Source organism: Diospyros lotus, chromosome 1 (genome assembly GCF_014633365.1).
Source record: "Diospyros lotus cultivar Yz01 chromosome 1, ASM1463336v1, whole genome shotgun sequence".
NCBI lineage: Eukaryota > Viridiplantae > Streptophyta > Magnoliopsida > Ericales > Ebenaceae > Diospyros > Diospyros lotus.
The window spans coordinates 17,592,915-17,653,862 of NC_068338.1; the positions used below are offsets into that span (position 1 = coordinate 17,592,915).

Sequence of the window (60,948 nt, forward strand, 5' to 3'; positions counted from 1 at the left end):
CTTGATACACCGCGCGTGTTGAATTTGGAGGAAAAGAAAAAGAAATCCCGAGAATTGCCTTATAGTGACACGCCCGTGTAAGGCGGGGTGTTACAAAAAGAGAACGGTGAAGCAACGGGCCAAAAGAAAGCCAACCCAAGAAGCAAAAAGAAAATATGAAAGAACATCGAGTGGTGTTCAAGTGGTCACCACTCAATCATGACTAAGAGGCGACTCAATCATATGTTACCACTCGGTCTCAAATTTCCTCTACCCTCGGGAGGTTCCCTTACAACCAATGGACCCTCCTAAGGCATCCCTCAAATTGAATATGCTAAAAATATTCCAAGATTTTGCAAAATATGCCATGAATATGTCGAGAATATATCAAGAATACACTGGGAATATGCCATCCAAAAAACTCGGGATGGTTGCCACATGGCCCCCTCTCCCTCCTCTATAAATAGAAGGCCTACCTCATCTCTCACATACTCGAATCCTATTTTTGCTCTCAATCACTCGAAGACTAAGTTAAGCATCGGAGGGTTTGTGTAGGAATAGCCTCCCGCGCGTCTCGCGGTTTGCTCTTTTTGATAGACGTCTAAATCATCTGAGGGCTCTCGGTCATCTGGGGCCTCTTAGTTATTTAAGGCCTATTAGTCATTTGAGGCCTCTAGGTCAGTTGGAGCCTCCAGTTCAACAGTAAGCAACAGTGCACCAGCGAGCAACCGCTCATCAAAAAACTATCCTATCTCTAGGCCACTTGATTATTTGGCCTCCTCATCATTTTGGCCACCTAATTATTTGGGCCTCCTGATCATTTAGCCTCCTAATCATTTTAACCACTTGATCATTTGGGCCTCCTGATCATTCACCTCAAGGTCTCCTGATCATCCTTACACACAGACGTCAAAATTACATTTCTTACATTACAAATCCATTATTATATTTTGGCAACAACAACTGGCGCCATTTGTGGGAAGCACAACAAAAAGTCAAACAAAGAATGCTATCAATGGCAAACACTTGAGGCAATCAATAAACTTTCTTTCAAGGTGTTGAACTTCGCTTTTCCTCATGAGAATCTCAACACCCAATGGGAGCGCACTTGCTTCTGCAAAACTCTCAACTACAAGGAAGCATTCAGTTACATCCCCTGGATCCACAATAATAGATGGGGACTTAGCCACCTCCACCAGGTTTCCAACACCTTGTTAATCATCATGAACATCATGATTAGCCTGGCTCTTCACAACAGGCTTATCTTACTATTCCTTGGGCAGAATATGAAGCGCTGCGGCAACAGTATATTGAGGAAAAAATAAGTTCATTGCCCCGTGCATAGCCCGACAATGAGGGAAAAACAAAAGGCTAGTTGCCCTGCCTATGGCCTGGCAATGAGGAGAAAAAAAAGCTTATTGTCCCACTAACAGGCTGGCAACAAGGTAAATACAAAAGGCCTATTGTCCCGCTAACAGCCAAACAATAAAGTAAAAATGAAGAACGTTGCCTTGCGCGTAGTCGTAATAAGGGAAAAACAAAAGGCCTGTTGCCCTGCATATGGCCCGATAATGAGGAGAAAAATAAGCTCATTGTCCCGCTAATAGCCCAACAACAAGGTAAATACAAAAGGCCCATTGCTTTGCCTATAGCCCGATAATGAGGAAAACATAAGCCCATTATCCCATTAACAACCCAGCAACAAGGTAAACACAAAAAGCCCTTTACCCCACACATAGCCCGATAACAAGGGAAAAACAAAAGGTCCCATTGTACCATTTATAGACTGGCAATGAGGAGAAAATGAAGCTCATTACCCCACTAACGGCCCAACAATGAAGTAAAAATGAAGCCTGTTGCCCCTCGCATAGCCCGACAACAAGGGAAAAATAAAAGGCCCGTTGCCCTGCTTACGGCTTGGCAACGAGGTTAAAAAGCAAGGCCCATTGTCTTGCTAATAGCCCGATAATGTAGTAAACACAAAAAAGCCCATTGTCCCACTAACAGCCCGACAATGAGGTACAAACAAAGCCCATTGCCCCATGCATAGCTCAACAACGAGGAAAAACAAAAAGGCATGTTGTCCTACTTACAGCTCGGTAACGAGGAGAAAACGAAGCCCATTACCCTGCGTATAGCTTGGTAACAAGGGAAAAACAAAAAGGCCCATTGCACAACCTACAGCCTGATAACGAGGAGAAAAACAAGCTAGTTATCTTGCATATAGCCCAACAATGAGGGAAAAACAAGCCTGTTGTCTCGTTAACAGCCCGACAATGAGGTAAGCACAAAAGACCCATTATCTCGCTAACAGCCTAATAATAAGGTAAAAATGAAGCTCGTTACTCCATGCATAGTCCAGTAACAAAGAAAAAACAAAAGCCCCATTGCCCCACACATAGCCTAGCAACGAGAGAAAAATAAAAGGGTCGTTGCCCCACTTACAGTCCGGCAATGAGGAAAACACAAGTCCGTTGTCCTGCTTATAGCCCAGCAATGAGAGTAAAACAAGCATGTTGTCCCACTAATAGCCCAACAACGAGGTAAACACAAAAGGCCTATTGTCCTGCTAATAGCTCGACAATGAGGTAAACACAAAAAACCAGTTGCCCCGTGCATAGCCTGGTAAAGAAGGAAAAACAAAAGGTCCCATGTCCCACCTACAACCCGACAGTGAGGAGAAAATGAAGTCTATTGCCTCGTGCATAGATCGGCAATAAGAGGAAAACAAGCCTGTTGTCTCGCTAACAGCCTGACAACGAGGTAAACACAAAAAACCCATTATACTGCTAACAACCCGACAATGAGGTCAACAAAAAAGGCCCATTATCCCACGCATAGCCTAGTAATGAGCGGAAAAAAAAAGGTCTAGTTATCCCACTTACAACTCAGTAACAAGGAGAAAACGAACCCTGTTGCCCCATGCATAACCTGGCAACAAGGGAAAAACAAAAGGTCACATTGTCTTGCTTATAGCCCAGCAACGAAGAGAAAACAAAGCTAGTTCCCCTGTGCATAGCTTGGCAACAAGGGAAAAACAAAAGGTGTCGCTATCCCCCTTATAGCCACGCAATAAGGAGAAAACAAAGCCCATTGCCCTGCACATAGCTCCATAACAAAGGAAAAATAAAGGTCACAATATCTCGCTTACAGCCCACCAATGAGGAGAAAATGAAACCCGTTGCCCCGCTTATAGCATAACAAGGAGGGAAAAACAAAAGTCCCATTGTCTTGCTTAAACCCGACAATTAGGAAACACAAGCTCGTTGTCTTTCTTATAACCCGGCAACGAGGAAAACACAAGCTAGTTGCACTGCTTATAGCCCGACAATAAGGTGAAAAACCTGAGGCCTGCTATCCTGCTTATTGCTTGGCAATGAGAGAAAAACAAGCTCGTTGCCCCACAGATGACCCATCAACGATGTACACCCAAAAGGCCCGTTGTCTTGCTAACAACCCGACAACAAGGTAAAAACAAAAGGCTCATTACCCTTCTTATGCCCCGACAACGAGGAGAAAAATAAACCCATTGCCCCACACATAGCTCGGCAATAGAGGAAGTGTAAGACTGTTATCCCACAAGTAGCCTGGCAACGGGAAGGTATAAGATCGTTGTCCCACGAGTACCTTGACAATGGGGAGGTATAATATCAGTTAGCCCCTAAGTGACTTACACCGCTTTGCCTGGTGATCAAGTGGTATAATATGTGTTTCCTGGTGAGCAACAAACGTCGTTTCGCTTGGTGATGAAATGACATAATAGTTGTTGTTAAGCAAAAAGCCCGACAAGAAAGAGACGTCATGTTCATCATTTTGCAATTAATCTAACAACTAGGAAATGGAACGTCAATCATCACGAAAACCCCTAGTTTAGAGAAGATTCCTAATATGCCAATACTTCTCCCAGCAAAATATAGATACATATATGTGAAAATAACGAGCACAGTCACCAAGTCCATGTCTAACACTCTTGAACGAATTTGAAGATCTTTCTCGTGAAGCATTGAGTCTTCGGTTAAGCATTACCAGGGTTAAGGAGAAGAAAAGCCTCTGCCCCCTCGGAAGTCGGGAGCACATGAAGGAGTCGTGTCAACACTCTCAAGGGAAAAGCTCCAGCACTGTGTGTGTTTGTCGAGACACTTGCTTTATCATCTCAGAGTTGTTGGCGCTTGTGAGGGTTCGAAATATGAAAATGACAGAGCTAAAATGATTACTGAAACTTGAAAGAGAGCTTCAAGAGAAAAAAGTGAAGGGAAGGCGCATGTGAGATTTCAAAGGCAAGACACTACAAAAAATCAGAGTTTTAGTGACGGAAATTTCCGTCGCTAAAACATCAAAATCCGTGCTAAATTTTTTAGCACGGATTTAGCGACGAGAGACTACCCGTCGCTAAAGTTGGCGTCACTAAAATTTAGCGACAGAATATAGTGACGGGTGGCGTTTTGCGACGGATTCAGCAACAGGTATGTGTTCCTTCGCTGATTAGCGACGGGACCTTTACCTGTCGCTGATTTTCGTGCAATAAAAAAATAAATTGCAAAATAAAAAAAAATTGAACGTAAATAAAAATTAAAATTATTAATAATTTATATAAATAAAAATTTTTAAAATGTTAAAAAAAATAAAAAATTTATTTTCTATAATAATTTTAAAAGATAAAATAAAACTAAAAATTTTAAAAGTAAATTAAAAATAAAATTATAATAAATTATAATAAATAAAAATTTATTTAAAAAAATCATATTTAATTATTATTCAAAAAAAAATTATATTTTATATTTATTTAAAATAAAATTTATATATAAATGAAATTAATGATAATTAACAATTTATTTTAATTAATTAAATAGAAATTAAAAATATATTATTTTTAAAAAATCAAAATTCATATTAATTATTAAAATAACAAAACTGAATTTGTAAGTCAAACTGATTAATTCATAAATATTCAGTTACAATCATCATCATTTTCTTCCTCATTATCAAAAAACTGATTATTAGGTCTTGATTGAATCGACGATCTAGGTTGCTAATTAGACAGGTCAGATTGTTATAACGCCACCATTTGTCTATTCATCTGCTCCTGCCATGCCATCATCTGTTGCTGCCACTAATGCAGCTGCACATTCTCATTTCTCACATCTGTCACCTCGGTCCGAGCATAATGCAACTCCTCGTCCATCCGAGACCGAGTGGAATGCAGCTGATTTTCCATCTCGACCACCTTGTTTTGAGCAGAATGTAACTCCTCGTTCATTTGAGTGACCCTCAATCTCATTTATTCTAATTCTGATGACAACTCATATGAACCACTGGAACTACTATCGGATCCAACCGAGAAGGATTGCCTACCTTGAGAGTCGAGACCGTAGACACGACCCTTCTTGTTCCTACCAGAGACAGCTTGATAAAAAATCTGACGTTCGTCGATTGTAGGTGGAGATGATGACTCACTACCGCCAGCTAATGCTGAAGATGCCTCTACACTTAATCTCTCGAACGCCTCCTATATATAAAATTAAAACATTGACGTTGTTAATTAATAAAAAAAATCATTAAATTGTAATGTTAATTAAATTGTAGAAAATACAATTACCATGATAACCTTTGATCTATTATCAACCCATACTTCTTGTCCTTGATCATTTTTCCGAGTATGGGTTCTCCTGAAAATCTCAAATTCATTGGGCTCGCAATCTAATTCCCTTGCCTACATGACAAATATATGAAATAAATAAAAAATAATATAAACCATTATAAAAATTTATAAAATTTACAATTAATTAGTAAAAAAACTAATTACCATCATTCTTCGGCTCTCTGTGAAAGGAATGGATCTGCCTGTGTGGACTGACCCACCAGTCTCGGACGCACAATTCTTTTTGTTTTATTCTACTCTCTTCTTGTATTCGTTTTCAACTCACTTGGCCTGCAATGCTCGTTGCACCATCGGATCTATCCACTCGCCCTTATCTGCACCTCCTTTAATTTTGTTCAAATTATTTCTAAAACTTCTCCGACCAGATTTATTCCAAGTGATCCATATACGATCACTCTCATCGGGTTGCCACTTAAACTCCTTCTACAAGAAATTAAAAATGAATAAATATGTATAAAATTTTAAATTGAAACTTTCTATAATTAAGAATTGCAATTTGACTTATGCTAAATTCATCCAGCCATATCCGTCGTGTTAATTCAGGCACGTCATCCCAATGAAGCCAAGCTTCAGTGTACCGTCTCTTCCAAATCTTGGATTGTACACCTAGTGGGCTAACCTTAGGGAAAAAAACTGTAAAACCAATATTTATCAAGTAAGAAATTGCATTTCTATGTAAAACAATCACAAACAATTAATTAAAATAATATATATATAAGATACTCACTGATCACAGTTCTGATTGCAGGATAACTCTACTAGGTGATCAGCTCAGTTGGTATTAACTGACTCAGATGGAGTCGGGTCAACATTCTGAGCAGGAAAAGATGTCGAAGGATGTGCATGTGGTGTCGGCATAAATGAGTATGGGTATGAACCACCTATGGGATGAAAAGTAAACCCAGGATAGGGGACAGAATGTGGTGCAATCTCAAGTGGATGGGATGTGGGTGAGACTGTAGTATAACCCATATGATATGGCATAGAGAGAAATGGTTTTTGAAACTGAGGCATGGGAACGAAAGTATATGGGTGCGATGGCTGAGGATATAAAGGAGTAGACAGAACAACATGTGTGAAAACATAAGGAGAAGACTGTGAACCAGCACTACTAGGATCTGGGGAAGGTGTGTCCCTATAAGATCGACGTCTTCCTCTACCCCTGCTTGGTTCGGGAGATGAATGTCCTGACATCTGTTTTTGAGAATTACATGAAACATAAAAACACGGTAAAACGTACAAGGTCACAGACATTAAAAAATACAAAAGATATTATATCATAACATATATATTTGAATTCACATGTATTCATAAATATATCAATCTTTTTCTACAAATTCATCACTATCTATGTCATCAGACAATAACTCTTCTTCGTTGTCTTCTGATATAGATTCTTCCTTTGCATTATCATCTTCTTCTTGCTAAACAATATTTGAAATATCTATTTCCTCGACTATCCCATCTAAATCTTGTAAAACTACCTCTAAAGTCATCATTTTGATCAATTTGTGGGAGTTCTTGTATTTCATCCTCTTGGAAAGGTTCTTCCATGTTAGCCTCGGGAGTTATTATTGTAGATCATGCCTTTGTTTTAATAACAACCATCCAATCATGTTTTTCATAACAAGTGTCGGGGTACAACGCGTAATACATTTGTTTAGCTTGTTGAGCAAAAATGAAAGGATCATATTTCTTATACCTTCTTGATGATCGAACCTCGATAATACCATACTTTTCGTGTATTTTGGTTCCACTAGGACTTGGATCGTACCATTCACATTTGAACATACCTACCCTTTTGATTGGTAGGCATACATATTCCAATTCAATAATATCTAAAATTTTTCCATAATAATAGGTCTCTGAGGATCCAACCCCTGTCCCAGGCACGCAAACACCAAAATTTTCGGTAGATCTACTAGTACTTCATTCGACAGTATGAAATTTATATTCGTTCACAAAATACATTGGCCAATACCGCATGTTTAGAGTTGGTCCTCATCCTATATTCTGAATTAATAGATCTGTAACAACTTGAGTATTCGAATTAACCTGAGAAAATATTTGAATCACTTAATGTATTTTTAAAATTCAATTAAAAAATAATCTAGTATGAAGTAACATACTTGATGATGAAACCACTTAGGAAAATGTTTCTTGATTTCTTTATCTATTTCTGCGTCTGTGATATTTGAAGATAGCTAATGTAATAGATTGGTGTACATGCTGAAAAATTTAAATGATATATCAATCATTTAATATGAACCAAGTATGAACTTATAAATATATTCATTTAAATTTTAATTCTTTCTCAATATAAGGTTCGACCTCCGGAGTATTCAACAAGACATATAATTTGGTGGCTTTAAACTCTTTCCCATCCATCCACCTGATTTTCATTACTCCCGCAGCACGGCCTGGATAATTGAATACGAAAATTTATGGATATGAAGAATCTCCTCTATCGTCATTTCGAGTGACTCTTGTTCTTCTTGATGGAACATTTGGTGCAAAATAATATGAATCAAATGTGGACATCTCCTCAATTAAATATGCCTTACATATAGATCCTTTTACACGAACTTTATTGCAGACTTTCTTCATTAAAGTGTTGAGAAACCTAAATCATTCAAAAATCTCCTCAATATAAGAAAATTTTATTATCTTTAAAAATTAACGATTCAAATTATATTAGACGTACCTTTCAAACGGATACATCCATCTATATTGTACTGGTCCCCCCACCTTTGTTTCGTAAACTAAGTGCACTGGGAGATGCTCCATTGGGTTAAACCATCCGGGAGGAAATACATGCTCTAATTTGCATAAAATTGTGGGTATATTTTGTTCCATGACATCTAAGTGTTCAATCCTCAATATTGTTGAGCAAATGTCTTTGAAAAACTGGCATAACTCAATGACCGGATTCCAAATTCGATCTGGTAATGCTGCAAATGTCGTTGAAAGTAATGGCTCAATGAGAACATGACAATCATGACTTTTCAACCCAAACAACTTTGCATTTCTCATATCAATGCACTTACCTAATCTGGAAGCATATCCATCAGGGAGCTTAAGTTCTTTTATCCACGTAAAAACACTTAACTTTTGTTCCCTTGTGAATGTGTATTGGGTCCTAGGTTTCCAATATTTGCCCCTACCACGGTCTATTAGTTCAAGTTCTTTGCGCCTACAATATTCTTTAAGGTCCATTCTAGCCTTGGTATTATCTTTAGTTTTACCCTTCAAATCCATAATTGTATTGAAAATATTGTCAAAAACATTTTTCTCAATATGCATGACACCTAAGTTATGTCGGATCAGATTATCTTTCCAATATGGCAATTCCCAAAAAATGCTTCGTTTTGTCCAATTGTGCTCAACACCATACCCAGGCATCGCATAATCCTGTAACTGGAGGATAGAAAGAAAATTACAGACTCTCTGAAAAACGATATCTCCAGTTAACTGTGGTGGTGGAGAAGAATTATCGACTTTGTTTTTTCTAAATGTACTTGTATTTCTCCGGAAGGCATGATCCATAGGCAAGAATTGTCTGTGACAGTCAAAAAATGACATCTTTCCACAATATTTGATGTTGAAAGCTTTAGTTTTCTCCATACAATATGGACACGCTAATCTACCCGATGTCATCCAACCAGATAACATTCCATAAGCAAGAAAATCATTGACGGTCCACAATAGAGCAACCTTCATGAAAAAATTATTTTTTGTTGATATATCATAAGTCAGAACACCTTCGTACAACACCAATTTTAGTTCATCAATTAAAGACTATAAGAACACATCTATCTTATTTTTCAGATTTGATGGACCTGGAATAATAGCAATAAAAAATAAACTCTCTTTTCAAACATAATCCAGAAGACAAGTTATATGGCGTCACAATGACCAACCAACCAGAATACGACCGACCCGATTTACCATATGGAGTGAATCTATCTGCACAAAGACCAAGCCTCACATTTCTAGGATCGGCAGAGAAGTTAGGATATTTTTCATCAAAATGTTTCCATGCTTCTTCGTCAGACGGGTGAGACAAGACACCAGGCTCCCTTCGACTTTCATGATGCCATCTCATGCTCATAGAAGTAACTGTAGAAGCATTTATTGTAACATCCCGCATCGAGCAATAGGAAAGACCGGAACAACTTACCCTGATGGGCCTACGCGAACTTCTTAGGGGGGTCACCCATCCTTGAATTTCCCCAGGTCAAGCACGTTTAACCCTAGAGTTCTTTGCCTGCATTCAGCCCAAAAGGTATCCAACTGGTGTTGTTCATTTCCTTACTTATCCTCGCTATATACTATTCTCCTCTAGGCTCCCGGGGTATTACATTCTCCCCTCTTGAGCACATAACATCCTCGTCATGCGACCTCATAACTGGTCTCAGACCTTCTCCCCTTTAGAGACTGTCATCCTAGAAGTCTGCTAGGAGCCGTTCCTTGATCAGGCCTCGCGCCCTAGCGCCACTCCCCGCCCTCATTGGACTGCCTTCTCCAAGGGTCGGCTCTTATACCACCCATAACATCTCACATCGAGCGATAGGAAGGACCAGAACAACTTACCCTGATGGGCCTATGTAATACCCTTGATAAGTTATGATAAAATTATCAATTAAGAGAATATTGGTATATGAAAATTTCCATAATTGCCCTTGAATTAAAGAAAATGGACATAATATATAGGATGCCTTAAGAGGGGCAAAACGATAATTTGAAGTTTCGTCCCATAAAAGGGTAAATTATTTTTGGAGAAAATATTTATATTGAAGAATTGATTTTAGGGGAATTTAATTCTTGTTTAAGTGCATGGATAATTATAAATTAAATGGAAGCCAAGTAGGTTAGATTGGTGACACTTGGCAAGATCTCATGGAATGAGATTTAATTTAATTTGGGAATAATAAATTAGTTTGATTAAGTGTAAGTGGGACACTTGGCATGATCTTGTGAAGTAAGAGTGGGATTTAAAGAAATTCAAAAAAAAAAAAGAAATTAGTCTCTCAAGCATTAAATGAGAGTCATTATGGAGAGAATTAAAAGAAATTTCATATTAAATGAAAATTAGTCATGCATTTATGTGGGAAAATGGTGGATTAAATAAATGCCAAAGAAAAAGAATTATGTCTTTCAAGAGCAATTTAAATTAAATCAAAAAGAAAAGATATTATTCTCCATTAAATGCTTGAAAATTTATGGGATTTAAATTAAATGAAAAATGGAGAAAATAGTCAATCTTGAAATTAGTCATTATTTCTTAATTTTGAAAATTTGAGAATTATGGAAAATGTAGACTTGATCCTATGGTGGTGATTGAGTCTTGAAATTTGAAGAAATCCAATAGTTGGGATTTAAGCCTACCAATGGCATGTATTGCCACATGGGTAGGATAATTTCAAGAAGAAAGATAAGGGAGGGTGAGGATTTAACCTCCAAAGAAAATCAAGGGATGAGATTTAAAGAGACTAGGTCTCTTGAATTGTGTTTCTCTAGAGAGTAGAGATGGGTTCCCTTAAAATCAAAGGCTAAGATTGAGTTTAGGAGAAGCACAAGGATTGTGCTTGTATGTGAGGGTTGAGATTGACTCTCTTGAATTAAAGAAAAACCAATGGCTAAGATGTAATCTTGAGTTTTGGCATGGATTGAGTAGGAAATCACTATAAATAGGGAGTTGAGATTTTAGTTCAAGGTTTTCCCACATGTTAAGAGAAAGAAAGTAAGAAGAAGATTAGGAGAAGGAAGAAGAAAGGCAAGCAAGAGGTAAGCCTTAGTTTAAATCTCTTCAAGTGAGTAAGAAAGTCTTCATTCTCCTTTCATTCTTTAGTCTTCAAGATCTCTAATGCTTTAAGAATATTTTTCTTAAGGTGGTTCAAAACCAAAGAGAGAGTCTTGGCAAGTGGAGGCTTGAAGCTTCAAGAAGAAAAAAGGTAAGGGATAACCCCAAGTGGTGGGGTTTGCCTGCATTTGTACATGTTTTGAATGAGTTGCATGTAATGGTCTTATTGCATGTTTTGTGTTCTAGTGAACCTATGGCCATAATGAGGACTAGTGATGAGGGAGGGGTTAGTTGGTGCCTTAACCTAAGTGGTTATGAGGGCATGGAGGACTACCCATAATATGCATTGCATTTGCATTACATGTTTCTATTCTCATGTTACGTTTACATTTGCATAGCACTCTTACTGAGCATTGGCTCATAAGGTCCTTTGACCTCTATGTAGGTGGAGAATCATCTAAAGGAAAAAAAGTTTTGGAAGGTTGAAGGTATTGAAGCAAGGAGAAATGCATGTGAAGTATATGTATTTTGTGGTTTAATGGATGGTGTTGTATTTATTTTAGTTAAATATGTAATGAATGTTTAATGTGGTTGAATAGTGGCAATCTTGAATGTTTTGGAAGCCATTTGAAGTGTAAAAGTATTCTGAAAATTTTGGGTTTTAAAAGAAAAAAAAAATTATAAAAAAAAGTGGGAGGCAATGTGTTGGGCGCTAGGGAGTGCGGCTGGGCGCGCCTGGGCACGGCCGCGTGCCAGCATGCGCGCACGCGCGTGCATGGCATGCGGCCAGCGCGTGCGCAGCCCGTGCAGCCGTGGACGCACGGCCCGCTCTGGGGGGGCGCGGCTGGCTGCTGCTACCGCCCCCTTGCTGTTGTTTGAGTCTTCTTTTTTTTTTGTTTTTTTTTTATTCTTTGTTTATTTAAATATAATATGCTATTTTGGAAATTTTTGAAATAAATTATGATTAAATAAATAAATAAAGGAGTATTTTTAGCCTCCAAATTAATTATTAATTAATATAAAATTTTGAGACAATTGTGGGAAAATTCCTATATTTTGGAAAATAAATAATGGAGTATTTTCCTTAAATTTTGAAAAATGGATGAGGATGCTTGAGGTTTGAATTTCAAAAATTAATTTCCTAAGGGTTGGAAATTTGTGGTATTTGAAATAATTAAAGGGAAAAATCAATGGAGATTTGATAAGAAAAATTTTATTAAATTTTTCTAAGGAAATATTAACCCAAATATTTTCTAAAGGAAATGAAGGTGAGATAAATGGGTTAATAGTTGGGGAAAAGAAAATTTATTTTCTTATAATTAAGGCCTTATGCCATAATTTATATGAAGCAAGTGAGTTAGTTTATTTTGTCGATCCTGGGAAGTCATCCTTAACTCTTCATTGAGAGTTTGAGAAGGGGTGACATTTTGCGAGGTTTCGGGTTTTAATGTCACAGGGTCATTTCGATACTTCCCGGATCCTTGAGTGGAGCGAAGGGAGGGCAAAGCCTAGTTCCCATCTAGGTCGTTTCTCATTGAAACGTAGCCGTCTCTTCATCTTTGCCCTAGCGTGTGAATAGTAAACTGGCTATTCGTGAGTAACACCCGTACGTGGGAGCCGGGCGTTACAGCCTATGCGAACTTCCCAGGGAGGTCACCCATCCTTGGATTACCCCAGGTCAAACACGCTTAACCCTGAAGTTCTTTGCCTGCATTCAGCCCAAAAGGCATCCAGCTGGTGTTGTTTCTTTCCTTACTTATCCTCGATATATACTATTATCCTCTGGGCTCCCGGGGTATTACATTCTCCCCCCCTTGAGCACATGACATCCTCGTCATGTGACCTTACAACTGATCCTAGACCTTCTCCCCTTTGGAGGTTGTCATCCTAAAAGCCTGTCAGGAGCTGCTCCTTGATCAGGTCTCGTGCCTCGACTGTAAGCACCCCCGCCCAGATATCCCAACCACCCAGACTACCCGAACGGGAGTGCCTACGGAAGGGGAAGAATGAAACAAAAAACAGAAACTACCCTAGCATGCATACATAAAAATAAGAACAGCAGAAGCGAAGCTAAACACATGCATGCACTACGGGTACCCCGTTAACACAACGGTCACCTGTGCCGATATACACAAGGCACGAGAAATGACCTAGCACAGTCAAGAATACTAGAGTAAATCCTACTGAACTATCAGAGTTGACCGGGACTGACGGGACTGCCAGTACACCATTCCGACTCTGCCGCTAAAAGCTGACTCCCTTGCCATGGCCCATGCTGCCACTACCTGGAATGATGGAAAGAAAAGTGAGTTAAGAGACTCAGCAAGCATAAAGAAATGAAGGATGAATGTTGTATAGATCCAATAAGCTTTCCCCCAGAACACCAACCCCCAAGCACACACAAGCCATGAGACACTACCATACAATAGTATAGCATAATGAAAGCACATACCGGTCCTTAGGGTCCACACAAGACACACGGCACCCAAGTCCCATACCAACTTGCCGCTACCCTGAAAGGCAACATGAATCTCCAACAAACCTGCGCGTGCTGTCTCGGGTTGGTGCTCCCATCACCCATGTGTCCGTGTCGGTACTCTCGACACCCGAGCCATAGGCTCCCTCGGAATGGTCCTCCCATCCGAGATCTGATAACTACCAGTAACCATGCAATGCATATAAAAATGCAATGGCGTAGTGAGCATCAACGTGATACACTGGCGCCCATACATCCAGGCATCAAGCCATACTCCGCCCACATAGTAAACCACACGCGATGCATATGCCCGTGCTGGATGCAACCTAACCAAGCTATAATGTCTATGTCCAAGCACACTCAATAAATGAATATCCCAACATACAACCCGTACCCATGTGCATATCAAATCATGAACAGTAATATAATGAATCTAATCGTGCAGTAAATCACATACTGATAGAGCTAGTCAGCAGTGCCCAGCACTGGTCAACGGCTAGTGACTAGGAGTGCCCACTCGATGGTCCACTTCAAGGCCGTACAATAGTCTACCCCAACGTCACCAAACAGTTTACACGGCTGTTTCTTGCCTTTCTTGCACTCTCGCTACGAAGTAAAACGTTTAATAGCGATTAATAAAAACATGGCTCACATTAATTAAATCTAACTGTGCAAAATAAATAATTTAGCCATCTAAAATCCCATGTAGGTGCACCACAAATAAAACCCCAACGAGTCTCATATTTAATTTAAATTAAATCACGCTAATAAAATCCTCATTTAGTATAATTAATACGCGAAACCGAAACGAATTAAGGGAAGGCGAGAGGTTCACAAAATGGAAAGAGATCGCAAGGATAGATGGAGCTTGCCTCGATTAAGCTAATTACAGCGTTTCCACGCTTGAACACCACCAAATTAATACACGTTGTAAAATAGAATAACTCTCAAAATTAACAAAATAAGACCCAAAATAAAATTCTAACCGTACAGAATGTTTAATACATATTTCTTTACTTACTTAGCTAATTAAACCGCGATTAAATAGAGTTTAATCTTCAATTTTCTCCCAAAATTGGCCCCTGCGCGCGTTGGTTCTTCTCCATTTTCTTTCCTCCATTTCCCTCTCTGCTTGCTGGTTTAAGAATGGCCGAAATTGGCTATTAAAAAGGCAAACATTAGGCGACTCAACGAGCGCAGCGTGGCAGCTGCTGGCTACCCATCGCCTCACATGAAACGGCGCTGTTTTGGGCGTATGAGGCTTGATAAAATTCTCACAAAATTCCTCCAGCACACGCGCATGCCAGGACTCAAACCCACATCCGAGCCTTCCTTCTTGCGCCCGCGTGCCAGCTGCGCTGGCTTCTCCTTTATGTAATATACACAGCGCATTAATTTTAAAGAGGCCTCATGGCCATTTCTGAAAATTGCTTCCAAACCCCAAATTTTCCAGAAATCTCCATAAACACCCTGCTTAATAATAACTTTTATACCTCATAGTTTCCAACAATTATTTACCCATCTCTCTAACACTAATATAAATTAATATTTCCTTTAAACATTAATCACTCAATAATTACTATTAACACCAAAATTAATATTCATTATTTATTTCTCAAATTTCAGGATATTACACTGGCGCCACTCCCCTCCCTCATTGGACTGCCTTTTCCAAGGGTCAGTTCCGATACCACCTGTAACATCCCGCATCAAGCGATAGGAAGGACAGGAACAACTTACCTTGATGGGCCTACCTGAACTTCCTAGGGGGGTCACCAATCCTTAGATTATCCCAGGTTAAGCACGCTTAAGCCTGGAGTTCTTTGCCTACATTCAGCCCAAAAGGTATCCAGCTGGTGTTATTTCCTTCCTTACTTATCCTTGATATATACTATTCTCCTTTGGGCTCCCGGGGTATTACATTCTCCCCCCTTAAGTACATGACGTCTTCATCATGCGACCTTACAACTGGTCCCAGACCTTCTCCTCTTTGGAGGCTATCATCCTAGAAGCCTTCTAAGAGCCGCTCCTTGATCAGGCCTCGCGCCCCGGCGCCACTCCCCGCCCTCATTGGACCGCCTTCTCCAAGGGTCGGCTCTGATACCACCTATAACATCCCGCATCGAGCGATAGGAAGGATCGGGGTATGAGAGGCAAATAAGCTTAACCCTGGAGTTCTTTGCCTGCATTCAGCCCAAAAGGTATCTAGCTGGTGTTGTTTCCTTCCTTACTTATCCTCAATATATACTATTCTCTTCTGGGCTCCTAGGGTATTACATATATTCTCTATAGTCTTGGTATGAGAGGCAAATACCATAATTTTGTATAAGAAATTTGTTTAAATTTTCCTTTCCCACTTCTTACAAGTTTAAACCGAGGATGACTGCAAAACTTACAACTCATCTTGGATTCGTCATCCTTATAATACATCATACACCCATTTGAACAACAATCAGTCTTCTGATAACCGAGGCCAAGCTGCAAAACCAATTTCTTGGTATGATAAAAATCAATTGGCACACGATTACCAGTTGGCATTGTTTGATGCATAAACTACATGATTTCATTATATCCACTTTCGGGAATGTTATAATCAAACTTTATACTCAACATCCTAACTGCAATAGAAAGTTCACTTTTTACTTCGCAGTTTGGATACAATGAAGCTTGTGCAGTAGACAACATGTCATAAAATGGTTATGCATTTTCATTTGGTGCTTCATCTACATTGTAAGTCTAATAACCACTTCCAGTACCAGTCTCTTGCATTATATATGGCGCATTTGATGGCCTAGCCGCATCCATTACCATCTGTTCATAGGAATTAAACTGATCCCTAAAATTATCTTCTCTATAATATTCATTTTCAACAACCAAATGAGGCACAACGGGCACTTCTTCACCATGATACGTCCAATAATAATAACCTTTCATGAATCCATATTTACAAATATCTCTTTTCACCTCATTGATTGATTTAAACCTTAGACACTTACATTTCATACAAGGGCACTTTAACTTTCCTTCTAATCTTATAAAACTTTCATGGATAAACACAAATTGAATGAACTCATCAACACCCTCATAAAATTCTCTAGTAATCCCGCCCCTTCTTGGGTTACACTTATTATCAATTCACTTATGATGAGACGGAATTTTTATTTTAAATTAAATAATATGTATAACGAAAAAAACTATCCTAAAAATTCACAAAACTATCCTTTAGTACTACAGACCAACGTAATTTATAATTGCACTTTCAGACATACACTACTTTAAATTTTTTACCAAGTAACAAAAGTTTAACCAAATAATAACATTATATTTGTAGTTATAATTTTAAAATTGTATTAAATAAATAACTAACCCGACAACAATATTATCGATATTCAACTGTTATATTTAAACATATTATTTATCATTAAACTAATCATTTTTTACAATTAAACTAGACTAGACCACAAATTTTTATTTATTTCAATTATGTATTATTGTATAATTTTATTAAGATTAGTCTTCATTAAACCTAAAGTTAAACCGGCTTAAATTTTGAAACCTACCCATTATTATTAAATAATTAAAAAACATATATTTAATATTTTTAATTTATAATATATAATTAATAAAATTAAAAAATTAAATTCTTTTAATTTCTAACAAGAGATTTAATAAAAAAATTAAGTTAAAAATTAGGCTATATTATTAACAACAAAACTAATACACAATTTTTTTTTGTCAATATTTATTTTAATTAAAATTAAAGTCAAAATATCAAAATTAATTAAGAAAATATTGATTTGGCCCTAAAAAAAATTATTTAACAACCAAATTTATAGTAATATTAATAACTTAATAAAAATTTAATATAAATTATTTTATAAATTTAAATTTTATTCCAAATTTATAATTAACCAAACCCCAAGTGTGAACCAAAGCCCCTGACACACCACATTTAAAACCCTAATTGTGATTATTATTAATTTAATTAAAATTATATATTATTATCTAATTTTATTAAGATTATACATTTAAAACCCCCATTGTGCAAAATATTTTTATTGTTACCTACTAAAATTATTTAACTATATTATTAATATTAATAAGTTGAAAATTTATAATTAATACTAAATATAAAATTAAAATTTTATTTAAAATTTATTATTAAAACACTCCCCCACCCACTGAATCCTTAACCAGCCCCATTTTATTATTTAATTATAATTTTGTAATAATTTAAATTAAATTTATAATTTAAATTTAACATTAATTAAACCCCATATATCTTATATATCCCAAAACATAAGACATGTAAGAAAATTATATAACTCTTCAAACTTTGCCATTAATTTTTGGCATCGCAATTCATTAGCATTTGAAAATGTTAAGTATGAGATAAATTAATTTGATACCTCATAACTCTCACAGTCAACATGCCAAACATAAATGCAACTCCACACCTAAAGACAAACATAAATTAATTTATGAATTTTGTTCAAGCAATTGCAATTATAGTGGGATCAACATCGAATATTCCATCTTTGATTCCAGTGTTTGCAGTACTAGTGGCTAGAGTATTGAATTGAATGATCACATCATAAATTAAATCATTTTTCAGCTGCAAATTAAATCACATCATAAATTTTAAATTAAAACATTCAAGAATTCACCTCATTTAATGTTTTCATTTTAATTCTAATGTTTAATGTTTTGATTTCTCTTTAATTCTAATTTGCCCAATTAATATTGATTAAACTTTTAGGCCTAATCAATGACTTAAAAACTAAACAAAATCACCTAATATACATATATTATTAAAAATTAAAACTCCTATTCTTTTTATTCATTCTATGTGTCAAAAAAATGAAATTAAAAACAGAATCATTTTTAGATTGAAATTAAAAACAGTTTAATCCACAAAGAAATTAAAAATGAAAAAAAAAATCATTTTTAACTTAGAAACAAAAAAAAAATCCCAGACAAAATTTTAATTTTTTTAAATTTGTTTAAAATCATTATAAAATTTATATCTATTTTTAAATTGAATAATTATTTTTATATTAAAAATAATAATTACAAAAAACTCTTATATTTTTTTATTTACAATTTTATTTTCTATTTAAAATATCATATACCTATTTTTATTCATTTCTCATCTTCCTTATAATTTAAAATCTAACGTATAAAAGGCACAAAGAGAAAAAACTTTTATTTTTCCTATGTTAAAACTTTCACTAATTTATACATTAAAAATTTCACTAATTATTTAATTTTTTGTATTAAAACTCCTATTTTTATTCATTTCTCCTATTTTTAATCATTTTATTAATTATTTAATATAATATTTTTTATATTGAACTTATATTTTTAATTTAACCCCCCCGGGCCAACCCTCTCCCCGCCCCCCACTCACCCAGTCAACACACTCACTAAGTTTTTAACTATATATTATTTTGAATTTAATTTATTTATTTAAATTACATAATACATAATAATAATTTATACAGAATATATCATAATATATAACAATATAAATATAAAATAAACAATAATAAACATTCAATATTGTAATTTACTACTTAACATAAATAACAAAAATAAATATAAATAAATAGATTATATTCATTACTCAACAAATATTAACATTTACAACATTAACAGAAATATTAACATTAACAACTATTTACAACTTAACAATTAATCAAATAATACCTATTATGTAAGAAACATTCAATATTGTAATTTAAATCTTAAGTAATTAACAACTAAAAATAAAAAAAACCTTTAATTCTTGACCAGCTTCAAATGTAAATCACACCAAAATAAAACCACTATCACGATTTCAATGTGAATGAGAGTGAGACACTGAGGAACGGAGAAGAGATAAAGCAAAACACTTAGGAAAAAATTGCTGAAAAGAAATGGAAAGGATCAGGGGGAGGAGAAGCTTTAAAGGGAAGGAGAGGGAGGGGGGCAAGTGTTAAGAGGAGAGAGGGAAGAGGGGGCACCTATCAACAGGAGAGGGAATGAGGGGGATGGGCGGGGAAGTGCCTGCCAGAATCAGCGACAGGCACCTAGTAGTGCCTGTCACTAATATATATATATTAATAAATTATTTTTAAAATAAATATATATTTTTTAACTACTTTAAAATATACTTAATTTATAGTTATTTAATTTTACAACATTAAACTAATCAGGAAAAAAATATTTTACAATCAAGAGAGAAGAAAAATTAAAAAAATTTAATGAAAATAAATCAATTAAAATTATTTAAAGAATAATAACCAAAAAATAAATAAAATATTTTTTAAGAATTTTTAAATTTATTATTAATTCTAGAAGAAGAGATAAAAATGTATTTTTTATTTTTTGAATGATTAATAATATTTATGTTATAAATAAATATAATTTTATAAAATATTTTACTAATTAATTTAAATTAAAAATTACATACATTTTGTAAACTAAAAATTATAAATCTTTTAAGAGGAAACTAAAATCAACAATCATGTGCAACAGACAGTCACTCATCACAGATGGAGAATTAGTACTGGGTGATTGTTCGTCGTTGAAAAATAATTTTTTTAAAATTAATATATTTTTTTAACTAATAAAATTAATATAGTTCTTTTATAGATATTTGATTTTACGACTTCACATTAATTAAAAAATAAAAGATAAAGAAATAAGAAAAAAAAGTAATAGAAATAAAATATTACAAGGTAATTATTTATTGCAAGTGCATTTAATGTAGCTCAACCGTCTTCGATAGTTCAACCGTCAACTATAAATACTTGAATGGTGCAGCATTAATTAATTATGGGTTAGAGAACATTCATTACAAGTGTTCAAGTGTTCTAATTTACAAGTTCTTATATTTTATCTCTCATACTTTAAATTGACACAATTTTTCAATTGTTATTGTTGCATTCATTATTATATGTTTATTTTGTAAACCTTCAATCAATTGAGAAATATTGTAACTGAGAAGTTTAATCCTCATATTAATTATCTCTTTTGATTGAAGCATTTTGTTTTTTGTATTACTTAGCAATAGCATGTGCTATAGGCCCTGCAAATATTGTAGAAGATTATATCATCTAGCATTATTGATAGAAAAGCCTATATTGTGGATATGATATGTCTCTTAAGAGGAAAACAAAATGAATAATCATTTATTTAAAAGTGTTCTCTTTGAGATAAAGTTGAATATAAAATCATTTATTAAAGAATAAAATTTTATATTATTGTTCAAATTAGTAAAACAATATAGATATTATATAGTAGCAAAAAAGATTGTGTAGACTTGCTTTTATATTTTTCACTAAAACTACGTAAAATATTATAAAAATTTATTATTCATCTCAATTATACAATTAATTGGAGTGTAGCATAGTTAAAAATATAGTTACCTAATTAAATATATATTTTTTAGTATATATGATATTACAGTTAATAAACTATTATATTAAATATATATTTTTTTAGTATATATGATATTACAATTAATAAATTATATTTTTTAGCATACTCATTCTGAATTTTAATTTTTAATTTCATGTTCTATTAATTTACAACTTAAAAAAAGAATATTCCCTCACAAATTTTGAATTTAATTGAAATTTGTATAAATTATATATTTAACTATGAAAATTTGCATTTTCAAATCAAATTTTAAATTTAATTTAAATATTTTATAAATTTCACATTAAATTTTTATTAATATTTTGTTAAAGGTTAATTTCAACAACATTACTAAATTCCTGAATTATATATAGCATGACATTATATAGCATGAAATTTAAAACAAGTGAAACGTATCATCATAATATCGTGGATATTATTTTTATTTTATCTACATATTATTCATTTAAAAATATGGGTATTCGCTAAAGGATAACATATTACTCAATAATTAAAATCAATATCTTTAAAAAATGTATGTGTATATAGGGCACATTTAGATTTTTATTTATGTATTGTTACGTTTTTTTTGTACAGTCATTTTATTTTTTTGTTTTTTAATTACACTTATTTATTTATATTTTTAAGTTAAATTAATTTATGTATATGTATTTTTAATTTAATTTAACTATTTTACTTTAATGTATAAAAAAATAAGAAGATAAATACAAGTAAATAGATATAATCAAAATAATGTAATATATCAGTTATCACAATTAAAAATGCATATTTAAATAAATTGCTTCAACAATATAAATTTAATTACTAAAATGTAAAATTAAAGTTTGAATTTCACATTTTATAATTTTTTTTCAAATTTTTACACATTTTTTAAAGTGTAAAAATTATGTTTCGAAATTACAAGTTTTTTATTTTATTTTCTAAAGTTTTTTATTTATTTTTATTTTTTTAGCAACAAATTCCGTCTTTAGTGCATGCCCCAAAATTTAACGCGCGCCAGCTCCTCCCCTCCCCTCATGAGTGCGTCATGTGGCAACGTTGGGATATTAATCCCAGCAATAATTAAAAGTGTTGCACCTTGGAATCGAACTACCAAAGTTTTGCGACGGATGTGTTCTTGTCGCTAAAGTTTTGTATTTTAAATTTATATTTTTTTTTCTTTTTTTGCGACGGATGCATTCCCGTTGCTAATTTTTAATTTATTTTTTTTGTTCTTTTTTAGCAGATCTGCTTGCCACGTGACAACACTGAAATATTACTCTCACCTATTATCTCAGACTCTCTACCGGATTCAAACCCCCAACATATCATGACTAAGTTTCGCGCGCTAGCCAACCAATCTAGAAGCCTTCTTGTTTATTGATGTATACAAAATATATTTATAGTATTCTCTTCCAAATATTTTAGAATTATATTTATACACCAAAATTTCTCAAACTTATTTAATGATATTAATTTTAATATTAATGTTAGTAAAGGGAAATGAATATTAATTTTAATTTTATTTAATTATTAATTCAATTAAAACTTTATTAATTATTATATTAGCATTAAAAAATTATGTTATGTTTAAATGTAAAGTTTTTAATTAAATTTTTAACTCTTTTTTTAAATTTTTTATTTTTTAGCTACGGGGTTAACCTGGTCGCTAAATTTTAATTTTATTTATATTTTTTTAGCAACGAAGTTATTCCCGTCGTTAAATTTGAATTATTTATTTTATGTTCAGTAAATTTGAAATTATTATTTTTTTTTTTGTAACATCCTGAAATTTTGAAATAAATAATAATTATTCAAGTTAGTGTTTGAGGGTATTATTGAATATTTAGGAATGTAAGAGAAAGTAGTTTTTTTTTTCTGTAAATAAGAGATGTATAAAAGAGAAAAAGGCCAAAAGGCTACAAACCAAGGCTAGGGCAAACCCCGGACCACCAAACAAACCAGAGGCGACAACACATCAAACAATCACCCTCTGGGCCAATAAAAGGAAAAGAATAGAGAAAAAATGAGAAAAGGTGACAAAAAAAATGACGTATGTACAGTACAGATACTCTAGCCAAAAGAAAGACGACGCCATCTCGAAATGGCAAAGCAACAAACTGATCTCTAACAATCTAATGACTGATAAACAAACAAACCCAAATGAGAAGGGCAAGAAAGAAGCACAAGCACAGGAAGACTGGCACCATAGAAGAGGCGCCGTGAACATCGCATCATGCCTTTGAGGCAAAGCAACTCAACGGGGAGGAAAGGTCTGGTCTCTCAGAAGCCTCCAAACGTGACGAAGAGCATGACTCTGAAGGGAAGACCTGAAGCGAATAGTCGTCAGTTGGGCCCATATAGCACACTGAATCAAATGAGCCAGCTGAGAGGCTGATCTCTCCTGATCACGAAAACACCTGTTGTTAGGCTCCCTCCAGATGGAATAGATCATAGCATGAAGCACTAATCTGTTTGCCACCTGTTAGGGACTCTTGCCGCTCCATCTCGCTGCAGCCTAAAGAACTCCACTATCCCACCTGCGCCAAGGCCAGTTGAATTTCTTTGATCTATGAAAAAAGGACAGCACCTCTTGCGAATAGCTACATTGGAAGAAAAGATGGGTATGTCTCTCAGCATCCACCTTGCAAAGAAAACATCTATTCGGGAAAGACAAAAAAAGGTTAATACTATCAAGAGTAAATAAACGTTCTCAAATTGCAAGCCAGAAGATAAATGAGTGGGCAGGGATACTAACAGACGACCAAACTAAACGATACAAGGGAACCTGGGAGCGTTGAGCTTGAATCGCCTAAAAGGCCGTCCTAACAGAGAAGAGCCCATTTGCAGCTGGAAGCCAATAAGGCTTATCATGGCAGCCAGGGCAAGGAAGACTAGGGAGATGGTTCCCACAGAAATAAGGGGAAATGGAACTAAGGGTCTCCATCCGAGTCCAGGCACCATCCTCGTTAAAATCTGAAACCTTTGCCAAAATAGGGATACCTAATTGATGAGGTAATTGGCGAGGGAAGTGATCAATGAGCACACCCACTGGGTGCCACTGATCATACCAAAAGAACGTGCTACAACCATCCCCAATCCTCCATCCAAAAAAAGGTTTCAGGATTCCCCGTAATAAGAGCAACTTTTTCCAATACCATGGGCAGGCGTACGAAGTCTTAAGAAGCCAAAAGAAAGCCCCTTTTACGCTATAAGTATGCACCCACTGCACCCATAAGGATTCTCTATCCCCAACCAGCAAGCGCCACATAAGCTTAGCTACCAAGGATTGATTCCATACATAGAGAGGCTTAAGGCCAAGGCCACCCTGCCTCTTCGGGCAGCAAATGTCGCGCCAAGCAACTTTTGCTTTATGGGGGTCTGCCTCATTACCACTCCAAAGGAAGTTACGAATAAGTTGCTCGATCTCGTTTATCACCTTCTTCGGGAGGATAAACACTGAGGCCCAATACACATAGATAGTGGAAAGGACCGACTACGCTAACTGCAGGCGGCCCCTAAATGAGAGAGCTCTACTACGCCAAGCACAAATTTTATTCCTCACTTTATTAATAACGGCCTGGCAATCTCCATAGGAGAGCTTAGTAGAGAGCAGAGGAACCCCCAAATATCGCATAGGCAGACTCCCTCTACGAAACCCAGAGGCATTATAAATAGCTTCACGAAGAGAAGGATCCTTGCACGAGACGAAGCAATCACTCTTGGAAGGGTTGGCAACTAGGCCTGACAAAGAGGAAAAACGCTCCAAGCCAGACTTCAAGATGCTGACCGAGGAGGGGTCACCATGAGAGAACAGAAGCAAATCATCTGCAAACATGAGCATCGCCAACTTAGTTTGCTCACATTTCCAGTGGTATTAGAAATCTGAAGCCCTCGTGTGGTGCTTAACGATTCCTTGCAGGACTTGCATGACTAGAACAAAGAGGTAAGGGGACAGGGGATCCCCTTGCCTCAACCCCCTATCCCCAGGGAAGAAACCATTTAGCTTACCATTGATCTTGACCGAATAGCGGGTGGTCGTGACGCACTCCCGGATCCAACCACAAAATTGAGGAGGGAAGTTCAGTAAATGAAGGGTCGTCAGAAGAAAGTCCCACTCAACTGTATCATAAGCCTTAGCAAGATCGACTTTCATAGCACAACGAGGGAGCCCTCGGTGAAGATGGTATTGAAATACCAACTCCTGGGCGAGCAGAACATCATCACCAATTGAACGCCCAAGCACAAAAGCCGCTTGAGACACATCAACCAAACTTGAGAGCACCGGCTTAATCCTGTTAGCCAAGATTTTGGATATGACTCTATACAGGACATTACAACAAGAAATAGGCCTGAATTGGGATGGCGTCTCAGGGTGAGGCACCTTGGGAATGAGGCTAATAATGGTTGCGTTAACCTGGCCCAAGAGGCAATCGGAAGCGAAAAAGCTTGAACAGCCTTCACTACGTCCACCCCCACAATCTCCCAAGACTTTTTGTAAAACTTAGATGTGAAACCATCGGGCTCAGGAGCTTTATCATCGCCCATACTGAAGAGGGCAGCCTTAACCTCTTCGGCTGAGACCTCAGCAATAAGACCTGCCCATTGGTCTTGGTCCAAACGCTTGTCAATGAAGGGGGCCACATCAATAGGGTTAAGGGGAGAGTTCCAAGAACTTGGCCTATAAAGATTATGGAAATAGAAGACCAAAACGTTCGCAACCTCAGCTTTGGACTCGGTGAGGGTGCCATCTTCTCTTATGAGGTTCATAATACGGTGATTATTACGCCTAGCGAGCATAGATTGGAAAAAGAAGCGGGAACATTGATCTTCCTCAGTAGACCACTTAATTCGAGCACGAAGACGGAAGTGGTCAGACTCTTGCGCAAGAGCCAATAAATAGTCCCTATTCAATTCAAGCTCCTGCTTGTGAAGGACTGGGTCATGGGGATTATCCTGCAATCATTGCTGGGTCCGAAGTAAATGAGTTCTAAGGGATGAGACCAGGTCAGAAACATGCCCCTAGACCTATTGAGGGTCTTCATAGCATTCTTGACTACTTTGAGTTTTTGAACAACTTGAAACATGGGAACTCCAGGGATCCACCTATTCCAACTAGCTTCCACCCTATCCAAGAAGAGAGGGTGATCAACAAGGTGGTTAAGGAACCTAAACGGGCTACCCTTATGCTGAAGATCTCCAGACAAGGCCACCATAATAGGACTATGGTCAGAAATCCCTGGCTGGAGAAAGAGAGCCTTGCTTTCCGAATAGTGGACAGGCTAGTCATCATTAACCAGGGCTCTATCAAGTTTCCTTAGAATACACTCATCACCAAACCTCTTATTGGTCCACGTCAACTTAGGGCCACTATAAGCCAAATCCTGAAGCGAGCCAGAAGAAAGGAAATCGTTAAACCTGCGTATACCCAAAAAGAAAGAGGTGTTGCCACCCCTCATCTCAGAATAATTACGACACATATTGAAATCCCCCAAAAGGAGCCAAGGGTCAGAAGAAGCTGACACCCCAATGCCTGTGAGGGAATTCCATAATCTGGCATGGTCCACCTCCTCATTCCTGGCATACATGCAAGACAGGGTGAAAGGGGTAGGGATCTCTGAGCTTGTCACTTTGACATGGATAACCTGGTCAGACTTGAATAAGGTCCGCACACTAAGGGCGTTCCGGTCATAACCTATCCAGATACGACCCCCATCACAGATATCATAATTGAACTCCCAATTCCAAAAAGGCATAACATTGTGACAGACGTTCGGAGCATGCCTCTCTTGGACTTTAGTCTCTAAAAGAGAAACAAACGTCAACTTCTAAGAAGAGATAAAGGATCGCACTTCAAATTTCTTAGGGGCTTGATTCAGACCCCTAACATTCCATGCAACAATCTGCATTATTAACACTCTTGAGGAGTTGGGTCCATGCTCATGGACCTTGGCGTCTGCTCTCCATGCTCACGCATCTTCTTCCTATCCCTCTTAGCCTGAGCTCTGGTCTTGGATTGATGCCCCTCAGGGCTAGTGCTCCTAACTCGCTCAGGCTCTAAGATCTGTTCCTCGCTACCCTCTCGCTCACTTAAATTTCCTCGAGTATTATCTTCTGCTACCTCTCCATCTGACTCCATTGGAGAGGGAACATCCGTATTTTCTTTTGCAAGGGCACATAATTGGTTTTTAATTTGGGCATCAACATCCTTAGGGTCATAAGGGACTGTAACGGTATGGAACTCAAGGTACTCTGCCATGGTCATAGAGGCATAATCTAGGCCATTTAACCTAGATGATGAGGTTGCTTCCTTACCCTTATCTTGGACCTTGCCCCTCTTATTTTGCACTCTAACAAAGCCATCTCCCTCATTGACTTTCTTACTAACTTCTACATTATTAGGGTCGGGTCTAGGTTTGTTTGGGCATCGGGAATCTGAGTGACCGAAAACCTTACAATGTGAGCAAATCGATGGGATCCACTGATATTCAATCGGGAGTCTAGAAATACGCCGTTCACTAGTGGCTTCATCATAGCCCTGATCTATATCAATATACTTGGGAAATTTAGAGGAGGCACTGACCCCCACACACACCCTCGCATAACCTAATCTTGATCTATCCTCTATCATTGGGTCAGCATATAACGACCTTCCAATTTGACTTGCCATTATAGAGATACCTTTTAAGGACCAGCCTTCTAAGGGCAGGTTGTGGATCTTAATCGACAAAGGGATAGAGGAGTGGGAATCCTTAGCTAAATTCATTCCTGATTCCCAACATTTAATAATAAATGGGGCGGCCCGCAAAATGGTAGGGACCCTCATCAAAAACCCTCAACATACTTTCTTGGGAATCAAATAGAAGGAAATAAAATCCGTTATTATTTGACATGACCACTAAAAGGCCACAGCTTTGCCACAAACGCTTGGTGATATTTTGAACAACCGAGAATGGCAATCGTTTTTCAATGAAATATCCGACCAACGTATTCATCCAATATTCTGTGCATTCATCAATAACATTGCTAGGTAACTTGACAAGAGGAATTTCGGACTACGTACCTAGGGGCGAAAAATATTCCAATCGCGTGGGAGTTCGGTGGGCCCTAATATCCGCAACATCAGCCTAAGATTTATTAGGAAGCTTCTTTGGTAAATTGCCTTGCGATTTTGGGCCAGCTAGGCCCATTTTCTATTGGCCCACCTGCTGGGATAGAAGGCCCTTAAAAGGCAGCCCATCCTTATTATGCTGCTGTCCAAATGAAGAAGGCCCAGACGCCTTGGGCTGAAGCTCACGAATAAGCCCTGTGAACGGTTGGCCCACCCCGTTGAAGGGGGCAGCTCGCTGGTTGGTTGGCTGCTGCTCTTGCCTGGCGGTAACAAGACCTCGTGGGCCATTTGGGCCTGGCCTTTGTTGGCCACCATCTTGAGGGAAAGCCCCTCACATATGAGGCCCACCATCTTCGAAGCTCCTAGTTGCGTCATCATCAAACGTTCAGCCTGCATCCACGCTGCTGTTCCGGAACTCACGCCACCTCTGATATGGCCGGGCACCACTTCGAGAATTGAACCCATGCTGGAAGTGGGTGGGAGGTCGGGGAAGACCATTGTTCAATGCCTGAACCTTACCAGTTTGGGCTTCTATTTCTTCCCTAGCTGGTCGCACCAAAGCTTCTGCCTTCTTCATCTGCTAGTCGGCATGGACAGAGCTTAGGACGACCATCATGTCATCCCGTTGCCTCGCATCTTTCCTCCTAGCTTCCAGTCATAAACTACCTGGGATCTCGTCACCATCATTCAGATGCACCCAAACGCCTTCAACAGCTTCAGCTCGCGATGAGGATGCGAGAGATGACCTCACGTTATCTGCGCCTTCAGTACATGAAGGGGATGATGCCTGCTTACCCATCAGCGGGGGGAAAGACGTTGGGTCTTCCAGGTCAATCCTTCCAGATGTAGCACCGCCTTACCCAATAGCTCCTTCCAGCAAGTCATCGTCTAGTAGATCATCTTCCTCAACTAAAAAAACATTTCCACCCTCCACCATTAAGTGTTCTTCTTCATTGTAAGGTTCATTATTATTCTGAACCCGCTCGCTTCCATCCTCCATCTCCGTCATCATGCTAGCTGTTTCATAGCCATTCAACTCCTCGCCTGAACTCGCCTTCGACCTAGCAGATTGTTGACCTCCATTTCCAGCCCTTGGAAGAACTTCACCATTCGTTCCCAATGCACTAGCTATAGTCAGATTGCTCGATCTGGACCTATTACTATGCTTGGAGATGCCCCCAATGCTACGGCCTAAGGGAGGCCGAGTTATTGGACGTGATCTCACCGGTGAAAACCGGCAAGAACGTGTCATATGCGCTGTTCGTTTAGGAATAGCCACAAAAATTCAAAACCTCTCAAGGTAGAGAGAGAGTTTTTGAGTAAATCAAAATTTTGAAAAGAGAAAGTAGTTATTTATGTGGTTTTGAAGAAAATAGGGAATTAAAGGTAATTAATCAAATTATTTGGGAATGGTTAATCTTTATTAATTATCGTATTTGTGGTGATTATTGAATATTTGGGGGTTAAAAGGAAATATTAATTTATTTGTGTGTTTGGAGATTTAAGAAAATGTTTATTTATGTTATTTTGAGAAAATAATTATTTATTGGGGAGTATTTAGGAAAAGATTAAAATAAAGTAATTTGGGAGAATTTCTAAAAATTTGGGGTGTAAGTGTAATAAGAGAAAAATTGGATGTGGGTTGCAAGTGTCAATTTATGGAAGATCGGGTGTAAGGGAAATTATTAAGGGGTGCGTGTGTAATTAATGAAAATCTGTGGGTGCTGGTGTAAAAGCTGAAAACTGACTAGAAGTCACTTTAAATATAGCTGAAGGCATATATATGTTAGAAAGAGCTGCGGGAGCGAACGGTCGCGCGCCCAAGGGGCAAGTGGCAAGTAGCGGGTTCAAACCTACGCTGGAGGGAGTTTTGGCTGCTTTTTTAGCCAAAATCGCAAGGCGGTGGGTTCAATTAAGCGGCCACACCAGCTTTTGGACACCTTTTTTTTTGCCTTTAAAAGGCCGAGAATTGTGTGAAATTGAAGGGAATTAACAACAAACGAAGGAAGAAAATTACAAAGAAGAAGAAGTAGCACGCAAGGGCCAATTTTGGGAAAAAATTGAAGATTAAACTCTGTTTAATTGCAGTTTAATTAGTCAGATAAGTAGATAAGCTAGTATTAAACATTCTGTACGGTTGGAATTTTGTTTTGGGTCCGATTTTATTAATTTTGGGAGTTTATGTTAATTTGCAACGTGTATTAATTTGGTGACATTCAAGCTTAGAAATGCTGCAATGTGCTAAAACGAGGCAAACTCTCTTCTACCTTTGCGATCTCTTTCCATTTTGTGAACCCCTCACCTTCCCTTAATTCGTTTCGATTTTACATAGTAATTATACTAATTGAGGATTTTATTAGCAAGATTTAATTTAAATTAAATATGAGACTCGTTGGGGTTTTATTTGCGGTGTGCCTACGTGGGTAAAAATTATTAAAAGCAGTATATGTTTAAGAATTTTATACGGCTAAATTATTTATATTACACGATTAGATTTACTTAATGGAAGCTACGATTTTATTTATTGCTAGGAAACGTTTTACTTTGCAGCGGGAGTACAAGAAAGGCAAGGAACGACCATGTAAAGGCAAGCTCATAATCCTCTCCTCATATTCTTTAATTCCCGTGAGAGACTCCGTGGTTTCTTGTATTTTATTCCCTTCCTTACGTTAATTCGGTGCCTAGCATTATTTATTGAGTTATTATTCATTTGTTTTAATTTAAATTAAATCCGGGACTTCTAGAATTATAATTGTTGAAAGCCTATGGGGGTTTGTACCGCCCCCAGTTCTTTCGGAATGATGTTGAACCCAACTTAGGGACTAGGTTCCTAGATGTGCGGGTTTATTTATGGTTCGGCTAGGGCTATCGAGTAGTGGGGCAGTGGTCGGCTGTTTGGTGGCGTTGGAGTAGACTATCGTACGGCCCTTATGTGGACCGTCGAGCGGACACTCCTAGTCACTAACCGTCGACCGGTGCCGGACACTGTTGATTAGCTCTGCCATTATGTGATTTATTGTATAATTTGATATGTGGTATTACCATTTATGGTTTGATATGCACATGGATATGGGATGTATGTTAGGGTATTCATTTATTAAGTATGCTTGGTCACAAACATACTAGCTTGGTTAATTTGCATCTGGCACGAGCATGTGCATCGCGTGTGGTTTATTATGTGGGTGGAGCATTGCCTGATAATTGGATGTATGGGCTCCAGTGTATCACATTGATACTCACTACGCCATTACATTTTTATGTGCATTGCATGGTTACCGACAATTCACAAGTCTCGAACGGGGGGACCGTTCCGAGGGAGCCTACGACTCAATTATTCTATAGCTTGGGTGTCAGGAGGACCGATGCGAGCATTTAGGTGACGGGAGCACCTACCCGAGACGACGCGCACATGTTTGTTGGAGGTATTTGTTGCCTTTCAGGGCAGCGGCAGGTTGGTATGAGACTTGGGTGCTGTGTGTCTTGTGTGGGCCCCAATGATCGATATGTGCTTTCATTATACTATACTATTGTGTTGTAGCGTCTCATGGCTTGTGTGTGCTTGGGGGTTGGTGTTCTGGAGAGAATTTATTAGATATGTTTAGCTTTTAGCCTTTCTTTCTTTATACTTGCTGAGTCTCTCGACTCACTTTGCTTCTCATCATTCCAGGTAGTGGTAGCGTGGGTCAAGGGCAAAAGAGTCAGTTTCTAACAGCAGAGTCAGTATGGTGTACAGGCAGTCCCCATCAACTCTAATGTCTGAGTAGGATTTACTCTATTATTTTTTACTGTGCCAGGTCATTTCTTGTGTCTCATGTATGTCGGCACAGGAGTCTGTATTTATTTATTTACCTAGTGACCACTATGCTAGTGGGGTACCCGTAGTGCATGCATGTATATATAGCTTCGCTTCCGTTGTTTTAATTCTTGTTTATGCATACCAAGATAATTTTTGTGTTTCATTCTTTCTCCTTCTGTAGGCTTTCCCATTCATGTAGCCCGGGCAGTTGGGATATCTTGGCGGGGTGCTTACATTTTTTATTTTTTAGCGATAGTCCAGACCTGTTGCTAAATTTTAATTTTTTTATTTATTTTTTTAATTTTTTAGCAACGAGAATTACCCCGTCGCTAAATTTGAAATTATTTATTTATTTTTTTTATTTTTTAGCAACGGGCTAGAACCCGTCGCTACATTTTAATTTTTTATTTATTTTTTTAATTTTTTAGCGACGGGAATTGCCCTGTCGCTAAATTTGAAAAATTTTATTTAATTTTTTTTATTTTTTAGCAACGTGTTTGGCCCCATCGCTAAATTTTAATTTTTTTATTTAATTTTTTTTATTTTTTAGCAATGGGTTTGGCCCCGTCGCTAAATTTTATTTTTTTTATTTTTTAGCAACGGGTTTGGCCCCATCGCTAAGTTTTATTTATTTTTATTTTTTAACAACTGGATTGTCCCCGTCGCTAAATTTAATTTTTTAATTTTTTTTATTTTTTAGCAATGGAAATACCGTCATTGATTCCGTCGCTAAATTTAGTGACAGGTTGTCCGTCGCTAATTCCATCGCTAAATTAAAAAAATATTTAAAAAATTTAGTGACGGAATAGTTCCATCACTAAATTCCGTTGCTAAACACTACTTTTCTTGTAGTGAGATACTCTTTCGCTCGGGATTCTCAATCAAAAGAGTATGGAGCAATTGATATACCCTACAAACAACAGACAATATGAATATGGAGCGAACCCAATTAGAAAATCTAGGTTAGATCTACAATTGGGTATCTGGGTCAAGTGCATACCTTAATGGGCTAAAAACCAGTGACCTGAAAGCTAAAAAAACAATAGAAGAGAAAAACAGAGCTAAGGATTAGACCAAGGCTAAGTGGAGTATCCCTCACTCGGTCATGGATGGCATAAACCAATTGAAGTCTTCCCATCGATTCATGAAGCCTAAAGCATAACTCACTGAGCAAGCGCGTAATTGAGCAAGGCAAAGAAAATCAATCAAAAAGAGATTGAGTGGTCACTACTCGGTCATGGCCAAAAGGCCACTCGTTCATAACTATCAAGAGCTATGAAGATGGTTTATCGATGGGCAAAAACAACGCAAAGCAAGCAAAAGAGAGAGCAAAAGCCAAGGGAAAACCAAGGAAGAAAGTATATTATCAAGCAAGGGGAAAAGAAGTCAACGTAAGAAGCTTGACCGAGTGCCCACTCGATCATGATCGAGTGCTAACTTAGTCATATGTGACCACTCGGTCAAGAAGCATCAAGGCCAAGAACAACTCACTATTGAAGATCAACTAAGAAATCAAGAGAATGGTGAAGCAATAAGCCAAAGGAAAGCCAACCCAAGAAGCAAAAAGAAAATATAAAGGAACATCGAGTGGTAACAGAGTGATCACCACTCGGTCATGACCGAGAGGCCACTAGGTCATGATCGAGTGGGATCGAGTGGCCTCTCAGTCATATGTGACCAATCGGTTACAAATTTCCTCTACCCCCGGGAGCCTCCCTCGCAGCCAATAGTGTAATACCCGAGAATTTTCAAAGAGCTCAAGAGTAATTTATCTTGGAGTAAAAATGAAATTTCAGAATATTATGGCTATAATGCAATTTTCGATACAGTTGTGAGTGACTGAATTGATTGCAGGGAGTGCCTTGGAGCAAAGATGTCTGATGAAAATGATATGGTATTGATGAGCATCTCGAGATATGATTTATGGCACTGAAAGAAATCAAATTAGAAACGAGTTTCGGTACAACTAAAATACAACTATGATTTATGCTAAGAAACTGAATTGTCATAGGAGATTTCTGGAAAGTCAAAGAAACCCCAATGAGGTTCATATTTAGTATGTAGAACAACCTTTCAGGGGTTTCGGGAAAAAAAAAAAGAGTTTACAGTCAAAACGTAGATTCGGGCCTAAGTGCAATTTGTTAATTTTGCTTGAGGGAGATCGAAATGGCATTTTTTCGAATCTTCGGAGATGCAATGAAAAGTATAGAACTTGTCGATCGTAATGGCACTATTGGGAAGCTCAGGGGCTCCAAGGAAAGGATCAAAGTGCAAAATGGAAAGAGGCTAGGGTCAAAATTCAATTTTTACAAAATCTTGCAAAGGTAAATCTGCCATGATCGACCAAGCTTCCACCACCACCTCCCATCACCGAATTAGATGGAGAAAGACTCAAGGAAAGTGGTTGAGGATGCTCTTGGATCGAACCTAGGCCAACATTGGCCACGAGAGGTGGTCAATTTTGCATGATTTCTGGTTGTTTCTTAGCCAGAATTTCAATGCATTTAGCGGTTAAATAATGGTGTTTTTGGACTAATTTAGGGCAAGTAGAAACCTCAGGGAGGTTGGATTTACCATGCACGAGCATTTGAAGGCTGGAAATCGCCTATAAATAAAGGTTTTTGGAGATGGCCGAGAGAAGGCAAAAATTAAACTCTCAGATCCTATAGTTCGAGAAACAATTGAGGGAAATAGATAAGGGGCTTTTATTCCCCATGTCCAAATGATCATTTCTGGAGAATTTGAGCAATTTTCGTTGAGAGTTGAGAAAGATACGGAGCGTCGTTGGAGAAACAGGTTTCGTTGGAAAATGGGTTTGAGAAGTTAGAAAATAGCTCCGATCGAGGGGTTTGAAGCTATAATCCTGTAGAGGATGAAGAGAGGAAGGCATAGGTTCAAACGAAGGCAAAACGGAACTCAAACGAAGGAGATATCACAAAAAAACCATAGTAGGACGCAACTGTCAACGTGCTAGAGGAAGAAGATGACCTAATGTGTAAGACATGTGCCAGCCAGCCCCTGCGAGTAGGGGCGCGTGAGACATCTTGCGGCGGCACGTGAAGGCACGTGTGACAATGGAAAAATCTAAAACAATTCCTAAAAATCTAGAAAATTATGATGAAGGTGCCTGTGCAAAAAATTTTGGTGTTTGCCTTTTGGGTTTCATGGTTTTCGCACCAAAGTAGCCTCGTTATGCGTGCAAACGAAGATTCTAGGTAAGTTCTGGAATTTTCTTTCAAAGTTCTTAGAATATTATGAATTGTTGTGGAAAAAGATTGGAGAAATTAGTTAAGGAAGTGTTTAATTGGAATATTATAAAGGAAAATGGGAGAAAAAATAGAGAAATACGAAGAAATTATGAGTAAAAATAGGTTTTGATACTTATTTAAATAAATATGATGTTTAGAGTGCTTTGAGGCTTAAGGTGAAGTAACTTGTGTAAATTTTGAGTTTGGCACGAAAATCGAGGCTAGGCACATTTTTCGAAGTGTTTCGAACTTCATGCAAAAGGTGAGTGTTTCTCCCCAAAAGCTTGTATATGATATGATTCCTTATATTTTGCATGATACTCATGAAAGTTATGATCATTTTGTCATATTTGCTCATATACTATTAAATAAAAAGTTGTGATTTTTACGTGGCACGATATTATTAGCATATTGATACTCATGCATGGGATTGAGATGTCGTCCTGATAGTGTAGCCGTAATTCTCCAAGAAAAATTGATGGAACAATATTAAGATTATCCTAAAAGTATGTCGAGATTTTGCCTATGGTTCCGTGCCGGGCCAGGAAAGTTACACTAGAGCATATGATTATTCATGTTATTTCATCATGCATTCATGTATCATATTTTTAAGCCCTCACCTAGAAGATTCATCTTCTAATCGGGTTATGCTCCTGGAACATTCAAACGTTCCAGATAGGACTTGCAGCTAAGGCAAGGAAGTGGTGGAGATGTGACGGCACGTGATGATGTGTCCGATGGATTCAACATGTGGTTTTGCTATATTGCTTCATCATGAAGAGAAGGATATTCTTTAGTCTTATGTTCGGTTGAGGATTAGTCTTGTAAGATGTAAGTACGTGATGTATTATTATTTGAGGTATTTAGTTGTTATCTCTGATAAATGAGTCTCCATGTATTTAAGTATTGATGACATGACATTAAATTATGGTACGATTTCTCATGTTATGAATAAAGTAAATTCGGTATGTATCATATTAGGTTTTGATTATTGCTTCTGCATTTATGATGATTACCTGTCTTATCTTATTGATTCCTATTTTGGTATGCTGAGAAGGTAGAATGGGATTGTCAGAGAATGATTTATATTGAGAAAAAAATATATATTCCTAAAATTCCATGAGTTATTTAACGCTCAGGAAAAGCGAAGCGTTACAAACAGACCCTCCAAGGCGTCCCTCAAACTAAATATGCCAAGAATATTTCAAGATTCTGCAGAATATGTCGAGAATATACTAGGAATATGCCACTTGAAAAACTCGAGATAGTTGCCACGTGTCCCTCTCTCCCTCCTCTATAAATAGGAGGGCCCCTCCTCTCTCAGGTACTCTCACTCAGATACTCAAATCTTATTTTTGCACTCAAGCATTCAAATACTAACTTAAGTATTAAAAGGTTTACGCGAGAATAGCCTCTCGCACCTCTCACTGTTTGTTCGTTTTGACAGGCGTATAGGTCATCCAAGGCCTCTCGGTCAGTTTGAGCTTCTCGTTCAACAGCAAGCAACCGTGCACCAATGATCAGCCACTCATCAGCAAGCCATCCTATCTTTAGGCCACCTGATCATTTTAGCCACTTGATCATTTAGGCCTCCTAATCATTTTGGGCCTCTTGATCATTTTCGCCTCCTAATTATTTTGGGCCTCCTAATCATTCGCCTTAAGCTCTCTTGATCATCCTTGCACACGGATGTCAAAATCACCTTTCCCACTTTACAAATTCATTATTTTATTTTGGCAATAACAATATGTTAAGATTGAATTGCATAAATCAAGAATGATAAACAAAAGTTAAACGAGAAAAATAATGACATGTGAAAAATTAATGTGTTTCCTCTCAACAACTTACATCCATAATTTCACCATAAGGGGATAATTCATTAGGCAAAACAAATTAATCTCAAAATTTCAAATAGCTGGATGCATAACATACAGAGACTCTAGTTATCAAGTTACAGAATAAATACAAAAATGTATAACTATAATAATCTTAGTATCTATCCATATATTATTAAGGGTGGTACATTAATCATTGAATTTTGACTGTCTATATACAAGCACCACATTACTACCATACCAGGATTAAGTTTTCCATTTTCCTAATCCCCTAATTAAAATTAGAATTTGATAAGCATTATCTAAAACACTTTTTCAATCGAATTAGTCTTGTTAAATAATATAATAATACTAATCAAATTAGAATTTAACCGGTTATCCTCTAAATCTCGATCATTGTTATCTCTCTCCCTTTTTTTCTCTTGTTTTCTCTCCATCTCTATGAAGCCAAGACCCCCCCCCCCCTTTTTTTTGTTTCCCTTCTCAATATGTTTTCTTCCTTAGCAAATCATAGTTGAAGAAAGAGTGACGAAAAAGGTAACCGCGTGGGCCTGTTTGGGATTTATTTTGGGTCTTCATGTTTGGTTTTGCACATGCTCGTGAGTCCGGCTCCAATTGGACTCGCTGGCTGGTTGCTGTGTGGCGAATTTAAACATATTTGCAAAGTCATTGCTTCTTTGTATTGTATGTTTTAATTCATTGTGTCTCGCGGGCCATAGGCTTTTGCGTTGGGTCTTTTCATTGTTTCGTCGTCTTGGGTATGTCCAGTGATATCTTGTACACATTTTGATCTATACATATTTACCTTTGATCAGAAAGAGTGACGAAAAAGGGCCACCTAGATACATTTAACACTTCTCATATTTAATAAAAAATCTCCTTAATGGAGACACTACTAGTCTCCCAGTTCAAACCCACTTTTCTTGTGCTTATGTTAGACGTTTTTACTCCGTCCTCCAGTGGACACAAATCAAAGTCTTGAATCTTCTTTTGACTCTTACTTCTATTATACGTCTTTCCCTTTCCATTCAACACTTCTCAAGCCATCACTGAATTTTAGTTTCGTAATCAATTAAATTTGAGGAAGGACCTTTTAGTTCTACAATTTTAAGAAGGAATAAAACATATATTTCTTTCAATTTTAAAAGAAAACGCTAGCAAAAATGGATTTTGAAATTATTGAAATAGAAAATTAAAAAAAAAGAAATTATTTAAAAGTGATCGAAATAGAGAACAAATGTATATAAGTTCAAATCCTGTCATTTGGTAGGATTTTTTTCAACTTATTATTAATTTTTTTTAAATTTATTTTGATGATTCTTTAATTGAATTGACATATAAATTAAAATGGAGATTTTTTTTTTAGAAGAAATAAAAATAATGTCCAATTTCTTTTTTGTGAACGACAAGAATGCATTCACATAGAGAAGATGAGAGTAGTCACCACAACTCTTTTAAGTAGCCATCACCATAGCTGTAGTAGTCATTCTAGTTTTCACAATAGCTGTCACGCACCTCACCTCTTCTTCTATAATCAAGATCGCCAAAATCCAAGACAAATTCTCACGAAAAAACTAGTAGAAATCATAATAGGGAATCCAATTTAGATAAAAGTCTGAATGATGGAGAGCTGAAAATTACGCTTTGAGACTATAAAGGAGACTTCAACAGTGGCAGGCTAGCTAGCACTCACGTTCATCCATGCCTCCTTTCTCTTTTGACATCATATTAATAAGGAACCCATGCCTCCAAAGTTTAGTTATTCACCATTGAAGGTTTTTGAAAGGATTGAGCATCTTGAAAATGTAAGGCCCGCTTTTGAATATTTGAAAGAAGATCATTATAATGATGATATAGAATAAAACTGAACTCAAATAACAACTCATTTCATTTCTAACAGTGAAAAATTAAATAAGATTTAATTATATTTTTAATATCTTATGATTCTAGACTCGATGACCAGATAAAATAATAAGAGGCTCAAATGCTAATAACATAACAAATCCTTATCACGATAATCCTCACCAAATCACTAGTTAGGATATTTGAAGTTAGGACGTGTCTCTGTACACCACTGTCCCTGGCTATAGTCCTATTGGACTCACCCCCAATAATAGTCCTATCTTTACCTAGAATGGCAAAGAAGATCAACTGAGCCACAAAGCTCAGTAAGTTCGAGAACAAAGAATAATATATAGGATCCAAGAACATGATAACACCAAGAAGAGTAATCAAGGACTCCACAATTATATACAACATTCATAATTCATGAACTTATCAATTCAACTTAATACATCATGTCACTATGTATCAATATGCTAATGTGCATAAAATTTCAATGTCATTATCAATTCTCGTAGGCTTGCAAGCCATCAATCAATACATGCAAGAGTGCATCATTTCATTATCAATATCAATTTTTTCGACTCTTAAGCCATAATTCGATGCATGCAAAAGTGCATAAATTTCATAAAACCTCACAAATAAATATGGAGCAAACCTGTCGGGCTTTGGCCACCTCATCCTGCGCCAGGTGCTCTAGGGTACCCTTTCTCCCTCAGCGCAAAATAATAGGTGCGCAAAACATATATATGTAACATGTACATGTATGTATCATGTATGCATTTGCCAACCACATGTATGTAAATTCTTGTTTCTCAATATTCATATTTTCAACACCATTTACCCATACCGGGTATTTTACCATCATCAGATAATTCATCATATCTTACTTCATAACATTTTTCATGTTTAAGATGTAAATTATAACCTAGAAGTAATTTTGGGAGATGTTATTTAAGGTTAAAGCTTGATTCAGCATTTGAGGAGTATTAGAGATTTAATATGTTATTTTTCCCTTCTTATAATTTCCTTGAATTCACTTAACTGGTTCTAGTATACAGCTATTTGCATTTAGGCTTATATCTCAATCATAAGAAAGAATGGCAACCCAAAAATATTTTCTCTCATAAGCTGATTCCATACTTATATATATTTTATGCCCATCTCACAATACTGGATAACTGATCACTCATATCAAATGTTGTTTTGTTCAAATGAAAACCAAACTACCTTCATTCTTATACACATGAGGAGTTTAAAAATATTTAAAAGAATCTTCTAAAGTGAATTTCAAAATTCGCTTTCAAATTTTCGGTCAAAATAAATCTGAACTTTTTCTAAGGCGAAGGGCCAACTAGAACATATTTTTATAAATATCTTCATTTTGAAAAACTAACTCTCGGTATGTTGATAACTAACATTCATTGTTGTAAGAATGATTTTTAATGAATTTTTCAAGAAATGGAAACTATGTATTTCAAGGGTCATGAAATCGCAAATTCGTGAATTTGTACTAAAACTAAAATTTTATCTTTTTATTGTTATGGATTTTGATTTTTTTGATACTTTTATTGAATCTAAATGGGGGGTACTTTCTTATTTACATTTATGTATTAAAGTAAATGAAAGGTAAAATATAAATTAAAGAAAATGAAAACATTTACTTTTACATTTAAAGAAAATGTAAATGGATAGGATGTGAGCAGAGAGTTCACATTCAAAGGCTTATGGAAAAAGCTTGGGACGAATTTGATGGCAAAAGCTTACGAAAAGAGCTCGGGATGAGCTTGCGATCACGGCTTATGGGACGAGCTCAAGGTCATGAGGCGAACAAGAGTTTGCTGAACGAGCTCGCGGTCAAAGGGTTGGGCAAGAGCTCGCTGGACAAGCTCGCGCTAAGAGCTTGAGAAATGAGCTCGCTGGAAAGAGCTCGCGGCAAAGAGCTCGCAGAAAGAGCTCAGAACGAGTTCGCTGGAATATCAATGAAGCTGAACGTGTGTATGTATATATATATATATATAATTGGGTTTGCCTAATAGAACAGGGGCATTTAAATTAGGATTTAAGTGATTATCCTCTAAATCTCGATCTTTGTTATCTCTCCCCCTTAATCTTTTGTTACTCTCTCCTCTTTCTCTCTAACTTTCTCCCCGTCTCTATGAAGCCAAGACCCTTCTTTTTTTCCCTTATCAATATGTTTTCTTCCTTAGCAAATCATAGTTCAAGAAAGAGTGACGAAAAAGGGCCATATAGATGCATTTAACCAATCTCATATTCAATAAAAATCTCCTTAATGGAGACACTACAAGTCTCCCATCCCAGTTCAAACCCACTTTTCTTGTGCTTCCGTTAGACGTTTTGATTCAGTCCTCCAGTGTACAGAAATCAAAGTCTTGAATGTTCTTTTGACTGTTACTTCCATTACGTCTTCCCCTTTCCATCCAGTAACCTCTTGTTCCCAAACACGGCTTTGACACACTTCTCAAGCCATCACTTATTTAGTTTCGTAATCAATTAAATTTGAGGAAAGACCCCTTGGTTCTACAAATTTTAAGAAGGAATAAAAAATATATTTCTTTCGATTTTAAAAGAAAACTTTAGCAAAAATGGATTTTGAAATTATTGAAATAGAAAATAAAAAAAGAAATTATTTAAAACTAATTCCAATGTTTGTGACGAAATAATCAAAATAGAGAACAAAGTAGTCATCGATGTAGGATTTTTTAAATGTTTCTAAGTCCAATTCCTGTTGAAGGTTTAGTTATTCACCATTAAAGGTTTTTGAAGGGATTGAGGATCATGAAAAACATATCCACAAGTACTGTGATGCGATAGAATCTAGATTCACAACTGAGGCTATGCTATGTTGAGGATTTCATTTAACTTTGCGCCATGGCACTCCTGACTGGTTTGATACCTTATACACACAAAGCTCTGGGAAGCACGATGACATGGCCACAAGTGCCATCACTTAATAGAAACTTTTATTTTCTTTCATATATATATTTTATATAAATATTTTATTTTGTGGGGTTCATCAGAAGATTCAACTTTTAACTTGGATACATCCCATAGAATATTCAAATATTTCAAGTAAGGCGATCGATTCTAAGGAAAATGAAGTACATGAAGTGTAGATTTTGAAAGTTTCACTATGTATTTTTTTTTTTTAAATGGCATGTCACGTTTTGTAAATGTTATACGTGATGCACTAGAAGCATGTATAAATTTTACTTTTATGATATTGAGTATATTAAACTTGTTAAACTCGTTGTACGAACTTAGATTTCATTTAAAGCAAGTTATTTTATTTTGGCAAAAATGAATGATTTCTTTATGTTCATATGTTTAGTCGTAGTAACTTATAAATTTATTCTAAGGTTTCTAAAGACTAGTCGAAAAGCACAAAGATCTTTTTTCTTTAAACCTCGGTACTTTGGAATTAATTGCAAATTTGAATTTCTTAATACGAGTTATGTATTAAACTAGGTTTGATCCATAAAAATGAGCACACACACAAATACCTCACCTTAATAAACTAAGCTAAACATAAGAGTTTAGATAGAAAGGCAAAGCACTTGAAGTAAACCTCCCTAAAGGTCGCTTAGGACAATAATCTCTAGTGAATTTGAAAAAATATAAATAATAAAAATAGAAGGTTAAGCAAATGAAAGTTTTGAAAGTAAGGTATATAACACAAGAGTTGTCGAAGGGCCTTTAAGGGAAATATTTTTTTTAAAAAAGTTTTCAAATTATGATGTGAAAAAATATTCTAATGAGAAGGGTGTTTTAAGACCTCTGATAAAGAACCTCGTGTTCTAAGGTTTAATGGGATGCTTTCCTCTGCAACTTTTGTCTTTCAATTCAAGATTTGGGGAGCATGATGCTTTGCAAGTAAGAGGTAATTGCATCGATCTAGCAAGGATTGTATTCCACTGCTTGAATTTCTTATAGCTCCATAGTGAAATACTATGTAAAGATCGATCCAGCTAGGATTGTATTTGATTAGATGAACTTCTTCTAGCTTCATCATGGAAGATTGTGCTTTTCTAAAACTTGCTCAATTGACTAGTGATTTTTCAACTAGTCAACTGACAACTGTCAGAATATCAACTATTTTTTTTTTTTGAAACAATTTTTGTCTTACATTTGATAACCTCAAATGAACTTATAATTCCTTATGTAACGTATCCCTGACCTTATATATTGTATTTGGATATGAGTGTCCATCATTTTGTTGTAATACGGATCAAAGTTACATTTCCTCTCAAAATAATCAAACATGTGAGTCAATGTTCTTTCACTATTAGCTTGTGTTATTGAATTTTGCATACTAATTTCTCATCATTTGAATGCTAATGGTCATATCCTTTTCTATGCCAAAAAATTATGTTTCTCTAATCATATATGTTGATAATATCTACCATTTCAAGCTATCTCTTCTTTTGATTGAATGTTGAACATTTTTTAAATATATTGTTTTCTAATCACATAAGCTAAAATTTGTTAAATTTGTGCTTATTTGTTGAAATTATAAGTTAACCATGTTGCAAAACTGAGTTGGTTATTTAGAATGAAAATGACAAGACCTTTATCTTTGAATTTCAAAAATGTTGAGTCCTCCCTCCTCCAATGATTATAGACATTTATTAGGAGACTTTAAAAGGAAGAAGTTGGCTCTATTAAAGACACTGACAAGCCTTTGTGTCTTATAATCAAAGGAGTGATCTTAAGTTGTTGGAGAATTAATTAGGGTTGTTGTATAATTAAATAAGTTGAACCTTCTTATTCTTGACTTGCTTCTTTGTGTTTGGTGCTTTTAAAGGTTCTATAAGTCATTGTATTTTGTATTTACACATCAATAGTGTGAGGGGTTGCGGGCTAGTTGCAAGCTAGTGTTCTTTCAGCAACAAGTGATTGTATAGGTTTCTAAGACAAGCCCAAATAGGGGCCTTAGGGGCTTGGGAGACTTTCTCGATAAAAAAGGTCTCTAGGAGACCCTGCAGCCAATTTCTTCTAGATCCAAGGGAAGCAGTCTCCAGGGGACTTAAAAGTCTTGCGTAGACTCTTCGAACTATGTCCCCACCAAGAATGTGTCAACTTATAATCGAAGTCTTTGCTTGGAACAGATAATCCTGAAAGATGTGGATATTCTCTTACCTGTCTACTTCAACCTCTCTATATAGGGGGTAACCTTCCATTCCTCAAGTATGCAAAGAACTCTACAAAAAATATACTTCTACTATAAATATTGCATACTTTTTCAATTTTTGAATTAATTGACTTAAGTATCGAAGGGTTCGTGCAAAAAACAAACTATATAAAAGGAATGTACAGCGGTACAGGTAAAAATAAGTTTTTTTATCATGTATCAAATATAGGCAACGGAATATAATATACACACCGTGCATAGCTTGTGTAATACCCCAAGAATCTAGAAAAAGGTAGTATATATCGAGGATAAGTAAGGAAACGACACTAGCTGGATACATTTTAGGCTGAATGTAGGCAAAGAACTCCGGGGTTAAGCGTGTTTGAGCTGGGGAAGCTCAAGGATGGGTGACCCCCTTTGCAGTTCGTGTAGGCCCGTTAGGAAAAGTTGTTTTTCTCCTTCCTATTGCTCGATGCGGGATGTTACAAGTGGTATCAGAGCTAACCCTTGGTGAAGGCAGTCCAATGAAGACGGGGAGTGTCGCCAAGGCTTGAGGGCCTGTACAAGGAGCAGCTTCTGGCAGGCTTCTAGGATAGCAACCCCCAAATGGGAGAAAATCTGGGACTAATTGTAAGGTCGCATGACGAGGACGTCATGCGCTTAGGGGGGGAGAATGTAATACCCCAAGAGCCTAGAGTAGGGTAGTATATATCGAGGATAAGTAGGGAAGGAAATAACTCTAGCTAGATACCTTTTGGGCTGAATGTAGGCAAGGAACTCTCGGGTTAAGCGTGTTTGAGCTGGGAAAGCTCAAGGATGGGTGATCCCCTGAGAAGTTCGCATAGGCCCATCAGGATAAGTTGTTCCGGTCCTTCCTATCGCTCGATGCGGGATGTTACAGATGGTATCAGAGCCAACCCTTAGTGAAGGCGATTCAATGAGAGCGGGGAGTGGCGCTGGGGCTCGAGTGCCTGTACAGGGAACGGCTCCTAGCAGGTTTCTAGGATGGCAGCCTCCAAATGGGAGAAGATCTGGGACCAGTTGTAAGGTCGCATGACGAGGACATCATCATGTGCTCAAGGGGGGAGAATGTAATACCCCAAGAGCCTAAAGAACAATAGTATATATCGAGAATAAGTAAGGAAAGAAACAATACCAGCTGGATATCTTTTGGGCTAAATGTAGGCAAAGAACTCCGGGGTTAAGCATGCTTGAGATGGGGAAGCTCAAGGATGGGTGACCCCCTGGAAAGTTCGCGTAGGCCCATCAGAGTAACTTGTTCCGGTCCTTCCTATCACTTGATGCTATATGTTAGCTTGGACATTTAAGCAACATGCATATTCATAAAAAGAATATAAATAAATGCATTCATGTTGTCCCATGTAATTAAGGTTGGGGTACATAAACAATTTCTGTATTGAGATCGTATCCACCTTACGTTGTGGTGCTCCTAGCCTATCCACACTTGGTATGCAGTAAGGTATCATTCCGATCACCTCTTTCTGTGCTAAACACAAAGGACCTGCATATCACCGGTGCTCGCATCTCAAAATTTTATGCGTAACAATTACACGTAAAATATTTCTGGTAGCAGAAGAAATAAACAAAAGAAGAAGAGGAAGAAGAAGTTGCACGCAAAGAGAGAGAAGGAGAAAATCAACCCCCTCCCTTTTTTTCCTTTTCTTCCTTCCCAAATTGAAATCCAGCCTCACATCAGCGCAACCCCCCATTGTTACTGTGCAATCAATAATTAATTTCACTATGCATTATTTGTAATCTGTCGCCAATCTAATGTACAATCAATAATTGATTTCATACTATACACTATACACTATGCACTATGTATTATGCACTATGCACTATTTGCAGGAAGGGCCAAGGGTCAACTTTTAACCAACCATTTCCAATCACATTTTGGGCATGCGATGTCGCAACACTATATGGTGTGTGATTTTTTAGGTTCACTACTCGCTAGCAATCAAATAACACTAAAGCCCTTTTAAGTATCAATCAACCCCTTAACCCATTACCCAAACTTTTCCAAATTCTAATGACATTTTGAGAGTTCCTAAATAGTGCCCAGCAGCTGTTCAAGACAATATAGGTACAAGTGAAGTCTCATTTCAAGTGAACCTATTATAGTTGACGATTACCGTGTGATATAATCATTTCATCACTTATGTGTCAGTCCTCATTAATGTGACCAGATGACACATCAAGAAACACCTTTCTTAACTTTCAATTTTCCCTAACCAAGGATTATCCCTTCACATTTATAGTAAATCAAATAAGACATTCACCCCATTAAATACCGACGAGGGCAATGGATCATATTCCCAACACTTACCTCCATATACCAACAATACGGAACCATATAGATGAGCATTCCATCTCCCAATTGGATGGTTCAACTCATTAGCAAATCCCGCACACCAATGCACACAACAACCATGTCAGTTCAAGTCTAAGAATCAACACACCATCGCAACTTGATAACTCAACCATTATCCACCAGGCCATGTAGTCAGTAATCAACGTCACATTTAGTTGATCGTTCCCTAATGACTACCCACATATTTACTAGCAATATCTCATGTCATATGGGACACAACACACCATCCTCCCATTGGTATCTCGAAAATCCAACGAGGTAGGAACCCCTGTGCTAGTCCACACTCGATTAATCGGAGTTCTCATCTAAAGAATCTAAGAACTAGGAATAATTTAAGAAGTTCTGTTACCAGAGAATCCTGTCATACAGTTTCAATACCTTGAGAACAATATTCTCACATAGAAGATCCATGGATTTATTTATATAATTGATTGGAGAAAATATGAATGAAGAAAACTATATATTTTATTGATTTATATAAAGATACAATTAATACATAAAAATAAGCGAGCTAAATGTCATCCAAATCTAGCATAAGAGCACACAATACTAACACTATGCTATTTGACTATCTACTATTTATAGGTCTCCTAGAGACCTCTAAAAGATTATCTCTCAACTATAAATTTATTATTATATTTTGACAATAATAATAATATTTAGGGAAAGAAATTACTCTACTTTAAAATGACAAAAATATTTTTTTCTATTTTCAAAACATAAAACATACTTTCTACCATGACAACAGATTTTAAGAGATAATTCGTATAATTTACTAAACTCTTTAGTAGCTTCCACCCCTTGAAAGCTACAAGAGAAAGTTCGTGCAAAATTATAAGACCAAATATAAGTAGTTTGTATGTGATAAAAATAATGTGCTAAGACACACTTCCAAGAAGGAGGGTGAATTGGTATACTTAAAAATTTGAGAGAAAATCAAATTCCTTTATATGAAAAATATGATTTAACACAAGTGATAATTGTCAAGGAAATACTTGAAGCAATAAAATAAACAAAAAGTGCAAGCAAGAGAATAATACAAAGATTTATAGTGGTTCGGCTTAAATAAAGTCTAGTCCACTATCTTAGCTCATCACTAAGGATTTTTAAATCAATCCACTAATTAAGAGAAATAACCCCATATCTACAAGATAAGCTTTCTAGCAAGAATGCTAGATGATACAACCTCCTACAATATTTGTAGGCCATCTAGCACTTGCTACACTACAAGAATTTCAGGTTTTAGCGAAGGAAATATTATGTCGCTAAAGTCCAAAAATTTGTTGCTAAATCAATTTAGCGACGAAAAATATTCGTAGCTGAAATCCTCATCGCTAAATTTTTGTAGCGATGGATCCATCACCAAAATAGCGACGAATTAGCAATGAAAAAATTTCTGTCACTAAATGAATTTTTTTAAAATTTAGCGATGAAAATATTTCCATCGTCGATGCTGTAATTTTTTTAAAATTTAGCGACGAAAATTTTTTATTGCTAAATAATATTAAAAAATTTAAAATTAAAATAATTATTTTATTAAAAAATTTAAAATTAAAAAATATTTAGCGACGAAAAATTTTTGTTGCTAAACATATAAAAAAATTAAAAAAATAATAATTATTTTATTAAAAAAATAAAAAATAAAAAATAAAAAAATTAGCGATGAAAATTTAAATTAGAATTGATTTTAATTTTCAATTAGAGTTGATATTGAACAATTTTTAATTTATTTAAGATAGAATTGACTTACAAATTGGAAACATAACAGCAATGGTTTCTGAATATAGCAATAAGAAAATTGGTTCTAAAATAAAGATGGTCTTGTTTTTAAATGATCAACTCTAAGCAATGTTGAAGTTTAAGTGGAAATTATGGAAACAGAGTTCTCGGAGTAAAAAGATTTCTCAGTAGTCATTGCGGCAACATATCAAGAACTATTAACTAGACTATTGTATTTAAATTAATATATAATTTGTGAACCAAGGCAAGGTGAGTGTATCAGCTTACATTGACACTGGTAAACCAACACTACAAGAAATTTGGAATTTAGCGACGGAAATTTTCGTCACCATTTTGTGACGGATCAATGACGAAATTGCGATGGATTTCGAAAAAATAGTTTCGTAGAATTAATGATAGATCAACGACGAATTAGCAACGCAAATTAGCGACAGAATAATATTCCATCACTAATGTATAAAAAACATTAAAAACAAAAAATTTTAAATTTTTAACAACGAAATCAAGGGCAGAGCTACATAGAGCCAAGGGTAGGCAATTACCCACCATTCAATTTGAAAAATTCTCACTGTATATGTATAATTTATTATTTTTTTAATTTTTCTAAGAACCAAGCCACCAGTGACTCTGTAATTGCCCACCCTTTAATTTCAAAACTTATACTGTATATATAATATATGTAATTTATTTTTTTTAATTTTTTATTATTATATTATTTTAATTATTTTTTTTTGCCCACCCTGCCTAAAATTTCTAGCTCCACCCCTGGACGGAATTATTAATTATGTCATTAAATTTAGCGACGGATATGATTTTTAGTCCCTAGATTTGAATAATTTAAGAAAAATAAAATTAAAATTCTATTTAGCGACGGAATCATATTTTCTTGGGCTTTTAGATCCCTAAACAGTAAAAAAAAAAAGAGAATTTGAGAATTAAACTTCTTAATTACAATGTCTCTCAACCGATACAAGGCTTTGAAAATGAATAGCAACAATGAATGTAACAGTAGCCTTGAGAAAAGCTATGACAATTTAAAGCATAAGAAACAAAAAATGATGAGCACTTGTAAGTTGGAGCACTTGGGCACTTGTAATGAATGTTCTCTAACCCCATAAATGCTGCATCAACCAAGAATTTATAGTTGAGGGTGAGTGCTGCCAAAAATTTGACCGTTCAAGGTAGTTGGAGTGTATTTAATGTGCTCCAAAACTAACTATTGGAAGTTCATGCGATAAAAATAGTCGGCAATTTCTTGAAGGTTGTCGACATATTAGTTATAAATTTTAAACAACTATCGACAGTTTGGGAAAAAATCATAATAAAAGGTTGACAATTTAGATTAATCTATCGATATTGTTTCCCAAACAAAAGATACTGTCACATGTTATTTGAAACTGTCAACATTATGCTTTTAAGTTTCAAAAATACCCTTTGGTTTAAAGACTTCCATACATGTTATTTGAAACTGTCAACATTATGCTTTTAAGTTTCAAAAATACCCTTTGGTTTAAAGACTTCCATTTTCTCCATTCTTTGAAATCTAAATTTGAAACTCACTTGAAGAAAACATATCATTTCCAATCTTTAACGAGCTTCAAATAATCCACGTGATAGACTTTCTTTTAGAGATTGTTTTGATTTTTATAGAGAATTGATTTTTTAGTTGAAACCAAAAAGTAGTTCAAAACTTATGTTAACTTATGCCGTATGAACCACTTTGTTTTTCATCATCAAAACCAAAACAAAGAGCACAATATCAGTATGGTCTCATCAACAATACTTAATTAGTCAATGCTATTTATTTAGTCGACAAAATAGACTCAATCAAATTAAAATCTTTTGTAATGACTCGTTGCCTGGTCTAAGCTATTTTGGCCATTATTTATAAATATGTTATATTTCAGTATTATTTGGTCTAAATGTTAAAATATTTAATGTGTGGGGAAAGTCAAGACTTATATGTGCGAGTCATGTTGCATTTGATGTGTGATATATGTTGGTATCGGGTGAATCAGAGTTATGTCCCGGAAATTATTTTGCTCGGATAATGATTAATATTACTTGGCTTAAATGAGGATAAACAAAATAAATAATGATGGGTGTGTAAAAGAATTTTGTGTTATTTGAATTAAAATAAGTGGTAAAGGATATTGTGGGGATTAAATGAAAAGGTGAAGGGCAAATGTGTAAATGTGATGTATATATACATGTGAGAGCCCAACCCTTCCCCATTCTCGTTCTCTTCCTTCTCCAAGCCTTTCTCTTCTTCACTCCTTCTCAATCTCTCAATTTCTCATCAAATTCTTCAAGGTAGCTCGTTTATTTTGGATTGGAGCTTCATTTGGGAGCTAGAGGCAAGGAAATAACGAATCAAAATTGTTTCAATTCTTTGAAAAGGCAAGTTCCTTTCATTCTTCTTCATATCTTTCAAAACCCTAGCTTGATTCTTAGGGTAAATGTGAAAATTGGGTTTGAGGGTTCTTGGGTGTGCTAGTGGATTGTGATGGTTGGTTTAAATTTGAGAGTTTTGGGGTTTGTTGTCATGAGATCAGGTTTTGCATAGAAATCTGGTTGATTGTACCTCGTATAATTTTCCTTTGGTTTTTGTTAAATAGAGTGTCGTAATGAGGTTTGTATCACCTCATCTTCCCATTGGAATGATGTATTTGGGGTTTGGATGGATTATGGTGAGTTTTGGATGAGTTTGGGGTGTTTTCGATCATTTCTGTGCGTTTCTGATCTTAATAATCGACTATTTTGGTCAATAGTTGGTCAATAGTCGACTAATGAGTGACCCACAGAAGACCAGCTCTCGGCCCAGTCGACTAAGGCTCTCAATAGTCGACTAAACTTTTTGTTAGTCGACTATAGGTTCCGGATACCTTTGCGCAGTCGTACAGTTTTAGCCATAACTTTCTGTAGAAATATTGGAATTAAGTTCTATTTTTTTTTTTTTTTTGGTTATAAACTAGACTCAAGAGGATTCAATTTGGTATAATATTTTGGCCATTTGGACAAATATTGAAACCATGAGTTCCCTTTGAAATGCATAATTGAAATCGAGAATTGGAAATCTACGCCTATTGAATTCTCTTTGTATGGCCTACCCATTCCTTGGATGAAATTGTAACACCCCACTTACCCTAGGCGTATTATGCCTTAGAAAATTTGGGTCTTATTTTTTTTTTTTCTAAATTACATTATTCCCGAAATTCCCCAAGACCTATCTGGTGCTTGACGAAATAATTTATACACTAGAGTTAAATACAATCTTATAAAGCGGAAGCTGAATCGAACCTGCTCATGGCATTACATATATAAATAACTGAACATGGCACTTATTACAAAGTTGATACATAAGCTTCTGAAGATAAATCAAAACGTACATAATTTTGAACTATTTATATTACATCATAACATGGCACATTTGCTCGTTTCTTGATGACTCGCGTCACTACACATCTTCAACCTCTATACCATCACTGCAAGTCCCGACTGAAACGTTGAATATTCTAGGGGCAAAAACCCAAATTAGATGATGAATCATCTAAGTAAGAGTACATAATGTTATATCATATGTGTATGCAATGTCTTTCATCGTAGGTGTCAACTGCACCCCTCATGCTACCTACCGTTCTTACGGCCACCTCTTTCGAAACCGGGGTGTCTGGGGGCACCCTTTGGTAAGATAGCGGTGCCAATTCGTACTCCTTACGGCTTCAATGCGTGTGATCAATGATATTAACGTGTATTTATGCATTTCATAGTCATGTCATGTATGCAGTCTACATGATGGGTACATATCAGAGTATGTCAATATGATGAAAGCATTCTCAAAAATAAACATTTATAACCGTACTAAGCTTGTAACAGTACACTTACTACTAAGTTGCCTCGAAAACCGTGTCGGCCTAAAAAACTGTGTTGAGCAAGCTATTTCTCAATCCTCTTACCCCAAGGATTCCTAAAACATTTAATGAACTTCCAGAATATTAATTCACTATTTCTCATAATTTCTAAGATTTCTCTTTATTTTCTAAGTCTTATTTCTTCAAAATTACATAATAATTATCTAGACTTTCATATAATCCAATTTATCTTTACTAATATTCTTTAATTAATATTTCTAGTCTTCTGGAATTTTCTTGGAATTTTTCAAATTAAATTCCTATTTTTTCTTATTTCCATAATAGCAAAACTTATTTAAATAAATAATTAATTTAGCATTTTCCAGAATATTTTTCACAAAATAAGACATAAACAAAATTCCAGATTTAATAGAAATTTTTGCAACATTTTTATCTATTTCTTTTTATTTTTCTTTTCCTTTCTTTTCTTTTCTTATTTTTTCTTTTCTTCCTGGCGGGCGCGTGCAAGCCACGCGCCTTCTTCTTACTCACGGGTGCGTGGCTGCACGCACCCGACTGCATCATCATCTCCGACAGCTGCCTCACCGCCGACGATGATTCCGACCTCCAAACTTTAAACGAAGCTTCCCCTTCCCCTAAATTCGACCTCCCAAACCCGAATATAGGCTTAGATTTCTGAAAAAACAACACGAAGTACCTCGATTTGCCGATCGAAGGCGCAGCTCCGACGAATGGTGCGATTTTCCAATGAGCTTGATTTCTCCCTCTCTGCTACTCCGCTGGCAACCAAATGCTCCAGAAATGTTGCCCACGAAGTAAGGATTAAAACCCTATTCTCAAAACTCGCAAACGCTGCCCCAAATGCTCAATCTAAGAAGTAAAAATTTTGGATGAAAGGGGCTGCTCGAACGCGGCTATTTATAGCCGAAACTTGCCACGAGTTATCCCATCACGAGTGCCACGCATCCGGAAAGCCACTCCGACGGTCATTCCTTCATTAAATGCCCCCCTCTTCTTGGTTTGCTTGTTGCAGGTGCGGCCAGAGCATGGCCGCGCGTCTGTTCTGATTTTTTCTAGATTTTCTGGATTTTTTTTTAATATACATACATATATACATATATATATGATATACATACATAGATACATACATACTTATATTCGAGTTTATATATAAATATACATACACTAATACAAAATCCCAATTCCAATTATGATATTTTTACTATATACCTTATAACAATAAGAAAATACATACCATATAATTTCTGGTTCATAAGCATATTTTAATTATACTATATATACTATGATTTAGACTAAATAAATTACATACAACTTAAAAAAATAAATTTATACTTGCCCTATTGATAAACACTTAAAAATTCTAATAATAAATTTCGATTTATTATTTACGATATCTAAGGGTATTACAGAAATCATGATTCATGCCTATTCCCTTACTTAATTACCCTTATGATAATATTGAGTTCATGTAGAATCTTGTTGAAAGCCTAAATAGGGTTTGATTCACCATATCTTTCTTAAGTAATGATGCTTCCTTGGTTAAGGTGTAGCTTATGCAAGACTTCGATGTTGTCTTGTCTGTATTCTTTGGCCAATCAACATTGTTATCTAATGTTTAGGTCAATCACTGAAATTGACATATGTGGGCATGTGATTGGGAAGGAAAGGGTATGGTCATAAATATATGTGTTTGTTTATGATGGTATAGCATGAATGTGGGAACATGTGGTTATTATATAGCGTATTTGGGGAATACTTAAACATGACCATGGTGAGTAATAGCTTGGAAAGATTAATATGTGCATGTGATTATGTATGTTCCAGGTTGTGTTTATCCCATAATGGGTGACATTACTTCTAGATTACTATCTTGTGTGGCGGACTAAGTCCATCGGATATCCCTAAATTATTTGGCCCGGCCATGATGCTTGCCTTGCTATGTCTAGTGCATGTGGTGATGCTTGCCTAGCTATGTCTAGTGCATATGGTGACACTTGCCTAGTATATTGAGTGCATGTGGAGCATTGGCTCATGATGCTTGCGCCATGTATGCTGGTGAATGTGGGGTATTAACCCCTGATGCTTGCCTAGTGATATCTAGTGCATGTGAGAGCTTCAACTCATGATGGATATGGTTCTGTTATCTAGTGCATGTGGGAGCTACGGCTCCTGATGGTTATGTTGGATATGATACGCGAGCTTGGGCTCGTGATGGATGTGGTTCTATGAACTGTGACATGAGAGCTTCAGCTCGAGATGCCCACCAATGTGGACTCGGTGCGTGATGGGGCGTTGACCTTGATGATGAGGATGTGAGAAAGATCTTGGTAAGATGTGATGTATGATGGGTAGGTCTAGATCGTTATGTTTTCATTATTTAATTTACCCTTATGTTTTGTAATGCTTGTCTGGCCTATGGTCAATGCGTGATAGCTGGTTGGTATGGTATGCACGTATACCGCTATATGACATGTGTGGTGAGGCATGGTATCGTGAGGTTATGTTATTGTCATGAGATATTTATTCTATTTCATCTTGATTATTCATGTCTCTAAATCTTTGTGCTCACGTTATTTTGTTTTATTTACTTGCTGAGGCTTGTGGCTCACTTTGTTTCTGTGTCATTCCAAGTAAGGAAAAGCTATGGAAGGGCCAAGTCGAGTGGAGCCTGAGTCTTTTGGGGTTTAGATGTATGTGTACAGGACTCCCCCAACCAAAAGATCCTTGGGGTGTCTTTGTGAGAGCAAGCAGGAAAGAGTTTAATTTTGTAATTTAATTTTATTGCCCTTTTTATTTTGTGTAGTATGAGCAATTGAGCTCGATAAACAAGAGGGATGATTGATTGTATATGTATATATGTTTGTGGGCCTGTACTGGCTAATGATATAATTGTGGTTGGTTTTAACTCAAATTATATCTATGCCATTTTTTTAACAACCCCTCAATTTCTCTTGGTAGCGAGATCTCTAGGAGGCGGGCATTACATCTTTATAGAATAAAAATATACAATTTGTATATAAAAGAATGTGGTTAATCTATTTTTTTAATTTTTTAATAGATAAATGCGATATTTTTTTCTAGTATGAGTACAAATTGTAATATTTATTTTTAATTACAAAATTACTGCAATCATATTGTTTTGATAAATTTTATAAAGATTATATAAGAATTTGAGGTTGCATTCTCTTTGCTATTTTCAGCCCGTTTTGACTTTTCAGTTTTCAAAACACTGAAAAACACGTTTACTTTGTTATTTTCAAAAACGTATTTTCGAAAATAAGAAAAAAAATTGTAAATGAAACCCAAAACACGTTTGTTTTAAGTGTTTTAAGCCAAAACACGCTAGAAACACCAAAACGAGGAAAACAACCGCCCCTTCTCCCAAATCTCGCACACAAATCTCTCGTTTCTCTCTATCTCTTCTCTCCAGGAAGCTAATGATGATGGCTTGATAATGCCTATGGCCAAGCAACATCCACTGTCATGGCAAGGGCAAGAAATGATGGCCATGGTAAAGCAATAAAGACCGATGGCCATGGCAATGCACAAGGCCATGGTCAATCGAACATGGCAGAGACGCTCGAGAGGTTGCGGTCGGAGATGATGCGTTGGAGGAGAAAATCGATGACCGGTAACAACGAAAGGCAACATTCGCGACCATGGAGCCTTCAGCTGCCAACGGCGGGCCCTGATCCCCTTACCAGTGACATTGCAACAGTGAAGAAGAAAATCCACAGCCATAAAATTATATATTTATTTAAAATTTTAAAAATATAATATATTTATAATATAATTAAAAATATGCGATAACATATTGTATAATATTAAGTGTGCTACACATATTATGTATAATAATATTTAATATAAATTATTGCTCAAATGTCACCAATTCATTAATTAAATTTATTATTTTATTTTAATAATAGAATTTCATTAAAAAGAGTTAATTTTATTATTTAATAATCAATTTATTGAATAAAATATCATAAAATAATTCTTTCCAAAATTTCAAAATAAGCACGTTTTCTAATTTTTTATTTAAAAAAATATTTTTCAAAATGATAAAAAGAACGTATTTTCATAAATGTTAAAACAGATATTCAAAACACAAAACTGAAAATGAATTCAAAATTAAAAATTAAAAATTAAAACACGAAACGAAACATAGCCTAATTTTTTTATTAAAATTATTTTTAAATTTTTTATAGTATTAAAAAATTAATATTACAAATATAATATCCTTGATATTACTATATATTATACTATTAGCGATATTTTTTAGAATTTTATGATATTGGTATGGTCCTTATTAAAATTTTAAATATTATATTAGGCAATTTCACTCTTTATAATACTGAATTTTGCTTTTTAAGAATTATAATATTTATGCTTATTAATCAATTTTAGAATCCAAATATTTTTGTATAAATGAGCTATTATCATTAATCAATTTAGCCATTTATTGGCACTGTTTATATATTTCTATATTTTAACATTACTCTTGCTAAATTGTAAAATCCATAATTTTTACTATTTACATATATTGATACTAATATAAATCCCATTAATGTTGATATTAGAAGAGTTGTTTTCCATTTAAAAAAGAAGATGAAAAATACAACGTATGTGAAGTAAAGAGAGACAATTTATTAATTATTTGATGGAGGCAGATAATCAATTTGTTGACCAATCTCAAAATGCCACGTGGCCCAAACTAAATGATACACATGTACTAATGAGAAATTAATATGAGCTTTGGTCCTTAACGAGTATTAGTTGAAAGACATTTACCAAATGAAAGGATCTGGTACCTCAGCCAGCATGGTTCAACTAGCATGGCTCAGCCCTCTGGCACCATCCGGTGACCATCTCCTATACGCATTTAAAAGTCATCAATTTTTCAATATATGTGCGATATAAAAGTCATCAATTCTCCAATAGTAGGTGTGGATCAACTCTTTTTTTGACGGGCCGAGTCTCCTTTAAAGTCTCCTCTAAGGCGTGTTAAAAGAAATATATATGCATATATATATTCCTAATATTTTTCAAGCCTAAATTGATGACTTATTCCTAATATATATTAGGAATAGGTAACCAAACCTATTCCTAATATTTTTGACATGTGTTTTGGTCCCTCTAAGCTGACGTAAGTATTACTTGAAAGACATTTCAACTTACCAAATGAAAGGATCTGATGCCTCAGCCATTAATGTTCAACTTGCATGGCTCGGCTCTCTCTGGCACCATTCAGTGACCATGCCCCATCACATCCCAAGAAACATTTTCAACCAAAATCACGTCTAGACCATTTCTTATACGCATTATAAAAGTCATCAATTCTTTAATAGATGCGCGTTATAAAAGTCTTCAATTCACCAATGATATGTGTGGATCAACTCATTTTTGACTCCATCTCTTCCTGTCAAATACTAATTTTATCAGTGTCTACTAAAAAAAATAAAAATCTTAAATTTGCAGGAAGCAATGGGGAGACAGAGAGACAGAGATACTTTTGTTTGACGGGCCGAGTCTCCTTTAAAGTCTCCTCTAAGGCGTGTTAAAAGAAATATATATGTATATATATATATATATATTCCTAATATTTTTCAAGCTGCAGAAAAGCTTGCCAAAACAATTCAATGGCTGCAACCACCTTCATCCTTCTCATTGTCTCTGCGATATGGAACGTAGAAGCGGCTCAAACAGGAGGAGGAGGAGCTCGCAATATAACCAGAGGCTCTTCTCTCACGCCCACCGGCAACTCCTCCTGGCTCTCCCTCTCCGGTCTCTATGCCTTCGGATTCTACCCCCAAGGCAAAGGAGGCTATGCCGTCGGAATCTTTCTGGCCGGAATTCCGGACAAGACGGTGGTGTGGACTGCAAAGCGGGATGATCCGCCACCGGCTACCACCAATCTCACCCTTCAGCTCACTGCTGATGGCAGGCTCATACTGCAGTCCCCGCAAGGGCAGAGCATCCCCATTGTTGAAACTTCGGAGAACATTTCTTCGGCTTCCATGCTCGACACCGGCAATTTCGTGCTCTATAACTTCAACTACAAGAGGATCTGGCAGAGTTTTGACTACCCAACTGACACAATTCTACCTGGCCAGACCCTCTCAGGAGATCAACAGCTTGTGTCCGCCGCTTCAGAGACGGATCACTCCTCGGGCATTTTCAGGCTTGTTATGCAAAGTGACGGGAACCTTGTCCAGTATCCAGTCGAGAAGGGCTACCCATACGCATACTGGGCCTCGGGCACGTACGGAAAAGGACCTAATGTCACTCTGAATCTCAACAATAACGGCAGTCTCTATATGTTGGATTCAGGTAACGCCGTCATATGGAACGTAGCAGGAGGAGGATTTCCAAAGGAGGACACAATTTTCCTGATGAGAATCGATTCGGATGGCATCTTCAGAGTGTACTCATATGAAAAGAAGGGGAGCCGCACTTGGACTAGTCTGTGGCAACCTCCAATCGATATGTGTTCTCCGAGAGGTCTGTGCGGTTTTAACTCAATCTGTGTTCCAAAAGACAACAAAACCGACTGTAAGTGCCTTCCAGGATACAACTTTATTAACCCAGATAACAGGGCTTCTGGTTGTCAAAGGAACTTCTTTATGCAAAGCTGCAGAGACCAGGAACGGAGCGTTGAGTACAACATGAGGGTTGTGGAGAAAATGGACTGGTATAGAGTTTCGTACGTGGAGCTCTCGTCGATCACAAGAGAAGCCTGTATAGAAGCCTGCCTCAAGGACTGTAATTGCGAGGTTGCCCTGTTTGGCAGCGACGGCAGTTGCAGAAAACAAAAGCTTCCTTTGAAGTGGGCGACAGGATCGGACACCATCGATACTATTGTCAAAGTGGGTACATCTGATCAACCAGTGTCCAACAAAGATCCTAAAAAGGAAATCAAGAAAGAGAAGAGAGTGGGCATCCTAGTCACTGGTGTTTCACTTGCTGGGGTTGCCTTGCTTGTCATGCTAATTTCTGGAGTTGCTATTTACAGAAACCGCATTTGGGCGTACAGGAAGATCTCTGAGAAAGTGGACTTTGAATCGGGCGAGGATGTCTCTCTTCGGGCTTTTACTTACTCTGAGATGGAGCAGATCACAGAGGGATTCAAGCATGAGCTGGGTAGAGGAGCTTCTGCAACAGTTTACAAAGGGACCATTCCGTACAACCAAAAGGTTGTTGCCGTGAAGAGACTAGAGAACTTGTTAATGGAGGGGGAAAGAGAATTCCAGACAGAGGTGAAAGTGATAGGCAGAACTCATCATCGAAACCTTGTCCGGCTGATTGGCTACTGTATCCAAGGATCAAATAGGCTTCTCGTCTATGAACACATGAGCAACGGATCACTTGCAGATTTCCTCTTCGCACATGGAAGCCGACCAAGTTGGAACGAAAGAACCGGGATTGCTCTTGACATTGCTAGAGGCATCCTCTACCTCCACAATGAGTGCGAGACGCAGATCATCCATTGCGACATAAAGCCTCAGAACATACTCATGGATGAGCACAGGCGCGCCAGAATCAGCGACTTTGGATTGGCAAAGCTTTTGAAGCCGGACCAGACCAACACGTTCACGGGGATCAGAGGGACAAGAGGCTATGTGGCACCAGAATGGCATCGAAAACACCCTGTGACAGTCAAAGCAGACGTCTATAGCTTTGGGGTTGTGCTGCTAGAGATCATATGTTGTCGAAGCTGCTTGGATTGGAGCCTTGTGGAGGAAGAGGCTGTGATTGAGGAATGGGTGTACGATTGTTTCAAGGCGGGGGAGCTGAGAAAATTGGTGGGCGAGGAAGAGATAGATAGGAGGCAACTGGAGCGGATGGTTAAAGTGGGGCTGTGGTGCATACAAGATGAGCCATCCATGCGTCCTTCAATGAAGAAGGTTGTGCTAATGCTGGAAGGCACCGTGGACATCCCAACACCTCCCGATCCTACTTCCTTTCTAAGTTCCATCTGATCATAAAGCTTTTTTGCCACTGCATGCAGTTTCAATCACCAAACTACTGTTGAGGCACCCTTATTAATGATAAAGAGTTATAGGAAGCAGGCATGTGAAATGGTAATAAGCTAACCATGCCAAATTAAAGTTATCATAATTTGTAGGGTGAAGGACGAATTGTTATTATATTTTGATTTAAGGGTTATATTAGTCACTAAGCTTCGATGAATTCTTATAAATAAGATCACATTAGCCATTCATAGATTGTATCCTTATCATGAATTGGCTAATATGCCCCATTTATGAATGTTTCCAATTTGACACTTTGCCCTTTCCTCAAAAAGAAATATTATTTCTAAAATTCCAATTTGTAATGATTAATTTCGAGAAACACACATAAAAATTTACGATTCATTCATTTTCATCTCTTTTTTTTACAAGGATGTCGATGACTTGAATAAATTCTTATGCAAATTAATACATATTTTTACTCCAATATCAAAGAAATTTCTTGACCATTTAGCAACAATATGATAAAACTCCATTAAATTTTACCCAGTAAGGATCAATTGGATCACGTGATTCATTGCCTAGTGGTTAACTAGCATTCTAAAGTTATTGTCTTAGTGATTTACAAGTATTTATTATCTGAAACTT

The 60,948-nt window shown here is 36.4% G+C and overlaps 2 protein-coding genes across 2 annotated transcripts; one reads left to right on the forward strand and one right to left on the reverse strand.

The window, feature by feature from the left end:
- Positions 1-25,198: 25,198 nt before the first annotated feature.
- Positions 25,199-27,991, reverse strand: LOC127806110 (uncharacterized). Its single transcript, XM_052343182.1, has 4 exons — positions 27,238-27,991; positions 26,619-27,016; positions 25,739-26,277; positions 25,199-25,616 (listed from the first exon to the last, which is right to left on the reverse strand). Exons 1-4 carry the CDS (start codon positions 27,989-27,991, stop codon positions 25,199-25,201), a joined length of 2,109 nt encoding a protein of 702 aa, XP_052199142.1.
- A 29,932-nt stretch (positions 27,992-57,923) lies between these two features.
- On the forward strand, positions 57,924-60,551 carry LOC127795049 (G-type lectin S-receptor-like serine/threonine-protein kinase LECRK3). Its single transcript, XM_052326477.1, has one exon. It carries the CDS (start codon positions 57,970-57,972, stop codon positions 60,307-60,309), a length of 2,340 nt encoding a protein of 779 aa, XP_052182437.1. The 5' UTR covers positions 57,924-57,969; the 3' UTR covers positions 60,310-60,551.
- The last annotated feature ends 397 nt before the right edge of the window (positions 60,552-60,948 follow it).

Excerpts from the sequence above, each read along its gene's own strand:
- LOC127795049 (XM_052326477.1), top strand. The coding sequence starts at position 57,970 with ATGGCTGCAACCACCTTCATCCTTCTCATTGTCTCTGCGATATGGAAC.
- LOC127806110 (XM_052343182.1), bottom strand. The coding sequence starts at position 27,991 with ATGGCAAGTCAAATTGGAAGGTCGTTATATGCTGACCCAATGATAGAG. Across the intron at positions 26,278-26,618 it reads GGAAACTTGATAGAGCCCTG|GATAATCCCCATGACCCAGT; the intron begins GTTAATGATGAC and ends CAATGATTGCAG. Across the intron at positions 25,617-25,738 it reads CCGATTGCCTCTTGGGCCAG|GATTAAGCCGGTGCTCTCAA; the intron begins GTTAACGCAACC and ends CTTGGCTAACAG.